Genomic DNA, 72,089 nt, shown 5'->3' on the forward strand with positions numbered 1-72,089 from the left:
ATATGTGTTTATTAATGAATTAATAAAGCATATTAATATAGATAGACACAGTATATTGTTGACATAAACTGATACAAGCTACATAACATGTTATATTTCATAATATTACATATTAAAGACATTTTAGATGCTATCTCAGGATTAGCTGTGAAGCTCTCAGTGAAAATAGTACTTAACTCTGATAGTACAATTATTATATTTATTTCTTGCTGTGTTTTGAATTTTATAAATGTATATCTATATATGTATATATATATAGCAATGGCTAACAATTGGTAGTAAACTCCAATGTTAAAAACCGAATAACTGTAAACTATTATTATTAATAGTTCCTTATTTAATTATTAATTAGTATAAAATCCAATTGAGATCTATTAGGATCCTCGAGGTTATCATAATCATATGATATTGATTATTAATGTGTTGAAAAAGCACCTAGAGATGATATCCAATTCCTCAAAGGTGTCATATTATGCTGGAATTATATATTATATGTATGCTCATATTGAATGTATTATATGTTTGAGCAATTGGTTCACTTCTTTGATGCTTCTCTTGAAATTCATTAGAATGGCCCTTAGCAGCCATTGTTGAGCAATAAAGGTACTTAAAGGTCCTGTGCAGGTACCTGTAGCTATGTATATTTGTCATTTGAGACAATGTTTAGTAAGTGATTGTTGGAATTTATAAGCACCCAATTAATATGTGACATGTTAGAAAGTGATAGATTACAGGTAAGACTATTCTTACATGGTTCAGTTTTGTAAACTATGAAGTTGTCTTTTAACCTAAAGAAAAGCTTTTGGTAAAGCCAGAAATGAATGTTTTTGGCTCTTGATTGTATTATTGATTGTACAAGAAACCTGTTGAATTTAAACAATACTTAACTAAATCTAAACAATACTTGAGCAACAAGTTTGTCTTTAAATTTACTATTAGTGTTATGAATATGAATAAAAGTTTTTGGAAATAAGTTAATATTTGTGTACATACAGAATGCTTGGATATATATATTGAGTCGCAACAGTGAGAGTATTTGCCTTTTGATGAGTTATAACTCTCCATACAGTAAATTGCACAAAATGTCATGATTTTATAATTTGAATATGTACAACATAAGACAATTGATATCGCAATAATGAAAATAGACTATTGTAATATATTGCAATGTATTGCTATATTGTCCAATCTTGTGTACTGCATAAGCTAATGAACTGAAGATTTGCTGCAAGGATCTGAGCTTAAGTTGTCCATTGAGTTTTATTATTTAGTGTCATTTGTAGAATGACAGTACTAAGAAACTATAAAGTGGACAGATTCATTGTTAAATCTGTATTGGAATTGAAATGTGAACCAAGGAGGAAATCATAATTGTTTAAATTCAAATTGTATTATATATTTGTGAAGTACAGAAAAAAAAAAATAGAATGTATAGAATATATTATTGAATATTAATATAAATAAATGTATATCAGAAGATGATAATAACTGATTTAAAGCATTCATGAGTTAATAATGAACTCATCTTGAAGTTAGTACATGGATTGTGTCAAACAGTGTGGTCTAGAATTGTGAAATTTGGATAATAAACTTTATAATTCAGATATTATGGCAGGAAAATGGAAATAAATGAGTGCATAGCACTCTTTTGTTGTAGATAGCTATGGACAGATGGGAGAGAATTAAGTGAATACATGTAAACTGTGATATGGTGAAATAAAGGAAAAATTGGATACTATTTTTAAATGGTTTATGTAACTTACCTTTTATGTATTTGTATACTACAGGATTATAAAATATTTTATGATTTGACTAATGAAGTTTCTGTATATTAATTAGTTATTATTAAATAGTCTCTGTGGGAGGCAATGTTAAGATATTCAAAGTACATAAGCGTAAAGAGATATGGATATTCTAGAAAACTTTGCTGATGACCTTGGTAATGTGGTTATTAATAGGCTGCATAACTTTCCATGCATGGAAATTCGTTCCCATTCTATACAACCGTTATATATTTATGAGAATTCCTGATAGTTGGTGTTTTATGCTATGCCTTTATAAGCATGTGGTTTGTTTTATTTAATATAACTTTGTTACCAAAGAGGATGAGACTGAAGTTAGTTAGTTTTATGAAGATTCATTTTATGAGAGCACTCCTATACTGTGCCACACTTCCAATTATCTTCTGTGAATCTACTGTACTGTAGAGGACAGTGCATGGCGATTTCGGTATAGCTATGACAGGAATATATATGTAAAAAAAAAAAAAAAAAGAAGAATAGGAAAAATCCTCAATATCTTGTGAACACAAGTTAATCACTGCAAATGTAACTTAGATTGAAAGTGAGATGTTGGTATCCGTTGGGATAAACAGTGATTCACAAGCACAGTATCAGTATAATTTATAGAAAAAAAAATATATATAAATAGCAATGATTCAAAAGAAGATTGTATCATATGTACAGGTAAATAAATACATATAGTAATGCCTATTTAACATTTAAATAGTATTCTGATTGATTGGATTGTATGACGCCATATAATGAAATGAAAAATTTATAAGCCAAGAGACCAGTGATAGCCAAAGAATATATAAGAAAAGTTACTAGAGGATATAAATGAAAGTTAAGATATAAGAAAGTTAAATATTGTTAAGGATTACAGTTTACAGTTATAAATTACTGTTGTAGATGGTTTTGCCAATTTTATTAATTTCTAGTTAACCTTTGTTAAATCTTGAGATATTGTATCTATTAAGATTTTAATTGAAAAAAAAAAAAGAGAATAATCGAAGCGTATAATGCTAAATTAACGAGCATGTAAGAATTGTTGGTATACATGTTGACTCAATTGACTTGAATATGAGATTGGATGTGTTTAGGTAGGTGTATTAGATGTATTAGGTATTTAGACCATTGTAACTTTTGACATAATTGTTGAGTTGAAGTAAAATAAAAGTGTTAACTAAGGCTTTTAATAGTGAACTCATCAACATATAAGAATTGATGTTGTCACTTGCATAGCATACGAGAATGGATGTATTAAATAAGTGAGGGTGTTTTAATGTTGAATTGTACAAAATTACAGGTGTAGAGATATTGGAAGTTTATAATAATAACGGTGATGTTGTTTTCAAATATTTGGTTGATATTCATCAGATAAATAAGATTGAATTAAATTTAAAGCGTTGTCTTTGACGACGACGGAAGTTAAAATTTTTATAAGTAATGATCAACACAATCAAATGCTGGGCATTTGATTCCATAGATTAGTCTGAGCACCTATATGCACTTGTATGTGTGGCTGAACGCCCTTTGGAGAAATCGGATTGACTATTGTACTAACTAAATAGTTTAAATTGAAATTAATCCTTTCAGAACTGATTTTATGTGTCGGGAATTTAAATACAACTAATGGCTTGATAACATGGTCTCCTAGTAAGCAGGAAGTTACAGCCGAATACGCAGAATATTTTAGAAAATGTGTTGTAATTAATGGGAAATTATAAGGGGTGCTAATTTATAGAACCCAGACACCGTATACAGACACTTTTGAAATATTATGAATAAAGCGCTCGAGGTGTACAAGATAGTTACACTGCAAGATTGTAGTAAGGACGATCACAAGGTAAAATTTGATACACCTCAATGGAAAATAGTCGGTAAATATACGCGGTGAAGAGTTGTACATGAACGAATAGATCTGAAAGATTAAGGAATGCTAGTGACACAATGATGAGTTACAATCGATGACAAGCTGAATTATGAGCAAAATGGCTAATAGAACGGGCGGTTGATATGACAATGAAAAATGATTTGCAATACTTTGATGAAATTATGAGATTAATATAATAATCATATGGCTATGAATACGATTTATGGATTTTAAGGTAAATGATGGTGATTTAGATTTGATGATATACTGATGAGATGATTGCGCTGAGATCGCGGCTGATGGTTCCGTATACGTTAGTTCACGGAGAAAATGGGGAACCGCGTGTGCTCAATGCGACGTACAACGAACGACTCGCTTTTTGTTGATGCTACTCAAGATTTGGTAGATAATAATAGGAGTAGGGTATGTGGTAGTAATATATTGCAAGTTCGTTCAGAAATTGATAGATATATATCAACCAGATATATAATTCGAATTTGGTACATAATTAAATTGAATTAACTTATGATTAAATGTTATAATGTCCTTTTAAGCGTTGGAGAAATAGTAAAATGGAACCAGGAAATCCAGTTCTTAAAGAAACGTAATAGAATAAAAAGTAATAGTAAAATTTGACGGGAGTACATATAACCCATAGTTGAGTTGCAATGTAGAGCACTTGAGGCTGAAGTAAAAATAGCATAGTACCATAAAGAATATGACCAGTTGTTAAATATTTGATGTGTTTCAGTTGGAGACCGTAGTTCCTTGTGGCGGCAAGCGGTGGCTGAGTCTAATGAGAATCTGACCAGTTTGAGGCCGTAGCTCCTTGTGTGGGCAAGCGGTGGCTGAGTCTAATGAGAATTTGACCAGTTTGAGGCCGTAGCTCCTTGTGCGGGCAAGCGGTGGCTGAGTCTAATAAAATCCAGATCTGTTGAGACCGTAGCTCATAGTGGGCAAGCGGTGGCATTTTTTTAATGTTTTGTTTTAACAGGTATTTCACTAATTAGCTAGGCAGCCGTGTTTGCAGAGATGCTGACTAGTACCTGGTGTGAAAAATTAAGTGATACAACTTAAGGCGGAAAAATATAACAAAGACTGAAGTCATGATGTTGAAATGTAATGTGTAGTTGTCAGTGGCAACTTTCATATTTTGAGTATGTAAATTATCTCAAACTAAATTTTATATGATTTTAATTTTATTATATTACCCGATGTTAACTGTTATGATAATATCGAATGAGGCCCTTCGATAACGTTGGATGGCCGAAGTGGCTACGAATACCATCGATTAAATATAAAGTAAATAGTAGGCTTACTAAACTCACGTTCGTTTGACGAAAGTTAGTAATTCGTTTTATGGAAATTGCGCAAGGTTTTGCAACGAACTCCCAGAGTCTGTACTCAATTTGCCAGGAAAAGAAATCAAATGTGTCATAAAATATTTTCTTTGTAAAAAAAAAAGAGGCTTATTATAGAATTGAAGAATTTATAAATGTCATCATTTATAAATCAGTGTTTTTTAGAAAATATCTAACTTGAAATTCATAGCGCTGTCAATGTTGTCTGATTGAACGATGATTAAGTGCGTAGCGGTTTTTATGTTGATTGCCGCATGCCTAATCCTTGTTGTTAATTAAATATAAGTAAATCAATATTTATTTAAAAGAGCAACACACAGGGTTCTTGTTTGTTCTTCTTGTGATGAATCTGCGTTCCGAATGAGCGATAGATTAAAAAAACTTGACTACTCAGGGGTGCTTATGTTAAGTTTGTTTGAATAAAGATTATTTCTATTTCACATTAATCTGGAACATTGGGTTTTGGTTTATGTTAAACTGGTGTTGTAAAGAAAATTGAGATCAGTATCTACAATCATTTATAGTCCCCTAAATGTACAGGGTTCAAAGGGTGCAATAGATTACTTGACCAGTGATCTGACGGTATTATTAAGTAAATCATAACTGAAATTCAATGAATTATGTTATATTAAAATAATTCTCTGGTAAATCAAGAGTATCGTCGAAGTAAAATAGTAGTAGTAGTATTGAGGGTATTAGAACCACTTGAATATTATTGACCTGTTATTTGCTATTGGTTAGGTGAAGGCAGGCAGCGATTTTGTTCTAATTTTATGTCACGAGAATATTACTTTCTCTTTATATTTTTTTCTCTATATATGTAGGTAATTAAGTTTTACCTTTTGTAATGTGATAGGTTAAATTTATCCGTTAAAATATTCATGATGAGAAATGTCAAGTTCTATTTTGGAGGTATAAAAAAAAATGCAATGTTCATAAGATCGGAAACTTACATTGTGATGGTGATATGTTACAGTCTGACTCATAGAAGTCAATCACCGCCAAATAATTGTTTGTTACTCTAAAAGGTTGTTCATGTTTTTGGGTGATTTGGATTATGTAAATTAATATATGTTATGTTATATTTTGTGCATTTCTGAATGCATGCCGAAACTTAGCTCTGTTAGTATTGATTTTAGATTGTAAACCTTGGACAGTATACTAAGATAGTCAATGTTATGAAAGTAATGTGTATCTTTAGTTTATTTAGTTTAGTATTTGTTATATGATCCTGTAGACACTATATCCTTTGATAAGCATGACTACGCTCATAAGTTACCTATGTGTCTGGGCCAGACACTATTGCAGGATGGCCGACTGTTAACTATCGTGTGACGCACCATTAATTAAAAATGGTAAAGTCAATATCATGTAACCTGAAACGGAACGTCAGAGGCCAGAGCCAAAGTAATCTATGTGACATTGACAAGTGGATGACGGATGATTGAACGGAAGCAGCGGCAGTTTTGGAGCGAAAGTGTTGATATTATTATAAAAACAAATAAGAGATAGGTAATTGTGAATATTGTAGGCATTGAGGTGTTTCTCTCCCTGACTAACCGGCATTACGCCTAAGTCGTCAGAATACTAGTGATTTTAAAAATATATTATATATTAATAATAAAATATAGGATTATTATTACTTTGCTATTGATGTATGCACAAAATGTATCCAAATTGGTTCATTAATTCATAATATTACAGACAGGCAGACATACTACCGCATTAGATTGAATTATAAATCACAGATACAAAAACAATGGTAACAATTACGGAAATTACTTACGCCGTATTTCCCCATACCCTACCGTTGCGGTACAATTATATAAAATTTATGGAATCGTTTAGTCATATAGAGTCGTTGTGATCGATACATTGAAGGTAGGTCATTTATTACGATTTCATATTACGGTATACTGGCAGTTACACGCGACTTCGTCGCTAATTCTAGACAAATAATAGACTGTCTGTTCTAGGGATGCAATTGAATCTTGAATGGCGCTTATCGGTCTATGTGTTTTCTATGTATATTTTGTATGTATTTACAAAAAAAGTATTTAACAGTTATCTCTGGTTTGGGGATCTTTTATCTTATACTTACACTAGTCATGACTGGGGGTTACATGCGCAATGTTTACACAGTTAAATTAAAATTTAATAGTAAAAAAAACTCTTTATTGGGTATTGAAAAAAAATTAATCCTGGACAATTAACACAGCGCCATCTAGTCCCACGGTAAGCAGAGCTTGTGTTATCGGTACTAGTCAATGATATAAATACTTACATACGTTTTTTTTTAAATACGTACATAATATGCATTCAAAAAACACAGACCGATACAAACAATCATACTTATGAACATAAATGTTCGTGCCGTGTGAGGAATCGAACCCGGGACCATCGGAAGTAAGGGGTGTGCTAACCGCTAGACCACCGAGGCCGTCGAAATAAATGTATATTATTATTATTCTTATATGTAATTTTGTCTTTGTCCGCTAGCAGATGTTATAAAGGTACACACGCAGAGGACTTTTCTCAAAGTTTCCCTCTGGTGGATACTTTATGTATTCTACAAATTAATGTCTGACAATTTCTGGACAAATCCAGACAGATGTTTTACTATTCGCACCGTAGCTTGAAATTCATTTTATCTGAAGCATTCGACTGTAGCGTAGGGTTGCCAACACCAAATTTAAAAACTAGGATTTGAAGTTGGATACATCAGAAAAATTAGGTTCAAAATCAGGACTCAGTAATATACTTGATATAATTATATTATTACTAGCTACTTGCCACGGTTTCGCCCGGGTGTACATGTATTATGCATATAAACCTTCCTCTTGAATCACTCTATCTATTAAAAAAACAGGAGAGATTTTAAAGATTTAAGCATATGTAGGGACGGACAGACAGCGACAGCGACTTTTTTTTTTATATTATAACATATATATGTATAATGATATAAGGCTAAATTAATAAAATTCAAGTAATGGTAATAATCAGTTTTTAATACTTTAAAGGTATTTAAAGAAAACTATACAATTCGAGCAGGTATTGTAAAAATGAGGCAGTCCCCCCAATCCAAAGGCCCCGGAGGTGTGCGCGTGTACCCACACGCCTCCACAATGGTGTAGGGCGAAATAGGTCGCCCTAACCACATAACGAGATGGGGCCTGCCCTACAACATCTACAGGGCGGGCCGTCGCCGTCGGAGCTGGGGTAGAAATGCACTTGCGAATCCCCTGGCTCCGGCATAGGCGCTCGTAGGTACACCGTGTGGTTTTTGGTGAGTACAAATCTCACACACCGCCCCGCCCTCCCTCCGGCGGGGTGACGGTCTTTTGAAGATTTTCCACACGTTAAAAAAAAAAAAGGTATTGTAAAAATGGTGAGCGAATTGTGAAAATACATGATCTTATCAGGGCGTTTTGAAAACCCAGGACGCTGCTTAAAATCTATCCAGGACACCCCAGGACACTACAAAAACTAGGACATGTCCTGGGAAAACAGGACGGTTGGCAACTCTAGTATAGCGTCTATTTGTTCATACTCTCGAATTGTGATTGGATTTGACAGTTCATATAAACTGGGCATATGTCAGCATCAAGTGGTACGGTCCGGACGTTAAATCACTGTTTGATCGACCCACATTTGTAGACATCTGCCGTAGTGATGCGATGTTAATGGGAGGCTGTGAATAGTTTTATACAATTCCGATTGTTTTTGTGACGATTGGAAATGATTTTGTGACGGCCTCCGTGGTCTAACGGTATATTATATCGCTTTACCATCGCGGGTTCGATTCCTCGCACGGTACGTTTGTATTAATGAGTATGATTGTTTGTATCGGTCTGGGAGTTTTCTATGTATATTATGTTCAAATTCAATATATCTTTATTCATGTAAGGTCTATTACAGAATCTATTATATGTCTAATCTACGAGATGAGAAGAACTAATAAGAAACTCTTTTCATATAAATGTTGTACATGTTTACAATAATATAGATTCATTTAAAAAAAAAATGTATTCAAGTATTTTTATCAGATACTAATAACAAGTTGTGCTGAGGGTGTGTCTAGATGGCGCTGTGTTACTTGTTCATGGATATCATCCATGAACAATTAACACAGCGCTTTATAGAGGTTATTATTATATGACGTCTATAATATTACATACGTATTGTTTGTTTGTCACCATCGTAGTATAAAAGAAAACCCTGAAATTGGTAACTCTGTCAAATGATGCTGTGATGTCGTTCTTCTCTTTATGTATAGATATGTCGATTACCTCTTAACATCGGATTTTATCAAATATTAGTATAGATCTGAGGCTATGTTTATCAACAACTGCTTTTTTCTCAGAACTACTCTAATGCTGTTGGTCGCAGCTGGCCTTTATAGCTTCACCAGACGATAGGGAGTGAGTGCAGATGGTACTCTAAACCCGCGGAAGGACTTATGGAGCGGCTGAAGGCCAACTACCGCCTGACGAATACGACTTTAGTATGTAGGCACCGCTAGGGGTTGGAACCTCGGCTCAGGCCGTCGTAATTTCGAACTCTGAATTGGACGGGGGATCGATCGGAGGGAAATTAGAATAAGATATATTAATGTTAATAAAGATATTTGTTATATCGAAATAAATACATAGACATTAAATTATCGCGGCTTTGTTCTTATTCCTATTATTTAGGTGCGTTCAATGTGTTTTCCTCTTCGATAATCGGTTCGTCCATATCTGGAGTCATGTCTTATTAAGTAAGTCAACATGTACATAGATAAACAGAAAAATCCTGTCTTTGATTTTTATTGATTACCTATTCTACTTTTATAAATATGGAAAAAATATAGTTCAACTTGAAATTAAGAATTTATTGTTATTATGTGTGATTAGCAACTATACAAAAAGGTCATAAGATCAGTATAGATTGTTCAGAGAACAAAACATATTATCAGCTTCAAACTCTTTGAGGGTAACTGCAAAACAAATAAGAATGGCGGTTGCCTGTGCACTGTTACGTGGGAACTGTTTAATAATATTATAATAAAAAGTTTTAATATAAATCGTAGTATAATAATTTAATGTTGTACTTTGTGTTTTCACCTAGAAACCATTCGTGAATAATTCATAGTGAATTTGCCACGATTTACCGAACGACCTGACCTTATACTAATTTTATCATCCTCCACTGGTGCCCCGCCAGCGTAAACCGTTAGCGCAGGCGGGGGCACCATTCCATTATCATCATTTGATATAATGATGTTATTTTTAAGTACAAGATATAAGTTCTGATTTGACCATAATGGTTCTACCTGTCTGTTTTTAAATAGAACAGTGCCATTCTGTGTACAGTGCAGTTCGGTTTAAATGCATGTAGTGTAAAGTACCTACATATAAGTAAAAGAAGAAGTTCACATTCTTCCTGTTTCGTTTGCTGTCGCCCTGTGACTATTTTTTTATAGCACAGGGGACAAACAAGCAGAGGAATTGCAAGTGCATTGACGGCCCTTAAAACAGAACAAGCTGTTGTTTTGGATGTTTCAATATCGTACCGGGTCGGATATACCATTCCTGGAAGGTGCTTCCATAATGTATTTGTCCGTGGCAAAAAGTTTCTAGAAAACCGCACTGTGGAGGATCGCCATTCATTCAGATGATCAGGATGGCGTTTTTTTCTGGTGAAACTCAGCTGGTGTTAATCCGAACAATACCTCAGAACGCTCCCCATGATATATGCGGTAGAAAATGCATAGAGATGCAATATCAGTGACTATGGGTCGAGTGTGTCACACAGACGTTGATTACCAACGATTCTATTACAACCTAAAGACAAAAAATATATGCCGATTTTTAAACACAATACCTCTTTTGTCGTCCAAGGTTGAACCCGGTGCCGAACAGCTCAATGCAAAGTGTCGACTGGAACACGGTATCAATGTCCCATTGTGATTTTTACTGCCCAATATTCGACGCAGTAAAACGCGAGAGGTCTCCTTTAGTTTCATTTTAGTGCGTGATTTGATATTTTTACAACGAAAAAACAATGGCCACTTTTATTTTGTTTTGGCTTCGTTTTAAGCTCAAGTTTACTGCGATACTATCGGGTCATTGAACACTAGTTTAGCCTGCGACTTTGTCTGTAATATATGCTAAATATTGTTATTATTACTTGAGAATATTTTGATACCCTATACACAGTGGCGGACTAAGGATAAAGTGGGTCCTAGGCAACATTGTGAGTCTGGGAATATTTTCACTCGATGAGTCACGACACATGATGCCGACAGCCACCTTTTACCACCGCACCGCTCGCCATCGACAGGGAATTCATCCCCATATGCTGAAACCTAAGTGGTCCCGAACAGTGCGGTTTCAGAGGAGTTTCCTCCCGCATACACTTAGATTGTGGAATGAACTTCCTGCTGAGGTTTTTCCACTAGACTACAGCATGGGGTTTTTCGAGAAGGGTATATTAAGGTTTCTTAAGGGTCGGCAACGCGCACGTGATACCCCTGGTGTTTTAGGGGTTCATAGACTACGGTAACCGTTTACCATCAGATGAGCCGTATGCTTGATTGCCACCATCATAGTATAAAAATTAGCATTCGGTAATTTTAAAAATTACGGGCCCCAAGCACCTGCTTAGGTGCTTAGTCTACTCCTGCCCATAGAAATTTTCAGACGATTTTTGCCCTTCAACTTTTCTGGGAGACAGTCTCTACCACATCTATTCACTAACGTATTTTATTATTTATAAATATACAAACAGTTGACTGCTTTTGTTTTTTTTTAAATTCCAATACATTAAATCTATTTTCACGTTTAAGTTCATTAAGACCAATCCATGAGCGGTACGATCAAAAGAGTTCTCCAATCTATACATATACATAAAATTGGAGTGTCGGTTTGTAATATTGAAATAACCGTTTATTACTACATGCATATGAATATAAATACGGTACGGTTTTTTAAATTTTGGTTTATCTGTCGGTTTGTTCCGGCTAACCTTTGAAATGGCTGGACCGATTTTGTCGGGACTTTTTTTGGCAGGTAGCTGATGTAAGGAGCAACTACTTTTGTTTTAGAAAAATGAGTTAAATTCCACGCGGACGAAATCGCGGGTATAGCTAGTCATAAACTAAATATAGAAATCTATTTTTCGTTTACTGGTGAAAAGGTATAAACGAACAGACATACTCAGGCGCATTAGTATATTAGTAGGGATGATTTAGGGGGATTCAATGTAAATGGGGAATCCCACATTTTAATTAAGTTGAATTAAAAATAGTAAACAAAAACCAATTTACTGAAATATAGCTTTAATCAGTTTTAATAATATTCGTATTTACAGCACTTAACACTATAAAAAAACTGGATGTTTACAATTAATGTAAAAAACAGTGAATTGTACAATAAACTTGTGTAAACCTAAAGCTCGATAAAATAGCACGTGACAGGACAATAAAAAAACGTCTAAAACATTAAAAATAAACGAGTGTAATTAATTACTTCGTATATGTACTTCGTATAGTGGCAGTATGAAGTGTAAACATATCAATATGAGCTACTAAAGTACTTATCCCCATTCTCTACTACAGTTGTAATTTTTTAATGACAAACATAAAAAAACATTATTACAGAAAAAATTTCAAAAGAGTGGATTGGGCCACCCTTTCCTGTTTAGTACACATTATTAATACAGTTAAAAGGATTTTAACAAGAATAATTTTCTAGTAAATAAAGATATTTACCTCTCTCGACGTTTTGTCTAGGTTGCACTAGCCGTTTTCACGAGCTGACTGGAGAAACGTAACGCCGAGAGAGGTAAAAAAAATTACCTTTATTTACCATAAAATTATTTGCTTTGAAATCAGTTTAAGTATATTAATAATCGACCCCCCTTATCACTTATAGGTGTGAAAAATAGTTTACGTTCCATTTTTGGACCTAGTGAAATATACAAACAAAATTTCATAAGAATTGGTCTAGCCGTTTCTGATGAGTTTCTTTATAAACACTGTAACACGATAATTTTATACAAGTATTATTGAAGGAATTTCTCGATTTTGTACTTGTATATATAAAATTATAAAAAAAATATGTCGTAATTTTTTTCATTGCATATAATTAGGTCTTTATTCATATAGCAAGGAAGTTCTACATCTATATTTAAAAACCAATTTACACTAAGATATTTATTGTACAAAAAAATACATTAGTGACACGAAATTCCATCATTATCTCAATGTTGGTATACATCCAGTAATACCACCTGTAGAAGGGAATGCAGGTAATTTAGTAGCATCGTATATATGAACAATAAAATAAGCACCAACGTTCTAAAATGGAAACCAAAAACTTATTTAATATGATAACATACAGTAATAAAAATACAAAAAAGCGCTAGGAACCATACATTAAAATATAGAATTGCAAAATGCTTTTCACGTCAGTGAACTTGAGAATGTGCTTACAAACAGCCTCGTTATATAAAACTAAAATGATATTAACTTAGATTAGGCGAAGTCAAAATATTTTCGTTGAGATATTACGAAAGAGACCTAACAATTACATGAAAACAGTAATGTATTAAAACTAACATATCTAAAAACCTCGTATATTTCAATCTGTTGTCTACAGCGGAGAAATTTTCAACATTTCTTTATATTACTCCAATACTCTCGCATGAAACAATTTTCATATAAATTTATGTATTGTAAATAAATACATTGTGTAGTTTTAAATTTGTTATATGATAGGTACAGACAATTATATCTTTTTGAACATTCTAATCAAGTAATACGCACCTAAATTAATAGCCATACATATTAAATTGTACAATCATATAGAGATATTTCAGAAACTCTTCCATTAACCGTTTAAATTATTTAAAAAACATAATGCACCATCTAATCAATGAATCTGTCTAAGCTGATGTCCTGCATTCGCTGAAATTACATGCAATATGTATGGATATTAACGTTTAAAATATTTCCTACAAAACCCATAACAAACGCTATAATGTAGCTATTGACATTATCAATAGATAAAAGCGACTAACAATCACAATCAGTCTTCCAAATATATTCTACTGTTAGTGAAATCATTCTAGCAAATCTATTGATAATTGGAATAATGTAAACAAGGGAATGTCAGACGAGAAAACTGTTAATTTAGAATAATCAGTCTTGGAAGTGGATGAAAATTATGCCGCTCGAACTAGCAACAAAAATAGCTCAACTAACGTTCCCTCTTAACCAATAGTTATTACGAAGAATAAATACTTAAAAAATAAAACTAAACCATTGATTAAGATACCTTGGTGTCCTGAACGTCAATATTTATTACAATAAACACTTAAATACTTTTAAAATGGTCCATAATGTTTTAATTGTACGCAAAGGTAAAAAACCTAGCACGAACGATATTTACACGAGCACCGCGAAAAAATAATCGTTTTTACGATTGGTTTATACTCAATTTTATCACTTGTGTCACTTTGATCACTTCACCTCTTGGCACTTTGGTAGATTTTATTCACTTAGTCACCCGGTTGCTACACCTCCGTGCCGTCTTCACCCTCATCTTCTAAAAGTGTTTCATTGGGATTCACTTCTGTGCTAAGTTTTTTTTTGGGCTTTGGGGGAGGTCTTGGTGGAATTTTTCCACTTCTGCCAAGTGTTTCCGACTGGTTTTGAGACACAATATTTTCGTTTTTTCGCGTGTCATCTTTAGACGGTGATCTTAACTCTTCTTTCTCAATTTTCGGATTTCTTCTCAGGGATCCTGTCTCTGGTTTGTTACTCTTCCGACTCAACGTACTAATATCAGATGCCTGCGATTGACTATCTATGCTCTTTCTATCAGGGTAGGCAAACAGTGTTTTCTTGGAATCTGGTTGAGGAGTAGAGGTGTTTTTCGCACTCCAACTTATCCTTGGACTCATTGGTTCTTGTGGGCCCGGTGTAGAAAGTTGCGATGATAATTGTGACGAGATACTACTTCTCATATTTGTTCCATAGTGAGCAGGAACAGGAGAAGACGATGGCTCTTGTTCTTCAATAGGAGTACAATAAGCCGGATGCGGTGGTTGGTAAACTATTGGAGTAGCTGGCAATGGACGATTTCTCATTGGTGAGAACTGGGCTTCTAATCCTGTTTTGTTCAGAGATAAAACTGAACTACCGTCTGCAGTTGTTCTTAACCCTAAATTATCATATAAGGGTTCTTGAGCCTCAGCACTTGGCATAATTTGAGTACTTGCCGTACTCGACCAACTAGGCACTCTAGGCCTCCTTGGAATTGTGACATATCCCTGTCTTGGCGTAACAACAGATGGAGTTAAAGGAGCTATGAAGGGTGATTGTGACCGAGAATATGGCAAAGTTTTATAAACATTTGGGTTGGCCATCACGCCGTAAATCGGTGAATGCATTGGACTAACTGGATTTATTTGTGCAGGTAATCTTGTGGTGTCGGGCACTGTCGATGCATTGCTCGCTGCTGGAGAAATCTGGGCTGCTCTCGGTGGGAAAGACAGAAGATCTGGAGGATAGGCCCGTCCGTCCGCTCGTTCATACTCTACGTCAAGACCGCCGTGTGATCTTTTCGTTGCAAGTTCGAATTCTAGTGATCGTTTGTCGTCGTCATTGTGTGCTGTAATAGAAATTATTACTTCATTATATTTTTGTTACAATAATTTGAAAATATAAAATATTGATAAAAATTTCTGCTGTAATTCTAAAGATCAACAGTGCATTATATTCTGTTTGTTTGAAAATCTTTGCAAGTTCGCAGAATATATAAAATGTATAATAATAAATTAGTACAATGTTAGACATTACATTACGGGTTAATTTTTAAATATGACAGCTTAATGCCTATAAGCGGCGTAACTTTCCATTAGGTGGACCGCCACCCTTAGGGGTTGACAATATATATTAACTAGGTATCATTCTAGCTACATTAACCTTCATTGACATAACACTCTGTCACGATTGTTATCCCAGTGGGGTAGTTACAGGTATTGTCAACTGTCGATGTTGCGAATTCACTTCGAAAACACTCGATCATCGTCATCGTCGTCATCTGCTTCTTTCTAATCCCATTTGAACTGAATATTTGATATAATAATAATTATATTTCACAATAATTCACATAGGACCATCTAGTCCAAAGTAAGCAAAGCTCAAATTGTGGGTATTAGACAACTGATATAAATATATAGATACAATGTTTTTTAAAACACCCAGACCTATACAAATCATACTCATGTATACACATATTTATACCGTGCGAGGAATCGAACCCCTGACCAGTAAGACGGTGTGCTAATCTGTTAGAACTCAGAGTTCTGATCAATATGCATATATAAATATGTACCGTACATATTGAATCAAACGTGACTTCAGGCGAGCCTAACGACTGAATTGCACTGCTTTGAAGTATTGTATTGTGTTCCAATATTGACAACCGTACATTAGTAGGAGTAGTGAGATATTATTTCGTCAATATGAAGTATTAAATATTATATATTAACATATAAGAGCATCATTATAATATCATAATTTGAAGAGCTGTATGAACTTACCTCCATATATAAAATCATTGTCCAGCAGTGTTTTATTTAATTCTAACAACTCCGTGCCACTGGTGATGGAAGGCGGTGCATCATATCTCCTCGGGGGCTTGATAACTGGATTTACGGCAGTGTTTAAACTTTTCTCCATTTCTGGAATAACTGATCCCTCTATCAAAGCTTCCCCGTTAGACACGTTCGCTTTTTTCTTCTCCGACATTCGCCGCCGACAGCAGAAGTAGCATAATACAATAATAACTATCAATAATATAGCGGCTGTAGCAACTGTACCTATTAAAAGTGGGAGCATATCATTGTCCATTCCTGTTGGAGATATGACGTCATGATTTATATGTGTTACCACAAGAATTACGTTTCTCTCCTCCATACCTCCTTGATTTTTGGCCACGCATAAATACTCACCGCTATCTGTACTACCAGCATCTAATACTGTTAGATTTACCCATTTGCTATTGTCGTTACTACTTGATGCTATATTATATTTTAATTCACCTTGATACCTACGAGAACTGTCAATAATTTGATCATTCAGCACCCAGTTAACTTCTGGCAGTGGATTTCCATTTACTTGGCACGCTAGCGTGATATTATTGTCTGATGATCTGACGGTCGTACTATTTGAAGGGTAAACAATAGTTGGTCGACAAGCAAAGTCACCCGTATCTAACTCCTTCCATGTTTTTCCTTGGACTTTTAACGGTTCTTGACAAATTATAGGCGAAGTGTATAGATGCTTGCTAATGACCCAATTTCTAAAAGGTTGAAGATAACAGTCACACCGCCAAGGATTGTCATGAACATTTAAATTGGATAATGTCAGTGAATTTAGTGCATCAACCTTAACATATTCAAGTTTATTACCGTCCAATTCTAATGTGTTTAGTTTCGGAACATTAAAGAATGTTTTGATTCCGATTTGTACTATATGGTTGTTACTTAGTTCGACTTTCTGTAAAAACTCCAGATTACTAAAAAGACCGTCTTCTAGTTTTTCTAATTGATTATCTTTTAATATTATCCATCTAATTTTAGTAGTTTCTCTAAACGTATCAGGGTGTAAAGTTTTTAGAAAATTTTTCGATAGATCTAATTCAATCATGATTGCGAGACCACTGAAACCATTTCTATGGATTGTTTCTAATTTGCAATAACTCAATTGAAGCTTCTTTAAATTGATCAATTGAACATCATCGAATGCGTTACTCGATATTTCGTAGAGAGGATTGTATTCTAAGTCAAGATTCTGGATGTCGGAGCTCAAAGTTTTTGGAATGTTTTGTAGACCAGCTCGAGAACAGTTAGCTCTTTTGTTACCACTCGCCCAAACACATTTGCACTCTTTTGGGCAGTTCGATGTGAAATCAGCTTCTACTGCCAGGATGAGACAAAATACGAAGACCGAACGCAGGACTGTCTTGTCCATTTTTGACTTATGAGCTGCCAAACCTGTAACAAATAAAAAAGTCACTTTACACATGTAGTTGAGAGAGGAAGTGCTATAAAAGCTATTAGTGTAACGCGGTCGAAAATAGATGGCGCTGTAACACGCGAGGTAGTTTAATAGCAACATTAAGACACGAAATCGTTTTGTGTACTTTACAAACTGTAAACTTTATAAACGTATGGTATTAACCGATGATATAAAAGTGCTTTTATAAATAAACAGTTGGCGATGGCATAAAAATGAGTTCTGTTACATTCGGAGGTTTATTTTTGGATATTGTTTTAACTTTATGGTAATGCATAAGTATCTCACGTGTAATTTATAATAGGTACATAATTTTAAAGATAAAAGAGATATTAATACGCCACGTTACCAGATGTAACACTACACTCACTTTTTTTAATCGTGTGTGTAATAGCTGTGCCTGTGACTTCGTCCGCATGGAATAATTATTTTAAACTGAGATATATAGGTATAAATACTTTAATTCGATATTTGAAGTGTATCAATTTTCATACAAACTTTCATGCCCTATTTTTTAAGGGTAATATATTTACAAACTTTGAATGTCATACTTACGTATATTTTTTCAATAGCCTAATAAATAAGTTTTAAGTTTCTAGCTTAAAAATGACGATAGTTCTATACAATATGAAATAAGGACATGTATTCACAACGACAGCAACACGCCTTCGATCGATCCCCCGTCCAATTCGAACGGGGATCGAAATTACGACGGCCTGAGGCGAAGTTAGAACCCCTAGCGGTGCCCTCAGACTAAAGTCGTATTAGTCAGGCGGGAGTTAGCCTTCAGCCGCTCCATAAGTCCTCCTGCCGGTTGGAGTGTCATCTGCACTCACCCCCTCATCCGGTGAGGCTGTAAAAGCCAGCTGCGGCCAACAGCCTTAAAGTAGTCCGAAAAAAAAACAGCAACATTTGATAATGCTTCTGACTACCCCATCTGGGGTATCAGTCGTGATGGACCGTAAATTACTTTCATTAATCCCTAATTAGTCTCCAAAGTTAAATAAGGTTAATTTTCATTAAGTCACATAAATATAAATGAACTACAGTAAAACGCGCAGTTTAATAGAGACGGTTTTATTTCATGTACGCCTGAAAAGTTTGTAACAAAATTAATTGACGTTCTTTTGTCTTGAGACTCTTTTTAAATTTCATTATTTCATTTTAAAGGAAAAGTGCGTAAAGGTTAATCTATACTACTTACAAGTGAATTAATAAGCAGAGCTTGTATTATGAGTATATATATAACTAATTGAATACTTAGATATTTTTTGCAAATACATAATAAATATAGAAAACATCCAGACCGATACAAAGAATCATACTCATGAATTCAAATGTGTGTACTGTACAAGGAATCGAACCTGTGACCATCGGAAGTAAAGCGGTGTGCTAAACCACCGAGGCTCAAACATATTAGCTACTTTTTCCATGTTTTTACAGGATCATTGTTATATATATGTATTTAAAAATAACACTATACTAAGTTTATATCAGTTGTCTAGTACCCATAACACGAGCTCTATTCATCTAGGGACTAGATGGCATTGTCTGCATTATTTAGGATTATTATTACGTCCTGTGAATATTTTTTTCTATCTTACCTCTATCTGTAAAAACCTATAATTTTAATTATATTTATTACCGTCTGTACATAGTGTTGATTTTCCAAATATCATTATCATCATTATTATATACATAGTAGAAAACAAAGTTGCTGTCGCTGTCTGTACTTAAATCTTTAAAACTACGCAACGGATATTGAAGCGGTTTTTTTAATTCATGAGGAAGGGACAGCTAGTTATATATATAAATATAACTAGCTGTCCCGGCAAACGTTGTTTTGCCATATCAATTAATAACACTATAAAAAAATAGGGGTTGATGATAGAAGGGTGAAAATTTAGGATTGTTTGTATTTTTGTATGTTGTATCATAAAAAATAAGAAACTAAAAATTTTGTCTAAAAAATAAATTTAGGGGTGAACTAACCCTAACATTTAGAGGGATGAAAAATAGATGTTGGCCGATTCTCAGACCTACTCAATACGCTCACAAAATTTCATGAGAATCGGTCAAGCCGTTTCGGAGGAGTATGGGAACGAAAACTGTGACACGAGAATTTTATATATAAGATAATAAATGTACACCCATGCGAAGGTAAATAAATAAATTATAAGCGACATTACTAGCAGAATGGGCACACTCCTTGCTGAATCTTGAAGCTAACGCCATTATTATAATTAGCGAAATTACAATAACAATGCTATGCATTCTATCCCGGATATGTTTTTCACCAAACAAGAGTTTAATATACGGGAATGTTCAAATGGCGGGGAAATAATTCGCGAAGGCTAAGATAATTACATTCTCACGTAGGAGCGAGAATAAACCAAGCAATTTGGGCAGAAGTGCGTTCCGAGATGTGATCCCAGCCTTATGATTGTGTACGTAGTGTGGTGGTCTAAGTGAGCGCATTTAGAGGAAGCGACATAGTTATAGATTAGCGTAGAATACTTCTTGCTAATATTAGTAAGTTTCTGAGTAGAATACATCTTACTAACATTAGTAAGTTACTAAGTAGAACACTTCTTATCTATATTAGTAAATTACAAAGCACACTACATCTTATTCATATTAGTAAGTTACTAAGTATAATACTTCTTGCTAATATTAGTAAGTTCCTAAGTAGAATACATCTTACTAACATTAGTAGGTTACTAAGTAGAATACATCTTACTAATATTAGTAAGTTACTAAGTAGAATACAACTTCCTAATATTAGTAAGAAGTATTCTAGTGAGAGAGCCTCTTGCCCGGAAGTTCTCTCACTGACTAGTGAGAGAAATCGTAAACGAGACCTGACTTCAAATGAAATATATACTCATTAATAAAAAATATATAGATGTACAGTACAATTATGAACGCGAGTAGTTTGTGATAATGGATAGATAGATAGATTGTTTCTTTCTCACGCAAAAAATATTGAACGAATTTTGATGAAACTTTACAGTAATATAGATTATGAATTAAAATAATACATAGGCTGTAATTTAAATATATATTATATAGATTGGACGAAATATAATGATAAATGTCAAGTAAGTATGCTACAGACGAAGTTGCGCGAGTCAGCTAGTAGAGCATCTCATTCCTCCAGAATCGTACAACAAAACGTGGATAGTGGCTCCACCCGTATACAGTTAACATTATCATCTATTCTAATGCGAGTATCTAAGAAGTGGAGTCCATTTTATTGCTTAATGGGTTTATATTATTTTGCGAGGAATCGAACCCGCGACCATCGGAAATAAGGCGGTGTGCTAAACTGCTAGACCACCGAGGCAGCATTAAAATTAAGTTTTAAAGAATCTCTTCCGCTCATCGTTTGTACCAAAAGCTTTTATATAGTGAACTGTTATGTCCCGTCCCAAGTACCGTGAAGCAAGTCTCTTTCTTACGTCACTAATGGCGTCGTAATTTGTCCCCCACTTATTTTATAAGTTTGTTCAGTGATTTCAGACAAAAGAGAGCGTTGTACTCACACATGTTAGTAGTCTTGTAGTATTAAATAATTCATTTGACCCATAAAAACAGTAACGAAAACAGCCAAAACTTTTGTTACATTTATAGAAATATATTAATTTAAAAAACATTAGAGTTGCTGTTATCGTTTGCTACTTCGTCAGTGTGAGTACCACAGACTCACCTATCGGCCGCCAAGCTTGATTTATAAGCTGTTTCGTTGAGATAAGCTAGTGAAATTACTGGGTAAAGAATATTTCTTTACCCAGTAATTTCATATGACATTGTAGTCAGTGCTGGTGCACTGGTGCTGTTGTCACTTACGATAAGGTCCACCGTTAGTTTATTTAAAAAAATATATGTTACTAGTTGTACCCGCGGCTTCGTCCGCGTGAAATAGTGACCTTGGTCAAAAAACATTTCATAATCTAATCCAAAAAAGCTAAAAGAAATCAATTTCATCGCTCTAGCTACAAAAATGACGAATTTTCATAAAATTTTCATCCCCTATTTTATTTAAGAGTAAAATTTTGAGAAACTTTCAAAGTCATATTTACTTATATTTAATCAACAGCTCAAAAATAATATTCAAGCTTCTAAAAACGACGATACTTCCATACCATCTTTCATCTCGTCTTTCAACCCCTTACAACCCTTTTTTTGCTTCAAGAAGTGGCCTATATCCTTTCTCAAGATCTAGACTATCTGTGTACCAAATTTCATTTATATCGTTTATATAATTTAAAAAGTTACCACATAGGTATGTTCGGGAACTATAATGAACCGCTTACTAATTTCTCAGTTTACTTTATTTGACTGGTAGAGAGCGCCAGAATGTTTTGGTGTTAAGTTCGGCATATATATTGTACCTACTAGTACATTAAAAATAAATAAATATGGAGCAATGAAGTTAATATTTATATCTCGTATCACTAGTTTAATACAAACACTTGAAAACGAGTTTTGTACATGTTTCGATATAAACAAACATGTGTAATTTCACAAAGAAATAACTTTTGAGATATTTAGAAACATGCAAAATAATCACACTTTTTATTAATAACAATAGGGTTTAATAAACATCTCGATATGGAGGTAAGGGGATTGATTGAATGAATGAATGAATGAATGAAACTCTTTATTGTTCCTTTCACAGATAATACAGTCACATACCCAATTATGTAAAAATGATAAAAAAAACAAGGCAAAGAGGTAGGGATTGTTAGTAATGTGTACTGATGACCTCATAGTTAAATAAAAAATTCTCAAATTGAATAATAAAAAAATAACGATATGATCCTATCCTATAGCGGTTGAAAAAATGATACTTTATAATGAAGTATTAAAACAGCTAGTCTTCTCTAGTTAAGTGCGGGCGACACCACGCGGCACATCTAGTAAAAAATTTGTCAAAAATAACAATATATTATTGTACTCAGTGGACCTCGCAGTGCCACCTATTTCTTTTTTAACTGCGAGCGACACCACGCGTCAGTACTAGTAAAAATTTAGCTAAATATAATATCTAACCTTACTCAGTGGACCTCGCAGTGGCCCCTATTTCTTTTTAACTGCTAGCGACACCACAGGGCACTTCTAGTAAACATTTAGCCAAAATGTGAATATCTAAGTTTAGCCAGTGGACCTAGCAGTGGTCCATATTTCTTTTCAACAGCGAGCGACACCACGCGGCAATTCTAGTAAATATTTTGCCAAAAATAAAATTCTAATTTTACTCAGTGAACCTTCACCCTTTGTCCTTTGGGGTAATAACAGAAGTTACGGACGAGTCTCGTTTAGTGACAGAAAAACATCACGATCGGAATAAAGTAAAGTTAGCAATATAACCAAGTGAGTGACGTAGTTGAAATGCAGTGAACTAGTCCTGGGTTCTGGGTTTTATGTAACGCTATTCTAAGTCTCATTAGTAATTTAATATTTACAGAATTCCGTAGATGTATGGTTGGTGATTTACATAGGTATTTGTAAAACACCGCCTTACTTCCTTCGGTCGCGGGTTCTAATCCTCGACAACATATCTAATTGCACAAAGACTGAGTGCGTAGCGGTTTCTATGTTGTTTGTCACATGTCTAATCCTTGTTAATGTGTATTTATTTAAAAGATCAACACGCAAGTTTCTTGCTAATTCTTCTTGAGTCTGCGTTCCGAATGAGTGTTAGAATAAAAAAATATGACTATTCAAAATTGCTTATATTAAGTTTATTTCAATAAAGATTATTAAAATAATCAATATAACAAACAATACATATTTATGACTACAAATGTCTGTACAGTGCGAGGAATCGAACCCGCGACCATCGAGGCCTATTATACGCGATATTCATTCATAAAAAATACATGTAAGTAACGAGTATAGTAGATACACAATTAACAGACATATACAAAGGTTACTCTTTTATTGACCCTCCTTTAGTATAGTGGATACGTTATTTAGAGTGGACATGTCTTAACACGTTCAAAGCAATTTTCAGAAACATGACCAGAAATGACTACGGAAAGGTAATTGTTGTAAGAGCTGAGTCACTTCTCAGTTCTTCTCAGCTCGAAAACACTCCGTACTTACATATTCGTATTTGACATATCATAAGACTGCAATAGACCTACATGAAAAAAGATGATATGATTTGATTTTGTTGTATATTAGTTTTTATAAACAAAGGGGAAAAGAATAAATATATATTTATATATTTATTCTTTTGCACAAAGTCCGTTATGTATACAACATAACGGACTTCATGCCTGATGGCATTTTCTACCAGTTAACAGTCGCGTTGATCAGAGATAATAAGCAATTTAATAATTAATATATAAAACAAATATAGATAAATACAGAAAAACAATATCATCATCATCATCATCATCAGCCCACTGCAGTCCACTGCTGGATATAAGCCTCTCCCAAGTCACGCCACTGGGCACGATCTTCAGCCCTTCTCATCCAGTTACTACCCGCAACCCTACGTAAGTCGTCGCTCCACCTAGCTGCGGGGCGTCCTACACTACGTTTGCCAATTCGCGGTCTCCACTCTAGAACACGCCTACTCCAGCGAGCATCGGTTCTACGACAGATATGACCAGCCCACTGCCACTTCAACTTACATATGCGAAGAGCTATGTCAGTGACCTTAGTTCTCTGGCGAATCACTTCGTTTCGGATTTTATCCCTCAAAGAAACTCCAAGCATAGCTCTTTCCATAGCTCGTTGAGCGACTTTGAGTTGGTGGACCAGTCGTATCGTCAGTGTCCACGTTTCGGCACCGTAAGTCATAACGGGTAGGACGCACTGGTTATAAACCTTGGTCTTAAGGCTTTGTGGTAGCGACGACGAGAAGACTTGACGAAGTTTCCCAAATGCCGCCCAGCCTAGCTGTATTCGTCTCTTGGCCTCCCTCTCAAAGTTGTTTTTACCTAGTTGGAGCGTTTGCCCTAGATAAATATACTCCTGAACAACTTCGAGAGATACTCCATTAATGGCGACCGGTTCCGGACGAATGCGATCATTGAACATGATCTTGGTTTTGTCCAAATTCATCCGAAGACCGATGCGTTGAGACGATTCAGCCAGGCCGTTCAGCATCTGTTGTAAATCCTGCAGCGATTCAGCCATGATGACAATATATATAGTAAGTATGTCAATTGCAAGATAAATACAGTAATTAATTCAAATAAATATTTAACGATTTGCTACTTCGCGGATCATTAGTTTTCCTTCGAATGATGGGAAAAGACACAAATATAGATAGAGGGAGTTATCATTATGTTTTATTGAGTTGTTTATTTCAATACAAGTTCATAGCGGACCAACTGAAAACAACAAGTATTAAGGGATGAAAAATGTAAGGGGTTTTATCTATAACTGGACTAAGAAACAAACAAATGTAACAATAATAAAGTTAACATGATAAATTCATATAGCGCCATCTAGATCTAAAGAAAACAAAGCTTATACACTCAACAACTGCAATTATATAATGACAAAATTACGAGCTATGTAGGTCAGGATGACCTGAACGTGGTTCTCCCTGAAAACCATCTTGATAAATTCCTAGTCAATTTGCCACGATGTGGACTGACTGACCTGACCTCATACTCATTTCATCATCCTCCACTAGTGTCAATCCATTAAAAAAATCACGTCCTCCAGCATGCGATGCAAGCGTTAATCCTTTGCATTCATATGTCCCCGGACGAGCGCAACGATAAAACCACTGATGTCCCCAGTGCTTTTATCGTTGCGCTCGTATGTCTCCATACAAGGGACATCGCATCTCAACAGTTACGCTAATTCCGGGTTATTTGCTAACTTTCTAAAGCATAATTACGAGTACAAAGTGTTAAACTGTTGTACCATCAAGGAATCTAACATTCATTCATTCATAATCTTCACGCTCCAACATTCAGCTGAATTAAAAATACCCAAAAATTCAAACATGTTGAAAATCAATGAAAATTGCACGTAATGGTATTTGATTTTCAATATTTCAGTCATTAATTACATTTTAATTAATTCATATTTTCAATTATTAACAAATTCAAATTGCCAATTAGTCGTAAATATCTTGACAGTCCAATTGCCAATTGCGTAAGTAAAGGATAGTCGTTTTGCTAAATTTATACCAGCGGATGTGGCATATATTTCCAAGTTTATAGTATAATATTGTGTCGTAAAAATTGTTATTTCATACTTGAGAACATCAGAATCACCGACAAATCAAATTTATAAACAATGTTGCGTTTTATGATGTTGAATTATATTAAGATCTTGAATGTATTTCACTGAGGTAGCGTTGGTACAATGTCGTTACCTTAATATCGCCTATTTCAGCTGCTGAGCAGCTTGTTTGTGTTTCACTGGCAGCTTGTTTTGTAAGAAGTGTTTCACAAGTAGCTTGTTTTGTAAGTTGTGTTTCATAAGTAGCTTGTTTTGTTAGATGTGTTTCATAAGTAGCTTGTTTTATAAGTTGTTTTACAAGTAGCTTGTTTTGTATGTTGTGTTTCATAAGTAGCTTGTTTTGTAAGTTGTATCGAAGGGATATGAGACATGGCAGTATATGGGTGTAACATCTTAGTTCTCAGAAATAGTAACGTATGATTTATAATACAACCTCGCCTACCTCGCAAAGTGCAATATCTTTACACAGTATAAAACAAAGTCGCCTCTGTTCGCTTATATCTCTTTAACTACGCAACGGAATCTAAAGCTGAGTGATTCAAGAGGAAGGTTTATATATATAATACATACGTGTTACCGTATAGAACAATCCGATAAGTTCAAAGATTTGTAATGCATCTATGCGAAGCGCGGGTCGCTAGTATATAATAAAATAACGATATTGTTATCTAACCTTGTTTTTTTAATTAGATGTTCTTATATATATCTCTACCTATGGTTTAACATACTTTTTTCAGATTACTCTAATGCTGTATATATATAGCTTCACCGGACGATAGCGAGTGCAGATGGCACTCCAAACCTGCGGAAGAACTTATGTAGCGGCTGAAGGCGAACTACCGCCTGACGGATACGACTTTAGTCTACCACTAAGACTTTAGGGCACCACTAGGGTTTAATCCTCTGCTCAGGCCATAGTAATTTTGCATTGGACGGGGTATCGATCGGAGGGATTGTGTCTCTAACTATGATTTAACATATTATACATATTTCCTTAAGGTTAATATTTGATATTGATGTTTAAAGTACAGTGTAATAAGTAAGTTTGAACAAGCGATGCGGGAAATTCAAAGCGAGCGGTGCTTTAACTTCGTCGGCAGCTTAACAGTACGGGGATAAGCGGATAGGATGCTGTACCTTGGTACTTGCTGTGGAGTTTCATACTACATACCTGTTTTACAAATACCTGCGAGGAATTTAAAATATATATTATAGACTGTGCCCGCTTCTTTGCCCAGTGGTATTCAGTACATATAAATAAAATTGGAGTGCCTGTTTGTAATATTGTAATAACTGTTTTTACTACATGTATAACAATTTTTTTACATACTACGATGGTGGCAATCAAGCACACGGTCCATCTGATGGTAAATGGTTACCGTAGCCTATGAACACCTGAAACACCGGGGTATCACGTGCGCGTTACTGACCCTTAAGAAACCTTAATATACCCTTCTTGAAATACCCCATGCTGTAGTCTCGTGGGAAAACCTCGGCAGGAAGTTCATTCCACAATCTAAGTGTACGCGGGAGGAAACTCCTCTGAAACCGCACTGTTCGAGACCACTTAGGTTCCAGCGTGTGGGGATGAATTCCCTGTCGATGGCGAGCGGTGCGGTGGTAAAAGGTGGCTGTCGGCATCATGTCGAACAATTCCTCAGAACATAGTCCGTTGTATAATCGGTAGAACACACAAAGCGAAGCGTAGTCTCGCCTCAAGCTAAGTGGCTCGATACCGCCAGAGAGATTGCGATCATCGACAATTCTCATTGCACGGCTCTGAACCGAGTCAGAAGGACATATATACGGTACAAATAACAAAATAACATTTTTTACAACTTTTGTTTGTCTGTCAGTCAGTCTGTTTGTTCCGAGTAATCTCTGAAATAGCTGGAGCTAATACAATAAGCAATAACTTAGGCTACTTTTATTTCAGAAAAATAAAGTTAAGTTCCACGCGGACGAAGTCACGGGTACAGCTAGTTCAGAATAAAAATGTATTATAATTATTAGCTGTGCTCGCGACTTCGTCCTTGGAATAGTGACCTTGAGGATAGCTTTTTTAATTCACCGCTCTAATATAAAAATGGGCGTTCCTCAAGGTTCAATATTAGGCCCATTTCTCTTTTTAATTTATATAAATGACCTTCCCTACATGGTAGAGAAAGTTGCAGATATAGTGTTATTTGCGGATGATACTTCGTTAGTGTTTAAAATTGGTCGCCAATGTAATCAATTAGACGATGTAAATTATGCTATCTCTGCTATACTAAATTGGTTCACATGTAATAATCTATTATTGAACTCCAACAAAACTAAGTGCATTAAATTCACGCTGCCTAATGTAAAACAAGTAAATACGCAGCTATTGCTTAATGATGAAATAGTAAATTTTGTTAATGATACAGTTTTTTTAGGAATAACAGTGGACTCGAAGTTACAATGGGGGCCCCATATTTCAAAATTAGCCAGTAGACTTAGTTCTGCTGCTTATGCAATTAGAAGGATAAGGCAATTAACAGACGTGGCGACGGCAAAACTTGTATACTTTAGTTATTTCCATAGTATTATGTCATATGGCATACTGCTATGGGGTAAAGCTGCCGATATAAATACTATATATATTTTACAAAAGAGAGCCATACGTTCTATTTATGGTATGGGTTCTAGAGAGTCATTACGTCAATGCTTTAAACAATCAAATATCCTCACCGTTGCCTCACAGTACATTTATGAAAATATTATGTATACAAGGAAAAACTTAGATAGTTTCAAGAAACTTAAAGACTGTACAAGTAGAAACTTACGCAATAAAAATAAGCTAATTTTACCTAAATGCCGTCTACACAAAGTTAGTAATTCATTTTATGGTAATTGCGTCAAATATAATAAACACAGTCTACGCTAAATCTTACAGAGAGGCAATTCAAATCTTATATTAAACAAATGTTATGTAAAAAAGCCTATTATAAGATAGATGAATTTATAGATGATAGCAATATATAGCAAGAATAAGTTTATTTGCGGACAACGTTATAATTTTAATTTTCATACTGCTTTCTTGATATATGATAGCGTAGCGGCTTTTGTATTGATTGCCGCATGCATCCTTATGTAAAGTGCGAATACTGTAACTACCATATTATTTTTGTAGCTGACGTGGTCGTGTGGAATGAGTAGTCATGCTCACTAAAATGTCCAGACATGTGGCGGCGTGGTGGGCCGGGTCAATGGGCTCCCTAAAATATTAGTGCTGCTTGTAGGGACTGGTCTGCTCTTATCACTACGACTGATTTAATTTTATTGTGTTTTTATATTTGAGCCTAAATAAATTAGTGCTGGTTGGTGGTTTGTATTCACACGTTTCGACTTGTAAATGTAAACTTACAAGGATTATTTAAAAGAGCAACACACAAGTTTCTTGCTCGTTCTTCTTGTGATGAGACAGCTTTCCATAAATGGTAGAAAAAAAAAAATTGTTATGACTAAAAAAGTGCTTAAATTAAGTTTATTTGAATAAATGATTTTCTATTCTATTCTATTCTATTCTAATTATTTAGGCCAATTATTTTACAAATAAGTAATGCATGAGATCGTTTTAGCTACAAAAATGATGAATTTCCATACAAGTTTTTATCCCCTATTTTATTTTACCCCCTTAAGAGTAAAACTGCTAATGTTAAATAGAATAGAATAGAAAATTATTTATTCAAATAAACTTAATTTAAGCACTTTTGAATAGTCAACATTTTTTTAAATCTACCGCTTATTCGGAAAGCTGTCTCATCACAAGAAGAATAAGCAAGAAACTTGTGTGTTGCTCTTTTAAACAATCCTTGTAAGTTCACATTTACAAGTCGAAACGTGCGAATACAAACTACCAACCAGCACTAATTTATTTAGGCTCAAATATAAAAACACAATAAGATTAAATCAGTCGTAGTGATAAGGTTAGACATAGGAGATAAATAGGTTAGATATAGGAGTATTTCATGAAATATTGGCAGAACCAGGTTCCGATGCAGCCAAGTTATTGTTCTGGATGGTATCATATTAGTTTAAGTTCTTTAGTTGTTTTTTAGTTTATTTTTGCTATTTGGTATAGGTACGACGGGACTGTCATCGTCACATTTTGTGCACAAAAATCCCAAAAAAAAAAAGAGAAAAAAAAAAAACAAAGAAAAAGAGTAAGATTGCAAAAGCGTCATATTCATTTAAATATCTAATCAACAGTCTAAAAAATAAGTTTCAAGCTTCTAGATTTAAAAATGATGATTCCATACAACCTTTCATCTATTCTTTCTGCCCCTTATTTTTTCCTTTAAAAATATCTATGTGCTTTCTCGGGATCGATTATCTAATCTAATCGATTATATAGAAGAAAAGATTCTTTGTCTGCATAGATAATCTAGATAGATTATCTATGCGATCCCAAAATATAACCTGAATTTCCGAAAGTCAATAGTATATATATAATAACAAATCTATCTAGTCTATAGATATCTAGATTATCGATGCAGACAAAGAACCTTTTCTTCTGTATAACAGATATAATATATTTGTTACTCAGATTCTGAATAATAATTGAATGAAGTTTCATATTTTGTTGGGACTATTGACTTTCGGAAATTCAGGTTATTTTTTGGGTGTGATTGAAATGATATCAAAATATCTAATATTTTTAAATACTTTGTCCCCAATATATATATATAAGTAGAGTATGAGTATACTATGGATACTATACAATTAATAGGCGTCCATTAAAAACCAATTTAATTGTTAAAATGGTTAATAATGACACTTCTTACATTACAAAAATTATGAAAACAGTATATAAATATGTATATAATAAATAATCCGGAACAATTATCACAGCGCCATCTAGTCCCACGGTAAGAGCTGTTGTCAAGGGTATTAGACAACTGATATAAATACTTAGACCTTCTATTTTTTGTTAATACATACATAATATACTCGTACATAGAAAACGCCCAGAGGCAAGTCGCGGATGACATAGAAAACACCCAGACCGATACAAACAATCATATTCATGAATACAAATGTTGCACCGTGCGAGGAACCGAACCCGCGACCGTCGGAAGTGAAGCGGTATGTTAAACCGCTAGTCTACTGACGCCATCGATATGTATGTGTATGGAATTGTCAGTCTTATCCATACATTTCCAAACATTTGCACAATAGCACAGCAACATACTACCATTTAACTGCAGTTAAATGAATCAATTCAGATCTTATTCGACGCGATGCTCTAATAAAACGTACGGAACCCTCCATGTATTCTTAATATACAACGCAAGGAGCTTTATGAGTTATATTAAAAACACAGACAGATATAATCGACCGGCATTTAATAAATCAATATTAATCGAATCAGCTTTACGATAGAATAAGGACAAGACGGCCTCGGTAGTCTAGCGGTTTAGCACACCTAACTTTCTGGTGGTCGCAGGTTCGATTCCTCACACTCATAATTTTATGAATTAATAATTATGATTGTTAGTATTCGTTTAGATGTTTTTTATGGTATATTATGTATGTATTTACAACAAAATATAATAAATATTAAAATATGACCCGCGCCAAATTTTCTGCTGCACATTTTCCCATTTTTGGAACATGGTTCATTGCAGTGTCGGACCTATTGGTCATAGTGTGATGTTATATAGCTTATAGTCTTTCTCGATAACTGGCCTATCCAATAATAAAATAATTTTCTAAATCGGACCAGCTGTACAGGAGATAACCCGAATGTCCAAACTAACAAAATTATCTCATATAATATTAGTATATTATATGAGATATTAGTATATCATAGTAAATATCCCATTAATATAAGTTGTATAATACATACAAAAACAAATAAATTAAATATTCTTCTAGAATTCACTTAAATACATTCCAAATAAATAGCTAATATACATAGAAAGCAGATAGATCAAAACAAAGCATCAAACTCATGAATACAAACATTTGAATAGTGCTAGAATCGAACCTATGACCATTAATAATATTTCAAACAGCTAGACAACCGAGGCACTAATAATATAGATGTGAATATAAATATTTATATGCGGGCATCGAACCCGAGACTCTAAAAGTCGGGACGAACAAAACAAGCAAGCAGACTCCCTTTAGAACTCAATTGAAAATGATTACTATTTAATTCGAGCCATTCTCAACGGAACCCTAAAAAAGTAAACATGAAAGGGTTCCCTGAAATCGGGAATTACGTCACGGGTATAGATTACATATTTTATGACTTAAAGTCGCTGCTGAGCGAATACCATCTTTATGACATTAACCTAAGGTTTCAAATTGCATAGTTATATATGGTATGATAGCAATAATGGGATGGATTAATTAAACTGAACCCTGATTGGCGTAGAGGTCAGTATTACCTTTAATTCTCGTATTTATGAATGTGGTTCACCGAGGTTCACTTTGTACAAAGTCGTCTTTGCAGCTTTATTATTTTCGTTTAAATGTATACCTTGCTCTGGAGATGGGCGATCTACCTGACTAACTGCAGCTCAGATTTCTATAAATCAATTGTATTAATAATCTACAATAATAATAATCTCAGGATAATTCATACAACGCCATCTAGACCCAAGTTAAGCTCGCTAAATTGTTGTGGGCACTAGACTGATAAAAATATTACATAATATACATAGAAAACACTCAGACCGACACAAACAATCATACTCATGAATACAAATGTTTGTGCCGTGCGAGGAGTTGAACCCGCGACCATCGGAATGTAGTGGTGAAGTTGACGTTGGCAACTCTCAACTTCACCACTCGGGACTCCTTAAACTTACACCCGGATCACAAGGCCTGGGAACTGCTGGCCCTCTCTGCCACACGATGGACACACGTATCGTGAATCCATGGAAATTGACATGCAAAGAAGTTCGTTTCACAGCTGCTCAATGCCTCTTACCATCCCATCCTCAATAATAGTTGTCAAACTATAGTTTTTACTGGTAGCTATTTACCCTAATTACGAAAATGTGCAAGCAATCGTTAAAAAAACTACGCAACTCCACAGTGAAATTCATGATTCACACCCGAAGTGCTAACTTGTAAATTGGTTCATTTTTAACTGGATACTGTAACTAGGTCACTTACCACTTACTAATTAGTACCAAAAATAAGATTATTTGTGTAACCGACTCCTAAAGTTTACGATTGGTTTGTATGACTCTAACAGGCTCGATGGTCTGGTGGTTTAGCCTTAACGTCCTATGGTCGCTGGTTCGATTCTTCACTGTAAATATTTGTATTCATGAGTTTGTATGGTGGGTGGTCATATACATTATGTATTTAAGTATTTGCATCAGTCGTCTAGTATCCGTAACACAAGATCTGCTTAGCTACTCAGTTACCCGTGATCATGGCGGTTGAAACACTGCCGAAATATCGAGAACTCAATAAAAAATAAAACATGGTAAGCTCCCGTAATTTACTAATTATACGTGTAAATAATGACTGCGTCAAATTTAAAATATTGTAGTATACACATAATATTGTTTTAAAACCCTATACATACATATACATGTACCTATATATTATTATTAATACCTATATTTACTTGGACTCGGATGCTATTGGAAATATCACGCGTTCATACGCGTAACATATATATTAATTACTAGGTGTTCTCGCGGTTTTACCCGGTTTTACCCGACCCGACCCCCCCTAGACTATACTAGCTATCCCAGCAAACGTTGTTTTGCCTTAAAACAAAAAAAAATTTAGGGGTGGAATACCCCTAACATGACATGAAAAATAGATGTTGGCCGATTCTCAGACCTACTCAATACGCTCACAAAATTTCATGAGAATCGGTCAAGCCGTTTCGGAGGAGTATGGGAACGAAAACTGTGACACGAGAATTATATATATAAGATGTTATGTGATGAAACAGCGTTCTGAATGAGCGGTGATTGGAAAAAAATGTGACGACTATTCAAAACTGCTTCAATGCAAGTTCAATCCATATAATAATTAAATGTATTTCTATTATATTCTGAGGTATAAGCTATATTACTGTAAAGTATCATTAAAATCTGTTCAATAGTTTTTGCATAGTAGAGTAACAAACATCCATCCATATTCACAAACTTTATCGTTTATAATATTATTAATATATGATTAGATTATTTTTACGTAATTGGAAACAAGCTGACGTCCTAACTGATGTTAAGTGGTAACTGTCGCCTACATACATGAACAGCACTACGTCATCACGTTATCATGTGACGCCCGTGATACTATATACGTTGTCTTTCCAGAGGACTAACATGCCTCTTACCCTGTAATTTCACTGCTTAATCTGTACCCTACAACCGAAACAGCTTACAAAGCAAGTCGCTAAACAGGCTGAAATAGGTGAGACTGAGGTACCGAAGGAGACAACGTTTTTCTATTACATGTGATAAGTAAATTGGAAATTATTTTTTTAAAGAATGTAATACATATACAATAGGGAAGCAATTTGTTAGTACCTACTGGGGACTAGCAATGTTTTAAGTAAGGACCTACGAAATGTTTATTTTGTTTAAAGAATTTTATACACAGACAATGGGGGAAAGGACGGAAGGGAAGGTGGACCGACGATCTGGTCAAGATCGCTGGAAGGCATTGGATGTGAGCAGCGCAGGACCGATCGTCGTGGAGATCTTTGGGGGAGGCCTATGTCCAGCAGTGGACGTCTTCCGGGCTGAGATGATGATGATGATGAATGGGGGAAAGCCCCTTTCCTTGTTAGTAATCGACGACTGCATTGTTAGCAATATACCATTATGCATATGCATTAGGTCGACCTCCACGCGGTTCTCCCTGGAAACCATCGTGGTTAATTCCTGATGAATTCACCACGATGTGCTAACTGACCTGACCTCGTGTTTATCTTATCATCCTTCACTGGTGCTTCGCCAGCGTATACCGTTAGCGCAAGCAGGTGCTACATCCATAATAAAATACATTGATATTGCTTTTACATATAGAAGTGAGTAATACATAAGTAATTTCTATATATTGTGGTTTTAGAAGAGATCTATTATTCACATTAGTAATATGCTGACATTACTGTGGTTAAATGAGTAACGTTCGAGTTATTCATGTGATAATGGTGATATCCTAAAATATATTACTAGAAGTTACATATGTATACATATATTACTTACTTCGTCTGCGTAAATAGTGACCTAGACCAAATAATAAAAAAAATATTTAGTAATCTAACATTTACTATTACAGTTATTTTCTGTATTTGATGCAACAAAGAGTATAAATAAATAAATTATTACACATAATACCATGCGTTTGACACACACACACATACATATCAGACCACGTCAAAGTCTGGAAGGGGGTGAAATAAAGGATGAATGATTAATTAGCTCGATTATATTTTTATTATATAATACATAATAAATCTACTATTATAATAATACGTGTAACAAAAAAATTATACCGCTATTTAAGAAAAATCTATGTTATAATAATGTTTACGAAGTACTTTTAATTATAACACAGACATACTTCAGACTAAGTTAGAGGGGGGTCTAGAAGGGGGTGAAATATGGGTTGAAAGTTTATATAAAGTCGCGGATAACTATGTAGTTAATATACAAATAACATAGAGCTAACGCGTGCCTACTTCGTTGGGCGGTAAACATATTCTACTACTGTGAAAAATTTTCCACTGTTCAGGTTATAATATGGTGTACTAGCTGACCTGCGCAACTTCGTCTGCATCATACTTCACCTTTACCTTTCTAAATTATAGCCTACATGTTATTCTCATAAGGTATATTATATTAAAGTTTCATCAAAATCCGTTCAATAGTTTTTCGTGAAATTGTAAGTAAATATACTCAAAACCTTTCGAGGTTATAATATTAATAAGATTAAGATAAGGTGATATAATAGTTGATAGTCTGACACTCAAAAATAACATGGCTTTCTATTGTGAAAGAATTTTCAAAATTGTTTCAATATTTCCCGAGATTACAACCCCCTCTACAACCTCACAAACTTTACCTTATAATAATAATAGTATAAATAAAGGAAGTGCCGACACTTTCCTATCTCATATTATTTTTAATTTCTCCATTTTAGATATGTAGTGTTCCCTCTAGATGTTTTTGTTGCTCTGTGTTTCCAACACCAGGCTTAATTCAGTCATCAGAATATGTGAGTACTTAATTAAGTCGGAAACCAGTTTCAACTGGTACCGAGTATGCCACAATGGGGAATCGTATCCTGGACCGTAACGACTGTAAACTTCGAAGCACACTCCAGTGTACTTTATTCTAATGTAATAAAAGCCATAATGGCGTTAACGGCCTATCGAGTACAAACGACATTCTAGGTACAGTTATTGTCACAAACAAACGTACAAATGATATTCTACGCTTACATGTATATACGGCCTCAGTGGTTTAGCGGTTTAACATAGCAGCCGTAATCCAATGCTCGCGGGTTCCATTCCTCGTACGATATAAACTTTTATAATCATGAGCATGAATATACTTTTACAGTTTATATCGTGCGAGCATGGTCTGTGTGTTTTCTATGTATGTATATTATATATTTATGTAAGTACATGCATACTATACATAGAAAACACCCAGACCGGTACAATGTGTACGAGGAATCGAACCCATGACCATCGATGAGGTATATTATTTTTAATAATTTAATAAATAGATTTATATTGACTTATTTATTATTATTAAAGCAAATTGATATACTTAGACAATTGTTTAGAAATACTGTTTTCGGTGATCTAGCGGTATAGGACACCGCTTTTCTTCCGACGATCGCGGGTTCGATTCCTCGCACGGTACAAACAATTGTATTCATGAGTATAATTGTTTGTATCGGTCTGGGTGTTTTCTATGTATAATATATTATGTATGTATTTACAAAAAAAGTTTTTATATCAGTTGTCTAGTACCCATAACACACGCTCTGTTTACCGTGGAACTAGATAGCGCGGTGGTAATTGTCTACGATCTATGATCTAGTTCTATGATCTTCAAATAATACAAGAAGTTCATCAAATACTGCAGCCGACTGTACGTATCCGCGTCTTAATTATATTGCTCATTAACCATTACATTTAATGATAATAACTGTTTACTTTGTTTTGTGGGTTAATATATCGGAAGCTGTACCATTAACCTATATTAGACACCACTCTACATTATGGTGGATGCGATATAAAGACGCCGTTAATGACATTGAACATTCATTTGTAGCTATGGAAGTTTCCTAATGAGGTAATCTTCTGTTTACCCTAAAATATAAACACAACACGACAGAGTTGTGGGTAATAACTGGAACAGAATGGCTGAACATCGTACCCAGTTGTGTGCCTTGGGAGAGACCTATGTTTAGTAGAGGACTGTAGCGGATTGATGATGACGATGCAGATAATGATGATAAAGACGACAGTTTACAATTTTCACTGACTCTGTAATCTACCTACTAGGTATAGACGTCAAGAACAGGTCAGTTGGGTTATGAAACTAAGCGATAATCAGCTGAGATTGCGAAGCTTGAAGAGGAGGACCCTCGCAAATATGTAAAACAATCAGTCTTTTCTTTCCTGTTCAAATTTGTTATCAAATCATAGTTAAATCAATCTAATGTAAGATTAGTATTAGCTGACGAAGCTGATAACATTAAGCTGTATAGAATAGAAAATCATTTATTCAAATAAACTTACACTGACGCACTTTTGAATTAATTAATCAAAATTTTTTTTATCTACCGCTCATTCGTATAGAAATTACTCCAAAATTTGTCAGACGTTAGTCTGACTTTAGGACTAGTGTAGCCGCGTTTTAAAGATGTGTTCTGGTTGAGGGGACGTAGCAGTAAAATTACATGGTATGGAACATGACATTAATTTTGCAGAATTGCAGGGTTTAAGGGGTATAATGGGCACCATATGATGATTTCATGTCCGTGGTACGCCTAATATGTGCTATTCCAGAGGACTAAGATGTCACGTCTTCATGATGCCATGTGTTGTTAAAAATAATTATAATAATACCAGTGGACATTTCACACAGCGCCATCCAGTCCCAAACTAAGCAGAGCTTGTGTACTGGACAACTAATTTAAATAATTAGATATTTTACTTTAAACACATATATAGAAAACAGCGATACAACAAATCATATTCAAGAATATAAATGTTAGTAACGTAACCAAACGCTGTTGCGAACCATCATCCATCCATACCATCGGAAGTAAAGCAGTGTACGAAACCACTATACCACCGAGGCCGTCTGATAATACATATACATAGGTACATGCAAATCTTCAAAGATGGGAATCAGAAATATAGTGAGCTATTGACGTTATGGTGAATGCAATACTTGATATGTCAACATTCCGCCGAGAATAATGGTATGTACCGTAACAGGAGAGATCAGGCTTATCAGGAACACTGGTTTGGCAGATTCTAAATAAATTGGCACAGGATGAGGTTATTTGGATCTGAGGATCCAATATGTTTTTGAGTCGGCACAAATCAGGTCTAAAAATCGAGCCAATAAATTAGGACGTCAAGATTTCGTAAGTCTAATAGATAGCGTAGCCACAAATTAAATTGAACAACTGAACTGAACATTGTTTTCAAACAGCTTTAATAAAATAGGTATTCTTTAAAAAAAATTCAGGTTTTCTGTATGTTAACTTTTTTTAAAGTGAAACGATTTGATGATTATTTTAGTTATTTGAAAGCTTACTTATCGTGATCTAGAAATGTTATTGGTCAAGAGCTCGAAAGTCGTTTTTAGTGTTCCTTAGCAATTTAACCTATAAATAATATTACATCAAACTAGAGATTTACACATATAACTGAAACATTTTTATACTAATTCATAATAAAGTAAAATATAAATATTTAGGTGTGTATGTCTGTAGATATTATTATTTATTACAAGAGAATACAGCGAGGTAATTCTCTCGCGAGGCTTGTAGCATAAATTACCTGTCCTATAGAAGTTTTAAGGAGCGTCGACAGGGACTTATTACCTTTACTCTCTTTATGGTTTACTGTCAATCGTAAATCTTTATGTGCTCCGGCTTCCGAATTAATTAATGTTACGTAATAACAAAACATCCATTGTCACAACAATGAAAGATCCTAATATAACGATTGACAAATTCGACGGCGCCGTAAAGATTGGCCGATGTTTCGAGAGGCCATTAATGTGCAGTAGTGGTGATCCTAGCAGTGCGCCATCCCAGCAGGGTTGCCAACCTTAAGACACATACTCTCATACAAGAAAGATAGAAGAAATATAATAAATCCAAAATAGAAGAAATAAAAAGTTTGATAATCTTGTAAAGTAGTTAAAGGCTCCCTACGTTGTATAGTATATACACCGATTTTCAAAATCACGAGCATAATAATATGAGAGTGAAATTATCCTCGTACAAAGATACAAAATCTCATACTTGTATAAGTTCAGCGAATCTCCAATGGTTGGCATCCCTGCGATTCGGGCAACCTGCCAGAAGGGATGTGATGACGAAATCTAGGAACGTTAATTGTGGAAGGTTGCAATGCTCCGGAAATTCAGTGACGCTCGGGAACGAATTGCTACTTTTGTACGGATTAGGCACGCCGAATTTGGATAGCATTTGCTGCTGTTCTCGGATTTTCAATCGACTGCCACGAGCGGAGGTTCTAAACTCGACTGCTTTGAGTATACGATATCTTTGTGAAAACTGCACGAATTCCAGTCATTTTTTTTGTTCAAGCGATAGTTCGTAGGAATATATTCAGAGTCAGATAATGCTTTTTTTTTTAATAAAAGAATACGGTGCATGTAATATCTGCCCTACATGGAATATGGAATAGGTACATATATTTAATACAATAACGTAATAACTAATGGATCAGAATGAACTATTTTCGCAATCGATACTGTTGACTTTGTTTATTGATATATACATTTTGTAATTATTGCAAGGACTTTATTTACGAAATATGGTTGCTAAAATGCAAATTGAAGATTCGTCAATACTACATAATAACAAATATTACATAGATGCGAAAATTAGTCTGTCTGTTTGTACGAAGAATTGATGAAATAAAATACAATAGGAGCCATAATAATAATGCGGTACTTCTAATACATTTTTCTGGATTATATTGACGTTTAATTCCCCACAGATCAATCAATCAACATCAAATCGGCGCAGTTGCCCAAAACTTCGATTGGAAATATTTTTCTAGAGACAAAAAAACTTTTGCCAGATATGGACTCGAGTGAAGACCTAGATTGGATTACAATGTTAATAATGTTCGTTAATTACATAAATATTTTATACTGACACTAAAATTGGTTACAATGAATAATGTTAGAATAATAAATTTAAACGGAATTGTTATCACAAAATTTTTGAATCTGCCGATTAGCGTGTTTATAAGGATTAAAAATGATATTATAATTCTGTAGAACAAAGATATCGTACCCTCATATCATGTACTTCTATTACCGTATCTCATCCTTAAACCGAAACACACACATCATCGAGACTAATATAGGTGCCAGAGTGATCAAATTTATTTAAAAAAAACTAACTAGTTATATCCAAAACTTGATGATATCTCATTTAGAGACGAAACAGGTGTCGCAAAATGTAGGTGTAGATCCAATAACGGTCGGAATTTAATCGCTAAAGGGAAATATCATAACGCTTCCAGATGCAATGGTTATGTTTCCGCACAGAATTTTTGTGATAGTTAATTTTAAACTTTCGTGTTTAAAATTTTTATTGGCCACTATTGATGATTAAAATTCTCATTTCAACAGAGAGACTTAAAATTATCTTCTGCGTGGTCGCAAAATAAATTAGCAAAGTTGTAGCATCAATAGTCACGGATAACGGTCGCGAACTTTTTAAATCTAGTGACGGTAGATGAAGAAAAAACTGCTGTCACCTATCTACATTGACAATATCAGCTCGTGACCACGCTTGCAACCAGATGAAACGTCGATGGTTACCTTTGTTTCCATAGAATTATTCACGGTTAATAATTTAAAGAATTTTTGTGGTCTGACACATGCTAATGGTAGAGTAATGAAATAAAATAATATAAGTCCATTAAGTAATGAAACGGACTTCGGCACAATAACACCTAATTCCATAAAATATATTACATGGCAGTCGTTCGTTCATGAGTTGTTACATTTCATTGACAGTAACATACTCCGTTTGGTAGACATTTTAATGGAATGCTAATAAACAGAATGCGGGCATTGTCCACATAATAGAATATTGTGTTTCTAATTTTCCAGACCATCACAACTGTGAGACTAAGGACTAAGTTAAGAGCGAATAGAAATAGAAATAGAAATAATCTTTATTCAAATAAACTCATTACAAGCACTTTTGAATAGTCATATTTTGACTCATTAAGCAGATTCATCACAAGAAGAATGAGCAAGAAACTTGTGTGTTGCTCTTTTTAATAGATGTTTTTTTTTATATAAATAATTACGTTATAACAAGTAAGAGGCATGCGATAATCATAATAATATTAATGTAATCAATAATATTGTCGTGCTATGGATTTAAAGTTTTTCTATAAAAACATTATTATCGTTAACGAATTCTTCAATTTTATAATAAGCTTTTTTGCAAAGGAACTGTTTTATTTGACATTTAAATCTTTTTGGCAGATTTATAACAGACTCTGGTATTTTATTGTAAAACCTTACGCAATTGCCATAAAACGAATTACTAACTTTAGCCAAACGACATTTAGTTATTAATGGAGTTTTATTAATGGAATCATTATAATAAAAAATAAATAATCGTGGACAATTGACACAGCGCCATCTAGTCTCACGTTAAGCAGAGCTTGTGTAATGAGTACTAGATAACTGATATAAATACTTACGATATTTTTTTGTAAATACACGTAAAATATACATAGAAAACACTGCGACTGATACAAACACTCATACTCATGAAAACAAATGTTTGCACCGTGCGAGGAATCGAACCAGCGTCCACCGAAAGTAACGTGATGTGCAAAATTGCTAGACTACCGAGGTCGTCAAATGATAAGTGTATGTGGAATCAACAATTTATCCATTTCGGACATACATCGTGAAATTCAAATATACAATTAAACTAAATTATTGAATTAAAAAAACTCATACTACTCTACAATTTTACATTTGTTTCTATATTAATATACTAATAATATGATAATATCTAGGTATTAGCTGACCCGCACAACTTCGTCTGCTTTTAATTTCTCCACCTTTTGCAATATTTTCATTGTAGCACAGCTCCTATTGATCGTAGTGTAAGGTTATATAGCTTAAAGCCTTCCTCGACAAATGGACTATCCAACACAAAAAAAAAGTAATTCGAACCAGTAGTTTCTGAGATTAATGCGTTTAAACAAACAAACAAACTCTTCAGCTTTATAATATTAGTATAGATTATGACCCTTATAAAAGTTTATATCCTATTAAATTGATTATATATATCTTTATTGATAGGTCTATTGCAGACATTTCTGATAAATCAAATTTACCATCATTTCTGTAAGTATTGTAGGTGAAGCAGATTTACATGGAATTTGATAATTAAGATGTTACTCTTTTAAAAGATATAGAATACATAATAATATATATAAATTTAGATTTAAAGTATAAATAGATACTAATATACCATACATTGGTGTCTGTTTATTGTAACGTGAATCACAAAACCACAAAACTAGTGCTTTGGAATTTGGCTCGCATATTTTATAGAGCAAATGCTCATTTGAGAGAAATTAAAAAATAAACAAGAAATATAAAATTATGTAGTTTTAAACATAATTATCGATTTCAGCAATTATGTACATACAGTTTGTATCACATTCATTTAAACATTAGATAACTATACATAGAGGTTGATACGAAGTTTGAAATATTACAGTAAAGAATTGTTTTTTTTTTGTAACAGATTAATACAATACATATTTTGTACATATAACTAGCTGTTCCCAGAACTTTGTTCGCGTAATATATTTTTTTTAAATAAAAGTAGCCTAAGTTACTCCTTATTACAACAGCTACCTACCAAAAAAGTACCGTCAAAATCGGCCCAGCCATTTCAGAGATTAGCCGGAATAAACAGATCAACAGATAGACAAAAATCATAAAAAATGTGATTTATATTCATACGCATGTAGTAAAAAACGGTTATTTCAATATTACAAATAGACACTCCAATTTTATTTATTTGTATGGATTATGTATTTATTTACAAAAGACAATATATCAATTATAGTACTCATAACACAAATTCTGCTTAGCTTGGGACTAGTTGGCGTTGCGTAAAAATGTCCTGTATCATTATTATTTACTTAATAAAATCTCTCATCTATAGAAAGCAGGTTATTCATCGAATAATATTGGACATATCTGTTTATAAAAATATTTGAGATCCGCAGAATAAACGCATCCGTACGGTGTTGGGTCCTTCCCACCATAGTCTTAAATAGCCATGAAGTTACGACCCTTTGTTCGCTATCCTTTTATGATTTGGACCAGCGGAGATCCCCATTCCCCGGCATTACGGTGCTCTACAGACCACCTATATGGGCCCATTGTCTTACAGACAACCTTGGCTCTCAAAGGATTTCCACTAAAAACTGACTTTGAGTACGGGATTGTTTGAGATAATTAAATGTGTTGCAAAATATAAATTAATTATAAAAGATCACACGATAAAACTGGTAAATATAATAATTGTCCAGGGATATTATTGTGGATACTAGACTGATACAACTGGTATAAATACTTAGCTATATTTTTTATACATATAAATAAATATGTAGAAACATCACACAAGCACAAGCATGAATACAAATGTTTGTATTGTGCGAGGAATTGAACCCGCGATCATCGGATGTAAAGCGGTGTGTTAAACTGCTTGACCACCGAAACCAATCCGAAGTCAATAATTTAAAAAACCCTTATAAGATGCTACTATTTTTTATTTTATTTAAATAATTTTAAAGAATTACACGATAAAAATGCAGAGTCAGTGTCTAGACTGCTACTAAATTTTACGCAATCCCGTACTTGTGTAGTAGATATACAAAATTTCAAAACAATTTGTAAAAAATAATTAATTCGAATAATAATTATTATTATTTGCAAATTCTATAAAAACAGTACTATTAAATTGCACTAATATAATTTTGAATGTGATTTTATAATTGTATATGTCAGACTTACCATATGAGTGACAGAGTGCTCAGCTGCACCGGTCGTGTATTCAGTTCCTGAAAATAAAATATCATGTTAATTATATATAATTACTTACAAATATAGTTATAGTAGTTACAAACGTACGGAAAATTTTATTATATTTGGCAGGTTCAGTGGTACGAAGGACCTTAGTTTTGATGGTCGTGGGTACGCTGCTCGCACAGTACAAACATTTGTAGTCATAAGTATAATTGTTATACTGGTCCGGGTGTTTATTCAATGTATATTATGTATGTATCTATAAAAACTATTTCAGTACTTATATCTGTTGTCTAGTAGCTATAACACATGCTCCAGTTAGGTTTGGTTTAGATGATTTTTTGAGAGTTATCCTGAGATATTATTATTATTATTATATTAATTACCGACGTTAGGGATCTAGCGGCTACCTACATCTGTTTACTTCCATGTCTTACAGGCGCTAGATAATAATCAGGACAAGTCGTACAGCGCCATCTAGACTCAAATTAAGCTAGCTAAAGCTTGTGTTATGGGTACTAGATAACTGATACAAATACATAGATATTTTCTTTTTCGTAAATACATACTATACATAGAAAACACCCAGACTCAAATCATACTCATGAATAAAAATGTTTGTGCCGTGCGAGGAATCGAACCCGTGACCATCGGACGTAAAGTGGTGTGTCAAACCGCTAGACCACCGAGGTCGTCATGGTTAGATGGCGCTGTGTGATTTGACCGGCATTATTATTATGTAATTTTTATTATTATTACTTCACTGCCATATGTCAATGGGAACACAAAAGAAGCGGATTGGCGACAGAAATAAGAAGAACAGCGATTACTGATGCTAACGACTTTAACAAACATTACCTCAGTACAAAAGCACGATAGAATAATCAGGTTATACCGACTCATTGCTACAACTAGAAGCTCACGTTAAATGTATATTAGAAGCACAGGACAATGTATGTGATGTTTGCACTACAAGTTACTCCAGAGGCAGTGCGATAAAAGCGGATTACAAGTAAATTGTTGTGGGAATTGTGTCTGGAACAAGTCACGAGCAGCTCCAACTTGTTTCATTAGTTTTGGGATCTTGTAATTAAGATGACCAGTGTAATGCATTGCGACAAAGTTATAGACAAGAAATTTAAGAGAATTACGTAAGATCTTTATCATTCATTCCAGTCATTTTTCAATGTCATTCTACGACAATAGATACTGTCAGTCTCCATTCAAACATTCCGTCAGTATATCTATCGTGAATAAAATCCGTTATTGTGAGTAGATGGTGTGATCACCAGCATTTTAAATTAAAATTAAGAAGAATACACTGGTCACTGTAATCTCCCTAAAAATGAATGTGTATGTTTGTTAAGTTAATTTGGCTCGAAAGCACCCCGAACTGACGGTAGATTTAATAATAAAATAATGCTGTATTTATACAACCATAAGATTACAAAATTAAAAAGGAGAGTACATAATAGATAGCTAGGTAATCACATGGCAGAATATTGCGTAATACAAAATAAGGACCCTGATATCCTAAACTAGGTATTACTTCCTGTGCTATAGGTATCAGGGTTTCTCTCTAACAGATTTGTTATATCATGATAGTCTGTAATAGACCTACACGAATAAAGATATTTTTAATTTGTTGACAACTATACCATCGTAAAATACTCAACTTCAAAAAATTCAATTTCTTATTTACATGCGGGATCTAATAAATGTCACAAGAAATACAATCCAAATGACAATGTTATAGAATAGAAACAGAAAGGATGTGTGATGGCGGTCTCTTATGGTTTTCTATAGTTGATTTCACAAATACGGTCATCTACCCTCTGATCGCAAGAACTCGCCAACTGTTTCTCACTTGACCTGCTGACTTGAGAAGCACTGCAAGATTTTTCCTGTTAAAATATAGATGTGCCTTTAAATTTCTACTGGGACTAGCTAGACGAAATTGATACAAATTAGGTTCTGTACACGACAAATCTCACAGGATGCCAGTTCAAGATCAGGTTGGTCCGAGTACTCTTTTTAATTTCAACACCTTTAGATGTATTTTTAATCTTATACACGAAGACAGAACAGATAATATATCTAAAATCATGTTTTTTTATTAATTATATATTTCCCAATACTGTAGTTACATTCTTGTTTTATTTGTATACTATCCGACCCGTCCTACTTCGTCTGCATCTCACTTATTTGACATTTAGCATTCTATTTCGCCCAATTTACATATCTTTTTAAATTATAGTCTATGTGTTATTCTGATGTAGAAGCTATATTACTGTAAACTTCACCAAAATCCGTTGCGTAATTTTTGAGTGAAAGAGTAACAAATATCCATCCATCCAACCATCCGTACAAATAAACTTTCGCGTTATTTGAAACTATTTCACGCAACTGAACGGATGTTAATGAAACGTTACAGTAATATAGCTTATACTTATACATTAGTCAGTGACCATAGAGACAATTTTATTTACATATTTTATTATTATTTCTTATATATGTTAGTCTATAAGGTATTTATAATATGGGCCATGTAGCCTGAATTAAATATATAAATTAAAAATATACTAAAAAAAAAAATTGTAATAACACGTAGGCTACAAATTTCACACGAGTGAAACCGAAGGCACAGCTAGTACGAAATAATTGTCGTTATGCATTCAATTCAATTTTCCATTAGTTCCAACAGCCGATAAGGATCTTAACACGAATAATTTTATGGTAAATGAAATGAAAGATTCAAATACCTATATTTACCATAAAATGGTTAACAATATAAATAATGTATATTAAAGACGAAAGTTAAAAATTAACCATCAAGATCCGATAGTCTTTCAAACAAATGATTACTGAGGCTCAACAATTAACGGCTTTCAAGCGTAGTCGTCCAAACAGTAAACTGATTCAGGAAATTTATGGCCGCTGACAAACTTCGGCCGTTGATGACTTTTCCGATATCCTTCATTAGATATTGGCTGAATATTAGGTGCTCAACCAGTGGCGTTTATTAACTATAGGTGGTATGGGAAGTTACTACTTCTTCGTTAAGAAATCTAATCTTAAACTGTGAAGAGGCAAGATTTAATTTTGTTCGTAATTGATTGACTAGCAAATATTTTATGAATTATTACAACTATAAACATTATAACAAAAGCTTTATTATCACGCAATACAGTTGTTATATCATTAGTAGTTACAAATTTAACTCGTAGTTTCGCACACTGCTTTATTTCCGATGGCCAAGGGTTCGATTCCTTGAACGGTACAAACATTTGTATTCATAAGTTTGATCGTTTGTATCAGTCTGTATGGTTCCAATATATATTATGTATTTACAAAAATATATTTATTTATATCAGTTTTCTAGTATCCATAACACACTACACAAGTTTCTTGCTCATTCTTCTTGTCTATTCTGAGTCTGCGTTCCGAATGAGTGATAGAATAAAAAACAATGTGACTATTCAAAAGTGGTTATATTAAGTTTATTTGAATAAAGATTATTTCTGTTTCTATGCTTACCGTGGGACTAGATGGCGCTGTGTAAACTGTCTAAGGGTTATTTATTATTATTATTATCTATGTCCATCAGGGATAATGTAGAATTCTAATGGTAAAAGAATTTTTGAAATCGATCTAGTAATTTCGGAGCCTTTCATTCCTTGCTCATTTCTTATGATGAGACAACTGGATATGAGATTAAAAAAAAACTAATAATAATAATCATCTTTATTTGTCTCAAATAAAAACTAAGACAATCGCTGCTTATAATGAAATTTAAAAGTAATAAATGAGACAAAACGGTCTATAAAACAGAGGGGTCTGTCCATACTCTCTATGACTATTCAAAAGTGCTTCAATGTAAGTTTATTTGAATAAATAATTTTTTATTCTATTCTCGATAGCAAACCTTCTTTATAATATTAATACAGACTAATATAGATTTAGCTCTCAGGGGAAATTTACAGCCAATGAAAAGGGTATCAACACGCAACCTGCTTCATTGTCGCTGTCAACGCACCTTACATCAATCTAAACTGTTTAGAAATTGAAATCTGTACCTGTAGAGCTCTGTAAGCATCACTTACGAATTCGAAAGCAAAATTCGCGGTGATAATGTAGATTGGTATTCTGTAAAACTCAATAGCGACAGCGCCACACGCTCGAGAGCGGGATGGAGGTAAAACAGGCACTAGTGATGTTTTTAGAAATATAGTCAAACTCTATAGCTTAGTAGGTACTTTATATTTGACAAGTGATACGAGTGCCTTCAGTGAAGCGATGAGTGAAATGATTTGACAAAACGCTTACAGAATACCAATAAAATAAATATATTATTATTATTATTATTATTAATACCTACTGTACTTTCTTTCTTCAGTGTGCTTTGAGAAATATGGTTTTCAGGTAAACTCAATGGTAAAATTGAATTTTTACTCTTTATTTCGGCAGCAGATAGTCGATATCTTATTAATATTATAAAGCGAAAGTTTGTGCGTATGTCTGGATGTTTCTTAATAATTCTCTAAATTCTCTTGTACACCAACACGGGATTTCAATTTTATTAATTAGTCAAGTTAGGTTTATCCAAGAGTCATATTAGGGAGACAGAGGGTATACAAAAGAAGAATTACCTACATTATTAACTTACATACTTTAATACACTTCGATCGATCCTCCGTCCAATACAAACGAGGACCGAAATTACGACGGCCTGATTTGAAGTTTGAAGAAAGGTGAACCCCGAAGCGGTGGCAGACTAAAGTCGTATCCGTCAGGCGGGAGTTGATTTTCAGCCGCTCTATAAGTATTTCGGATTTGTAGTGCCATCTGCACTCGCCTCCTATCGTCCGGTGAAGCTGTAAAGGCGAGCTGTGGCCAACAGCATTAGAGTAGTCCGAAAAATACGGGTTTGGAGTAACATCTCCACTCGCCCCCTATCGTCAGATGAAGCTGTAAAGGCCAACTGCGGCCAACAGCATTAGAGTATTCCGAAAAAATTAAACACTATTTATTGATGGTGATTAAACGGCAGCAATAAATAAAGCATGATACAGCGCTAACTAGCCGCTTGAATGCCATTCTATTTATATGAAAAAAAACCAATAGATTAACTTGTCTATTTTTGAATGAATGAATGAAGATTGAAACAAGCATTAATTGCGGATAGCTTGTTAGGATATACCAGTAAAACCGCACTCAAATCGATTCAGCGGTTTTTAGATAAATGAAATAAAGCGTCAAAAATGTTGTATTTTTGACATAGATAACGCATGCTTAACACTAAACTGTATTAATTGTGAACTTCCAAATATTGTGAAGTCGACTTTAACAGTTTTAGTTATAAAGTCAATTATTAAATAATTGAAATTTTTGAGTTAATACAATTTTTAAGCGAAATGAGAAGTCAATTTTTTTTTATTATTTTTTAATTACGTACATATATTTTTTTTAAATAATATACCCAGACTATTTCTATTTATCCCTATAAATATTCAAATCTACTGTCTGTGCAACTGTCTGCTTGTTACCTTTTCATAACTAAGGTGCTGAACACAATAGAATAGAAAATCCTTTATTCAAATAAATTTTATTAAAGCACTCTTGTGTCACATAGTTGTCACAATTTTTTTAATCTACCGCTCATTTGGAAACATGTTTTATCACAAGAAGAATGAGCAAGAAACTTGTGTGTTGCTCTTTTGCCGAATATATCCAAAGGAATTACGGCGTGAATATAGCCTGTACCAAGAAGACAGAGGTACGCTATCTTTTATTTGAAAAAAGCAGACGAAGTCCCAGGAATTGGCTGATATATGGTAAGGATTACTTACCATCTAAAACGTTGAGGTGACAACAAAAGATGGAGGCCATTGTATCACTACAAATGTATGCTCTTTATAGGAGCGTATTAGTCTAAGATACGGCGTAAGAAATATATACCTTCTGCTCTTACTTGATAATGACGTTTTATATTAGAGAATATTTAGATTTATCAGATGAGTTAACTGGCTCAATATTAGATCTATCATGCCAAATATAATTGTTTAATATAAACACAAACAATACAAATATAATTTAAGTTTATGAATTAGTTCATTTTTTTATAACATACATATGAAGTAATATAAAATTAAGATATTAAAATTGTCTGTATGATCACGGTACTGACCGCGGCAATTGGCCATGGTACCGCCGATACACCACACCCTTCGGCCAGTAGTCCTCCTTCATGAAAGTGGGCAGCATGTTGGTGTGAACCCGGCCCACAAACGCCTTGAAACTCGCGTTGTGACTCGACTCCGGCGGCATCTCCCTCAATGTCCGGTTACTCTTGGTACGGATATAATAATAATAATCTCAGGACAATTCACACAGCGCCATCTAGCCCCAAGTTAAGCTAGCTAAAGCTTGTGTTATGGGTACTAGATAACTGATACATATTCATAGATATTTTTTTTGTAAATAAATACATATACATAGAAAACACCCAGACCGATACAAACAATCATACTCATGAATACAAATATTTGTGCCGTGCGAGGAATCGAACCCGCGACCGCTAGACCGCTAGACCACCGAGATCGTCAAGTAGTTTTAGTATTCTATTATCATCCATCATAAGTTATTCATAAAAATCAAGAATAAATCCAAATAATGATACCAACACCACCTAGTCCTAAGCTAAGCAGAGCTTGTGTTATTGTGCTAGACAGCTGTTACAAATACATAATATACATAGAAAATATTCAGACCGATAGAAACAATCTTATTCATGAATACAAATGTTTGTACCATGCGAGAAATCGAACCTGCGACTATCAGAAGTAAAGCGGTGTGTTAAACCGCTAGACAGTATATTTTTATAGCTTCAGACATGGATTGCATAATATATGATACTAGCTGTGCCCGCGGTTGTACCCATATGAAATTTATAGCCTATATGGTATTCTGATGTATAAGCTATATTACTGTAAAGTTTCATCTAAATTAATTCAGTAGTTGTTGCGTGAAAGAGTAACAAACATCCACCCATATTTACAAACTTTCGCGTCTATAATAGTAGTAAGATTAATTATAATTAATTTTCGATTACATTTCTTATACCGTATCTCTGACTATATGTAAGAATAAACCTTGCATTGCGCGGTACCGACGGACCGAATAAAGCGGGAAGCATTCGTCACACATCCGTTCAAATCCAAAACCGTTGGCGGGCTATTTTCGCACGAATGTTTTGCTCGTTTTTCCGGCTGACTGTACTCTGGGGGGCGCGCTGATAGGGTTGTCGAATACATTTGAAAAAGGGCGCGAAAAGAAATTCTATTTACATTATAATAGTGATATTCTAGATACAACTTAAAGTTATTTACTTAAGGTTTAATTTACAATATATAGATATATCTCACGACTCACTCTTGGAAAAGAGCGCGAAAAGAAATTATATTTGTATTATAATAGTGTAGTGGTATACGAGTTACAACTTAAAGTATTTTGTTTAAGGTTCAATTTACAATATAATATATCGCCTCGGCCTTTACTTCTTTATATATACATATTTTATTATTGTATGTATGTAAGGCCGTCTATATATTTGCAATTGCAAATAGTTAGAAAAACAAATTTGTGTTGTTGTTGTTTTTAATTGTTTTTAGAATATCTCAGGACAATTTCATACAGCGCCATCTAGTCCCAAGCTGAGCAAATCTTGTGTTAGACAACTGATACAATTACATACATTTTTAAAAACATACATAATATATATAGAAAACACCCAGACCGATACAAACAAATATACTTATTAATATAAATATTTGTGCCCTGCAAGAATCAAACCAGCGACCTTCAGAAGTAAGACGGTGTAGCACAACCAGAAGACAACCGACGCCGTCAAATGGTAATTGTAATAATGTACGACACGAACAGTATTACATCACGTTATCATGCGATGGGCGTGATGTTAAAAACAATTTGGACCCAGAGAACAATGCATACGGTAGAGCAGGTATAACCAGGGTGCGATGTAGGTCAAACCAGATGGTTTGATAGTTGTCCAGGCAGGCAAGCCATATTAATGGCAACACCGGTGGTAAACCACTGGTTTACCAATACAGATTTTTTTTTATATGTGAACCGATTTTTATGATTCTTTTTAATTCGATAGTTACTGCTTCTCATATGATCCAATATAAATATGATCAAGATATGAAGAGAAATTTAGTAGTTTATTATTCTTAATAAATTGACTGACTCGGTTTTTTTAAACTTTTATTTGCATTATATATAATAGAAAAGAGAAAAAATACACTGAATAGATTTGTGTAACTACAATAAGGCGGTTTATTGCCGAAAGCAATATTTCTGGCCTGAACACAGTATAATTACAAAACTACATAACGTTAAATAAATATTTTTAATTCGTATTATTATCAAGAGTTTATTCAATAAAGTTTATAATATTTTTTTAATTAATGATACGGATAAAATTATTCTAATAAATGCACGAAGTATAATTATGTCAGATATACATAATACAAAATAAAAGTGAATTAATAAAATACTACAAAATATCTCGTTATAATTGGATATTATTTCTGGGAATCGGACTCGAGCCGTAATAATTATTTTTTGTATAAAAATGACTACAATTTCAACTTTAACAAAAAGGAATTCATTAAAGAATCATTATTAAATTGGAGGTAAAAAGCCTCGAAATATAGAATAGAATATAACATATAAAAAAAAAATAGTATATAAAAATCGGTTTCTATTTCAAATTTTTGTTCCGATTAGTTTGCAATAATGGGGTTGTCTGAAAACAAAAACCCCAAATTAAAAAAAAATCCAAATTTGAAAATGTCATTTTCCAACCGACCGATTTTGAAATCCTATTATTTTTGCGTTTCTATGGCTATTCTATTTACAATACATTGATTATAATCATTAATTTCTTTATGTTAAACCTACAATGAAAATTACTAGCAGTTTTATATATTCCTTTATCCATATTTAAAATATGAGTGTTCTTTATATACAATTTGTTTTAAACACTTCTGTCACTGCCCTCTGCTGTAATATCGTCTATAAAGCATTTCTCTTATTTTCATTTATTATTACTCTTTATCCGCCCCGGCTTCGCACGAGTGTACATGTACTATACATATAAACTTATCTCTTGAATCACTCTGTATATTGCTAAAAACTGCAATAAAATCCGTTGCGTAGATTGAAAGGTCTAATCGAACACACAGCGGATGCGATTTCATTTTATACTATGTAAAGATATAAGTGAAATAATATTTAAAAACTAAAGCAATTCCATAACAAAAACTGACCATTAGCACTTTTTACATTACAATACATTGGCAATAATTTCATTCATAAATAGGTAAATTAACAAACAGATAAATATGAAAATCAAAAGAAAATTCTAAATTTAAAATGACAATTGTAAGATACAGATTAAAAATTTCAATTAAGAAAATCAAGCTTTCCGCCGGAGCCATGAGAAGAGAATAAAAAAAAAAAGAAAATAAAAATCATGCAGAGATGGTTGTATGGATGCAGTTATCTTTGCCTTTGCGATAACGCATAAACTGAACAAAAAAAAATTTCTTTACAATGTTTAATTAATTTAAATTCAAGGCTAGTTCTTCATAATCAAATACTGTGGGTATTCTTTTTGCAGTTAAACACAATATATGCGTAATATTTTTTGGTAAAAAAAAAAAAAAACAATTATCAATAACAAACAAAAAAATCAAATTTTACCGCTTTACAATATTACTCTATTTTTACGAATCGATCAAAATATCTATACCGCTATAATTATAGAATCCAATATTACTTACGTGGATCATTTCAGATAAATAATTTATGTACACAGAAACACATCAAACGCACCAACACATAAAACAATATAACATCACATCTTTGACAATAGGCGTCGTAAAAACCACGTGCTTGTATTTCCGGTTGCGCACGCGCATATCCGCTTCACGTCAAGCCAATACGAGAACAATTTGAAGACTAGTGGCGCCGGCGCCTGCATCCGCGGAGAGGAGCGGGGATAGGCGCAGGCTCTGAGATTTCATTGATAATGTGAATTCAGTGTTGCCTGCTTAAAGTGTTTCCCTGTATTTGGGAGGATCTTGTGGCGTTTGTGAGGAGATGAAATGATGATTAAATAATAATAATAATTTATTTTTTATCAGGCTTACTTGCCCATTTCGTTAGTATTACAGATTTCTTATAATGAATATTAGTACGTACAGACACAAATTACACACAAAAAAATAAAATAGAAATAATACCAATATTAAATTAAATTAAAATACTGTCACAGTAACTAAACAATTAGTATTGTTTATTTGAAGTAGGTCTAAAAATCATTACACAGTAGAAAATAAAGTCGCTATCGCTGTCTGTCCGTGCATATGTATGCTTAAATATTAAAAGTACGTAACGGATTTTGAAGAGTTTTTTAATAGGTAGAGTGATTTTAGAGGAAGGTTTATAAACTATATAATACACATGTATTACATTATACAATGTACATACATTGTACACCCGGGCGAAGCCGGAGCGAATAGCTAGTTTGAATATAAAAAAAACACACTTGTAAAACGCCTAAGTACAAGCTACAAATGTGACAAGCTAAACAAACAAGAGCAACTTTCAATTATTTGGAAATGCTCATAAATATCGGTAATACATTATTACCGATAATAATACCGTTGTGCCGATACAGATTTACTAAAGCCTCCTTTTAGAAAATAGGTATTTTTCTTAAAAACTTTAGGTTTTGGGAAAATATATGGGTTAACCAAGACGGTGATATGGCAACACTGTGAGATTTTCTAAAATTATGAATGTGTTAAAAAGATTTCTTAATATGTTTATCGTTAGTCTTAATTAAGTTCAAATATTGGAATAATAAGTAGAAAGGTGTTTTTTTAAAGACGATTTCATAAGCAATTTGAGAAATCCACTGAGTGCAAATTTGCTTGCTAATACAAATGTTTATTGATATATATTCTAAAGATGTCTTTAGGAAATTAAACCTTATTGACTCCCTAAATAAATAGAGTTATCCCTTAAAAATATCAGTATTTAGTGCAATGTGCAATCACCTCGCAAGTGTAGCGTAAACATATTACGCCGACCCCAAATAAATGGGATAAGGAAGAAGCAGATGATAAACATACCTATTTATTGATAAATACTCTAAAATATGCCTTTAGCAAGCTGATAATAAGTATGTTTAGACACTCAATATGCCTTTGGGAAATTGAACTTTATTGATTTCATAAATAAATAGAATTTTCCCTTAAAATATCAGTATTTAGTGGAATGGGTACTCATGTCGTCGCCACTGTGGTGTTATTTTGTTTCCTGTACTATCTAAATAGTGAGTATACAGGTGTAATATTTGACGACCTCGGTGGTCTAGCGGTATAAGACACCGCTTTCTTCCGATGGTCGCAGGTTTGATTCCTCGCATGGTAGAGACATTTGTATACATGAGTATGATTGTTTAAATTAGTCTGGGTGTTTTCTATATATATTATGTATGTATTTAGCAAAGAAATATATTAAGTATTTATATCAGTTCTCTAGTACACAAGCTCTGCTTACGAGATGGCGCTGTGTTAATTGTTCAGGGTTTAAAAAATAATTGAACTATATTATTAAGTTTATTTGTTGTGTCAATATGGAGTAATAGTAACTCGTACACTCAACGGAGGGTCGTTATGCGGATTGGTTATAATCTGAAGAAAGAAATCTATATACGTAGAGATGGAAGGGTGCCGAGTGTCGACAGAAATTTATAGGTATCGACGTATACAAATCAAATCAAATATAATCAATTATTCATGTAGAACATTTCAGCCGCTTTTGAGCAATTTTTTTTTATTTATTCTCTACCACCTAGTTCAACATACAGATTCAATTGAAAAGAACTGGCAAGAAACTCACCTGAACTTCTTTTTTTTAAAAGCTAGTTTATTTCTATTGTCATATTTTTTTTTGTATATATGTACCACACTATGTGTACAGTGTGTTACTAGACAAGGAAGTACGTACTTTCGTTGAACAATCTAGTGACGGTAGATGAGATAACTGCTGTCATTAATCTATATTGACATCGCTGTTACTACAGTCAGCGTGAGTCACAGTCGTGACTACGCCTAGTGCAACCTAGTCGAAACGTCGAGATACCTTTATTTGCCATAAAATTATTCGTGTTAAGATCCGGTTAATAATATAAATAATAGACACTTGTCTCGTCACATTTTTTTTATATAAAATAAAATAAACGTAAGAACGTTTTTTCTGTTTGACGATTCACAACCCTGCTTCCCTTACCCTTAAGGGACTGTAACATGTAAATTTGGACGGTTAAAAATGTGGTTATACGTTTCGAAATTAAACTTGAGCTAATTGGAATGGCTGGTTTGTGCCCGCATCACTTCGTTTGACTGCCGACAACGCTCAGTAATTTGGCCTCGTGCATAATAATTCGCGACTCAGATCCTCCGATTCAGTTCGCCGCTCTTCTGCGAACTAATGCGATGTTTTAGTTCGTTCACTCCGTCACTATTGAGAGAAAAGTAGTAGCTCAGTAGCTGACCGAACTCTAGACCTGTAAGTGTTCTTTTTAGGTTTGCAAATATGTTTGTTTAGCTCTTAAGTGTCGCACGCTCTTAGTATATTTTTACCTTTTTGCGATATTTTACTTCTGTATTGTTTAATTTAGCCCACAAATATGTTTCTTATTTTTTTAAACGATCTTTTAGACTTATATGTTTTTACGTAGCCAATATTATTTCGTATATTTAGATATTAAATATAGTAGAGCCTAACGTTCTTGCAATTTCTAACTTCTGTACTGTTTATTTTAGCCTATAAATATGTGTACTAATTTTTTTTAAACAAGAGCACAAACTAATAAAATTTGTAACGAGCTAAAGAGCAGAAGATCTGCGAATCAGTTCGTTTGTGTACTACACAAGACAACAGTAAATACATAATGGGTTTTCTAACATCGGTTCTAACTAGAATACTAAATTTTCTAATAACAAACTATATTCTAACTAATGTAAATAAACTATTTAATTGAAATCGTAACGAAGTAGAAATGGCAAATGAAATATATTTAGTAACGCTTATAGACGTAGTTAATGAACTGACAAAGGAAGTTAAAATGTATATTTGATATGTTTGTCTGTTTGTTGTACAACTGAGGTAGATTTTGTAAAAAGTCGACAATTATTTTTAGTTTGATGTCGGTGTTTCCATCACTGGAGTTAGCCAGAAATATTAATTAACCCGCAAAACTTTTTCATTGGATGTCAGATTTTAACTCACTACCTCTTGGGTGTGATTCATGGTTGTAAACCACTAAGTCAAAGTGCTTAAATACTACACGCATTTTATATGTAATAATAATCTACAATTCACACAGCGCCATCTAGACACAAGTTAAGCTAGCTAAAGTTTGTGTTATGAGCTAGATAACTGATATAAATACATAGACATTTTTTCGTAAATACGTACATACAATTCATAGAAAACACCCAGACCGATATAAACAATCACACTCACGAATATAAATGTTTGTAGCGTGTTAGGAATCGAAACCGCGACCAGTGGAAGTAATGCAGTGTGCTAAACCACTAGACCTCCGAGGCTGTCAAATATATATCAAATTCAATATACTCACATTGCGTCCTATTACACTCCCTTGAGAAGTAGCACGATTCGATAACACGGAAAGCGGAAATGTGTTTTGCATCTACGTTATAACAAAAAATTTACGGGTTCATATTGAGAGTAAGGTGACCTATTTACTACTTGCTGTTCCTCTATTTGAGAAGAACGTCAAAAGTAATGAATTTTCTGTTTAACTATAAGATCATAGAAACATCGGTATTGAATAAAATTAATAGTAATTTATTTAAAATAGAAACTATACTGATACGAAAGGCGGTCTTATCGCTAAGCAATTTCTTCCAGCCTACTTTTGGGTGGATAGAGAATTAAAATAAGAAGAGGATAGGTGGCAGATGTAATAAACAATAATAAATATATGACTCAAATATACATATACTTAATAGTGCACATACATTTGGATATGCACTATTAAGTATATATAGATACAGTTAAAAGAATAATAAGAAATTAAAGGAAAAAAAAAGGGATTTGACAGAGGCTTTCAAGCTGGCAAGTGATTGAATGATCCGAATCCAAGAGGGGAGTGAGTTCCACAATCTAACGGCCTGGACAGAAAATAATTGAGAATAGAAGGAAGTGGAATGAGAGGGAAATCTGAGACGGAGATAGTGAACACTACGCGAGCAGTGGCTATTGTTCTCACTGAGAAATGTGAAACAGTCTTTTACGTAATAAGGAGTGACTGGGTAAAAAAGAATGCTGTAAAGGAGTGATAGGATGTGTGTAATTGTCACTGGTCTTCCAAGAGCCTTCATGGGCCGAAGGGAACGGACCTCGAGCATACGTCCGCCTTGGGTTTACTGCTGAGCTACCAAATAAATTCGAGAAACCGCGCTGATACTTTGAATCCAACCTGGCAGAAGACCTACAGCTGTGTGTTGGTGTTTCTATCACTGGAGATATAGCTATGGTCATGAGCCAGGCATGTATGCCGTCGATACGATAGCAGATGGAGCAAGATCTGGAGTGGACACCCATTGAGGCTAACACATTGTAACCACCTCAGAATGACTATGGCAGCGACAGGCCTAACGGTACGCTTCACCATGCTGATGAAGAAGATACATATTATATAGACGTGTCGAGATAGTTTACCACTAAGCCTACTTGCAATCCAGAAATCTCATATTCTTAACTATCCGAAGTATAAACCATGCCTATACAAGGTGGTACCGTTTAGAATTGCGTAAATTAATTTACCGATAAATATGTATTTGCGTAAATCCTTTTCAAATGATTACTGAAATTAATACTTGAATTGGAGTCGGATTATCTGTACAAATATTAATACTACATTGTCGTTTGCCACGACTCAAAATTCGCAGTGATTGAGTTCGAACGCACGAGAAAAATTAATGGTAGTAACTAACCTAACCTAACTTAGATCTCACGTCAACTAACTACTCATACCATATGGTTGTAGCCCACTCATGCACATTGTAAACTACAGTATTCCTTTGGAAAGTACACAGTATTCACACACTCCTAAGGATAGCTTAGAAGTTAGAAACTATTGCTCATAAGAATATCCTTCAATTCTTATTGTCGAGCCTAGACTGCAAATTAAAAAAAAAAGGGGCGAGCACAATAGATCTCCTAGGTGCTCATCCCATATGGTTGTAGCCCACTTATGCATATTGTAAACTAAAATACTCCTTTGGAAAGTACACAGTATCCACAGTATCACTTCTAAGGATAGCTTAGGGGTTAGAAACACTTTCTCATAAGAATATCCTTCAATTCTTACTCCTGACGGGCCTAGACTGCAAATTAAAAAAAAAAAGGGGCGAGCACAATAGATCTCCTAGGTGCTCATCCCATATGGTTGTAGCCCACTTATGCATATTGTAAACTAAAGTACTCCTTTGGAAGAATATCCTTCAATTCTTAGTCCTAACGGGCCTAGACTGCAAATTAAAAAAAAAGGGGCGAGCACAATAGATCTCCTAGACCGGTCATTGAGTAGTAGTCCAAACCCCTCAATAATTTGAGGTTGAAGACGTTGCAAAGTGTTGTAATTTATGGTGCTGTTCATGTCTATAGGTGACTGTTATCACATTACATGTGATAATTATTAAAGGTTGTCTTATGAATACAAATGTTTGCACCGTACTAGAAATCGAATCCGCGACCATCGGAAGTAAACCGCTAGACCACCTAGGAAGTCTATTACTTAAATTTGATAGGGACTACGAAATCCATCTCGGCAGACATTGGGTCAAAGTTTAAGGATATTGACTGTTACAACATAGCTTGTATATTTTAAGTATTAAGTCTGCAGCTAACTTAGCAAGTATTTTTATTAGGCCTCTCGTTCCGCCCCGCTCGATATGATAGGATGGCTGAAACCCAATTCTTGTTTATTGTGATTGGAATTAAGCGACGTGACTAAGTAGATTCGTAACGAAGGTAAACATCGTGAGACGCGCCGTCGCGGGCAATTTGCCGAGGTACCCTTATGATGCGGCACGTGACAGATTAGGTCTATATTTCACTGAGCTCAGTGGTTTAGCGGATTAGCACTGCATTACCTCCGATGGTCGTTGGTTCGATTCGTCGCTCGATGCAAATATTTGTAATAAAGAGTACGATTGTCTTGGTGTTATACGTATTGTAAGCAATAAAATCGTATTGTTAAGTTTAGTAGGTGGACTTAGGTGTTAGGACTAAATGGTGCTGTGTGAATTGAACATATTGTTTTTTATATAACTGAAATACCAAACAAGCGGATGGTAAGTTGTAACCGTCGCCTATATAGATGAACAGCTGAATCGCGTCTTCATATGACACTTGTAGTACCATTAATATATTCATATTCCTGAGGATTGTGGCCCTTCTCATTGCTCCTCCATCCAATTCAAACGTTTCGAAATTACGACGGCCTGAGACGAGTTCGAACTCCTATCGTAGTCGTCAGACTAAAGCGTAATCCGTCAGGCAGGAGGTGACCTTCAGACATTCCGTAGGACCTTTAATAGGTTTGGATTGCAATATTCACACGCCCCTTCAAATCCAACACATAAAATATAACACGCTAAACGACAGAAATACCTACGCAAACGATTCTGTACAAAGTCTCTTTGGGTTAAAATAAATTTTGAAATTACTCTGCAGAAAAGAAGCAAATACATAGGTATTTTTAAAGCTTTGTTCAGGCTTAATTTAAGAACCGAACAACACCCGCATCGTGTAATAAGGCGTGGGAATAAAGGAATATTGCTCATCACCCATCCAAGAAATCCGTCTGAATAATTAATCGACGCGAAAATTTAACGCCCGTGGAACAAGCAAAAAAAAACCGGGCATGTGCGAATCCAACTTCTATATGTAGAGTTCTGAACTAGTAATTTCAGTATATGTTTATATAATATACAAGCTGTGCCCGCGGTTTCACTTGCGTTTCAATTTCAATATAAAATATAAACTTAAATGTTAGACATAGACACCTATATAAAAATACATTGGAAATAAACTGGCTTTAAAAAAAAAAGTAATTCAATTGAGTTTCTTGCCAGTTCTTCTCAATTGGATCTATATACCGAACTGGACGGTAGGGAAAAAATAAAATTATAATGTAAAAATTTGACGTTCATAAGCAGCTAAAATGTCCTACATGAATAAATGATTTTTGAATTTTGAATTTTTTTGAAACTATGTGTTATTCTGATGCATAAGATCATCAAAATGCGTTCAGTAGTTTTTGCGTGAAAAAGTAACAAACATCCATACTTACAAACTTTCGCGATTATAATATTATTAAAATTAAGATTACTAGTTGATCCGCGCAAATTCTGCTCGTCATATTTTCCCTATTTATGCAATATTCTTCATTGCTGCTTTGCTACTATTGCTCGTAGCGTGATATTATGTAGACTATAGTCATAGTGGATTTTCCAACATTAAAGGAAAGTTTCAAATCGGATTAGTATTACCCCGAATGTCCAAAATCGCAAACTTTACCTCTTTATAACATGAGTATCGTTTATATATATACATATATTTACTTAGGACAACCCCGCTTCAGCAATAATAATAAAAATAATAACCCAGGACAATTTAAATAGGCTACCTAGTATCAAGCTAATCAGAGCGTGTGATATGGGTACTGATTTAAGAACTAAATGTATCCGCGACTTCGTCCGCGTGGAATTTAACAAAAAAGTTAATTAGTTTCACTTTAGATTTCTAAAATAAAAGTAGCCTAAGATACTCCTTTTTACATCAGCTACCTGTCAATAAAAGTCCCGTCAAAATCGGTCTAGTCATTTCAGAGATTACAGACAGACAGAACAAAAATTGTAAAAAATGTTATTTTGGTGTATGTACCGTATTTATATTCATAGGCATGTAGTAAAAAACGGTTATTTCAATATTACAAACAGACACTCCAATTTTATTTATATGTATAGATAAGTTAATTATTGCCTTTTCCTGGTCTAAAATATAAAACTATATAGAAATACACAAATCAACCCCAATATTATATCAAAATTTCGAGCACCCGACTTTTTCATATTGTATCAAATTTCTAGCGTCGCAAGGGTCTTTACACTTTTGTCTTTATTTGGGAACCCTAAAAATCTTACATAATTGGAGTTGTTCTTACGCTCGTCTTGTTTACAATGAACGTACGGATCCGATACATTTAAAGTGCCAATTACTGCTATGTTTGATATATATATGATTTAGTTACTTCAAAACTTCTTGAGTTCCGAAGGATAATTGTAACGATAGACTTTGTTAAAGTCATCTGATTGGGCACTTCAGTCATTTATAAGCATTTCAGAGGTCAAGCAGCTTGCTTTAAAAAGATATGGATCAGTAGATGTGAGATAATAATCATCATCATCAGCTTCTTCCTTATCCAGATCTTAGAAAATCATATTACGCCGACCCCAAGAAAATGCATGTTGTCGGCGTAATATGTTTCTTAATTTTTCAATTAGATCCAGTAGTTCTTGTGATTAGCGCGTCCAAACAAACAAACTCCTCCGGTCTTATTACAAAAAATCTGTTAAAACTCGGACGAAACGTGGTCTAAATGGTCGTGGTTTAAACCATTCCTAATGTTAATAGTTGCAATAAACCTAACATTATTACGAATCCAGATCTAACAGAGGACTACTTAGTACTACAGTTAAATCGTTCATTATGTATTCCATACAGAAATCAGTCACTCATGTCTGTCACCGTACAATTACGTTCCATTTTACCAGAAAACTGAAAAGATCAAAAATAATATTAGTTCAAAGAAAAATGTATAAACTAAAAATAAATTTATTTCTATTTATCTAGGTCTTCATTATAACTATTTCATTAATATATAATATTTATTAATGTACTATTAGGCTGAAAATCAGTTTTAAATTACAAGTAGGAGTCCTATACGGAGGAAAGGAACGGCGAGATATTTTTATTGGATCGTTCGAATGGTGACTATTTCAAAGTCAAATGAGTGAAAAAATAACAAATAACGTCTTTTATTTATTTTTATTGTCGTAAAATTTGCTTTAAATATTTTTAGTTAATATATTTTTAATTTAGTTAAAATATTTTTCCAAAAACTACAACTTACAATAGAATTTTTAAAATGGAGTTTGTATTTTTGCATTTAGACCACTGTTAAACTAGGGGCATCGCAGGTCTAACTTTAGACCATAGACGAATCACGATTTAGAGATAAACTTCATTTTGTAATAAGGAATACATTGGTGAATGGTTTATTACTAGTGCTAAACCAGGTTTATCTTTTTGTAATAAGGCCGCTCGGGTTTATAATATTAGTATAGATACGTTTTGTTTCCGGAACGAACGTTTTGAACCGTTTAACTCTCGACGTGTAATTAAGCTCTAAAAAGATTACCGTGCCTACACGTCGCTACCACGTTTTTAAACCCTATACAATCGTGGAGCGTTCACGTTGAATCTTTTATTTATGAACCGTTTCCAAAATGATCGCGCGAATTTGTTCGACAGCTGCCTTGATTGATTACATCTCTCTGATACAGCCCTCTTTTTATAGAACATAAAATTAAAAGAACAAAACGTTATTATTTTTAAATTAATCAATTTATATAAACCATATTACCGGTTGGAAATGTAATGGAAAAATGATTTGTAAAGCCTTTTGTACTATAAATAGATTCTACTAGCGAATTTATTTGCGTAACTTTCCATTCTAGACAGCCTTGTCGGTCTAGCGGTGCAGCAGACCGCTTCGCTTATAATGGTCGTTGGTTCGATTCCTGCTAGTACGGTGCTAACATTTTTATTCATGAGTATGATTGTTTGTATCGGTCTGGGTCTTTTCTATGTACATTATGTTACAAACAATAAAATATCTCAGTATTTATTTCTTATTCAGTTGTCTAGTATTTATAACACAAGCTCTGCTTACCGTGGAACAAGATGTTGCTGTGTTAGTTCTCTAGTTATTCATTTATTTATTCTGTCTATCTAACAATAACAATTTGTATATCTAAATACTATAACAACAAATACTTACCGGTTAAGGATTTATAATTGTCTGACCTCCACAAACTGAGGGGGCGAAACCTTAACCGGAATATTTACGATTGTTATCTCTGGTATAGAATAACAATAGATGAACAAAAGATGAATATAATTTGAGGACTTCTTTTGTCTATTAAAAAGAACAATAAATCGCTATAAAAGACAGCGAGAGAGAGGGAGACAAACATAACGTTGTCTTACATACTTCAAAGGATAATCTGCTTTCTATGTAATTTCAACACCACCCAAGCTGGACATATCTGATGTAAAATGATAACCGTCAGTAATCTACAGAAATAAATGAAATTGAAGTGTCCCTTTGTAATTTCAAATGAAGGTATTCTCTAAACTCATATGAAAGTATATACAGTACTGGTGTCAAAAAAATTTTATTTGTCTGTTCTTGATAATCTCTGAAACGGCTGAACCGATTTTGTCGGGATATTCACTACCAGATAGATAATATTATAAGGAGTAACTTAAGATACTTATAGTTAAGCATTTCATTTATTTTATAAAAAAAAAATTCCTGCAGACGCGTACAACAGATAGTACCTATATATTTTTATAGGTATGATACGCTAATGGTTTACGCTGGTGGGGCACCAGTGGAGGATGAAAAGATGAGCATGAGGTCAGGTCCGTTAGACCATCGTGACAAATTCACCAGGAATTTATCACGATTGTTTCCAGGGGGAACCGCGTGGATGTCAACCAGACATGGTACATTGCTAACAATCTCCTTCAATCACAACAAGTATATTAATACCATATAACATGGACATTATAAAATGCTGTTGAAATTAATAACGGCGAAAAGATTATGCCGTACTCTGTAATTTTTATCAAAAGGGGCCATCAATTAAATCACATGTTTAGGGGAGGGATGGGGTCGATAAATTGTGACATTATGTGACAAAGGGTGGAAGGGGTCGAAAAATCATAAAATTTCTGTGACGTTTACGTCGCCGCTTCTGTAGCGCCATCTTTATCTTCCTCTAACAGCTGATGAAGTTTATCAACACACAATAATCTAAGTATATAACATTATCCATGTTACATATATAGTATATCCATATTTTTATATGTTATTTTATATATCACCCGTTATATGGGTTTTAAAAGTTAGTTTCCAACCAAAACAATAAACTTTATAGAAAATGTTCGAATTTTTCGAAATAGATTGTTGCTTCTTCGGATCTCGATATTGTAAGTCGTTATTTATAATTAAGATTTTTCAAAAACCAAATAACTAATGAACTGAGGCGTAAATATCATCTTTCGTGACTAACATAATAATTATTTGCAATATTGTAGTCTACAGTGTATTCATCATAAAATTTTTAGTTTTCTTCGTATTGTTAATATAAAATAGTTTTGTTAAGAGTTGTTAATGGTAATTAATTAATAAGTAACATAATCTCTGTAACATGCTTTAGGCAGTATTGTATAATTACAGTAATCAGTGGTTAACGTAGTGGGTGACACATTTGTTAAAATTTATTAGTAAATAGCCATAAGTCATATGTATAATGTGTAACTGTTTGTTGACCTAAATAAATGAAAAAAAAAAAAAGATATAGAAATAGAAATAGAAATAATCTTTATTCAAATAAACTCATTACAAGCACTTTTGAATAGTCATATTTTGACTCTACCACTCATTCTGAATGCAGATTCATCACAAGAAGAATGAGCAAGAAACTTGTGTGTTGCTCTTTTTAATAGATGTCATATCAATCAAGATAGTCTAAAACCTCATCTATATGACTCAGCTAAAATAATAGTCTTAACTAGGCTATCAAATTAAAATACGACAAGGCTTTAGTGACTAAAAGAATGAAGCTTGATGCGGTGTAGTAAATCAGAAGATCATGGCCCTCTCACAGCGCACATAAAACAAAAAAGCACCGACGAACGAATAAAAAGATTCTGGTTTAATTTAAGTGTAACAAATACCTATTTGTTAGATTTAAATTTTGATTGCATTCTTAATAATTGGATTTTTTAAAACATTGAACTTAGATACCTACCCAAGTTCAATGTTATTATTATATAATAATAATACCTAATAATAATAATAATAATATAATAAACCTAATACCGGCGATAGTTTAAAACAACCCAATAAAAAAAAAATACTCGCGACTTCGCCCGCATGGAATTTAAGTCTATTTTTCTAAAATAATAGTAGCTTAAGTTACTTCATATTACATCAGCTACCTACCAAAAAAAGTCCCGTCAAAATCGGTCCAGAAATTTCAGAGATTACCCGGAACAAACAGACAGACCAAAATTGTAAAAATGTTATTTTGGTGTATGTGCCTGTGTATTTATATTTATATGCATATAGTAAAAAACTGTTATTTCAATATTACAAACAGACACTCCAATTTTATTTATATGTATAGATTAAATGTAAATTAAAATTATTTGTATTTTATGCTAAGCTGAGCTTGTAATATGGTTACTAGGCAATATCATATCATTATCTAGTACCCATAACACAATCTCTGTCTAGCCTGAGATTTGATAACGCTGTGTGACTCACTCAGGTATATTTCAGAGAAATATTGAAGAGGATTTCGTATGGAGAGACTCGTAGAGAACAGCTACTATAGCTACATATAAGACAATAGAAGACAGCCGCCAGCAGCGAGGAGTAAATTGGATTTTCGCTCTCCTTTCCAGCTAATTCAAAACTGCCATTGTGCTTCGATTCACCCGTTAATGCCATCCGCCTCAAGATTTTGCGTGCAAACATTACCCGTTGAATGTAAATTTGAGTCCCATTTCCCAACGGATCCGTCATCGCCCCATTACGTTGTGAACAAACAGAGAAATGTATAGTAAAACAAGCGAAACCGTCGTCAAGTTTATATTAATGATTTATAAGCGTTGGAAGCACGCGTACTCGTTTAAATTTTAATGAAAGATGTCTTTACTTTTAACTGAATACTTAAACGAAGAGCGATAATGATATATTTTTCTTTATTTTATTTCGGATATTAGTTAGTACTGCACTAAAAACCTGAACTGTACTACTGATTGACTAGAAAGAAAGAAGAAAAAAAAAACATTTATTGACAACCATTATTGATATGACTGATTTCCTCCTATTAATTGTTTAACCAGTTGGTTACATATTCAATATTTTTTCTATTTGAGTATTTAATTGAATCAGTGCTAATTGGTGGTTTGTATTCACACACTTAAACTTAAAAATGTAAAGTAATAATAAAATTATTTAAAAGAGCAACACGCAAGTTTCTTGCTCGTTCTTCTTGTGATGAGACAGCTTTCCGAACTAGCGGTAGATTAAAAAAATGTAATGACTATTCAAAAGTGCTTCAATGTAAGTTTATTTGAATAAATGATTTTTTATTCTATTCTATGAACATACATTTACACATTTGACATTGGTACATTTTACATATATATATGTGTGCACACATACATACAAGACTAGACCCTATAGTACATAGTAGGTAAATATAACCATGGATCTCTTTGCTATAATGTGTAGGATTATATATGTTCCCTGTATAATAATCATAAGATAATCAATAAGATTAAGAAGGTGTAAGAATATAACGTGTTACCTAATCCTTTTTTCCTAAGCATGTCCTTGATACTCTATAATACATCTGAACAAACTGCCTGACTTCCGATAAATACATATTAAACATAGAAAACACCCAGACCGATACAAACAATCATTTCAAAGCAAAGATTTGTATTTAACAAATGTATGCACCATGCGAATAGAATAGAATAGAAATTCATTTATTCAAATAAACTTACATTGAAGCACTTTTGAATAGTCATTACATTTTTTTAATCTACCGCTCGTTCGGAAAGCTGTCTCAGCACAAGAAGAACGAGCAAGAAACTTGCGTGTTGCTCTTTTAAATAATTTTATTATTACTTTACATTTTTAAGTTTAAGTGTGTGAATACAAACCACCAATTAGCACTAATTCAATTAAATACTCAAATAGAAAAAATATTGAATATATAACCAACTGGGTAAACAATTAATAAGAGGAAATCAGTCATAGTGAGTAGAGCAGATCAGTCCGTACAAGCAGCACCCGTTCACGAGTATGACGGATGAGCCAGCATCACTGCGCTCACTGCGCTCGACCATATTTTAGGGAGCCCAATGACCCTGCCCACCACGCCGCCAAAAGTCTGGACATTTTAGTGAGCATGACTACTCATTGCACTCGACCACGTCAAAGCTACTTATAATTGAAGAAGAATCGAACCTGCGACCATCAGAAGTAAAGCAGTGTCCTAAACCGCTAGACAACCGAGATCATAGGCATGATGCGTGAAATTCAAGGTCATAATAAACAAGTAATACAATATGCAATAAGGTCATAGAGTCGACCGCTGGATATGTCATCATGCTCATATTTGGGTCACCCATTAGGATATCCTCATTAAAGAATATCACTCATTACTATAAAATGCGGAAATCCTGCACACATCCTGTCTATTTAACTACAGTACAAGTGGTTTTTGAAGTATAGAATACTAATTTTAGCAGTGATTTCATTAGTTAACTATTTAATCACAGTTTTTTAAAATTTATTACGCAAAATCATAATCAAGTACAAAAATAACTTATCCCTGTAGGACATTTTAGCCGCTTATGGGCGTCAAGAGTTTTGTATTATTATGTTTTCCTATCATCCCAAAAATAGACTATATTTCAATCCGAAATAGTACATTTTTGATTGAAATACAATCAAACAAATCAAATTAAACACTTTTAATCAATTTTATAACGATTAACAGAGCAGTTAATGAGCCAAGAGATAAGAACAAACAAATCATTAAATTGTCATATAATAACAGATTTATTATATTAGTGAGATCAGACATATGAGTTTATATTGATACTTAATACATAAAATTTATCTTATTGAACTTCGCACTTTATATTTTTTTTACCCTGCACAATTGACACAGCGCCATCTAGTCCCACAGTAAGCAGAGCTTGTGTTATGGGTACTAGAACACAACTAGATTACAACCAGTATAAATACTTATATATTTTTTTCAAATACATACAAAACCGTTACAAAGAATAATACTCATGAATACAAATGTTTGCACCGTGCGAGGAATCGACCCCGCGACCATCGGAAGTAAAGCGGTGTGCTCAACTGCTAGACCACCGGGGCTGTAATCTAGGTCAGGAATGATATACAAATGTTAAAATACCAGATAAACAACGATGTTGATGACGGCCTCTCAGGTGCTATGGTACCACTTAGCTTGATGTGAGACTTCGCGTCGCTTTATGTGATCTATCAAAGGTACAACGGATTGTCTTCTAAAGAATTGTTCAACATGATGTCTACGGCTACCTTTTACCATCGCACCGCTCGCCATCGACAGATAATTCAACCCAGCACGCAGCAAACTAACTAGTGACGGACAGTGCGGTTTCAGAGGAACTTTCTTCGGCGTACTCTTAAATAATGGAATGAACTACCTGCCGAGGTTTTCTCACGAAACTACAGTTTGGGGTTTTTTAAGAAGGGTTTTAAGGTTTCTTAAGGGTCGGCAACGCGCATATAACACCCCTGGTTGTTCATAGGCTACGGTAACCATCAGATGCATCGTATTCTTGTTTGCCACCATAGTAGCATAAAAAAAAACCACAACACCCGAATATCCAAATGATTATAGTACAAAAAATACAAACGATTTGTTAATGGTTTCTGATAAATAGTATGGCAAACAGACTGAGGACTCTCCTGGTGGTGATTAAACGTAACCTATACACGTGAATAGCATCAAATCAAATGTTAACACCGTACGAGGAATAGCGGTTGTTACTGGAGCGGGTACACAACTATTTTAATAAAAACCAAATACTAGTAAAAATGTGTATTCTTCCCAAAAGGGCTCACAGCGAGAAGTAACAAAACAATATTAGTTAGTCAAAAGTGACATATAAAAAAATAGATTTAAAGTTTATAAAAAGAATGGTAGACAAGCTGCCAGTAATAGCGGTATTAACCTTATTATAACACCAGAACTACCACTCATGCCACTTATTCTGTAATTTCACTGCTTTATCGCACTCTACAACTTAGAACACAGCTTATAAATGTACGAGAGGAAACTCCTCTGAAACTGCATTGTCGTGACCACATAGGTTACAGCGTGTGGAAATGAATTCCCTTACGATGTCGAGCGGTGTGATGGTAAAAGGTAGTCGTAGACAACTTAAGCAAGTTCTTGGTAAAATGGGTGCGACTGAGGTATCCACGCGATCGACTTTTTCCATCCTACCTATACTATATAGTGATCTTCTTAAAGTTGATAAAAAATTTAAAAGCATGCACCACGTCACAGGATTCGTCTAATAGAAATCCGAAGAAACCTCATGAAATTCAAACGGGTACAGACGCGTTGGATTCTCGGTCGAATTACCATGATATCGGCGAGGAATGCAATTTCTTTCGAATCACGAGGTGAGATGAATCACGATAAAGTGAAAAGGATAACAAAGGCGTTGGGTATTTCGGTATTTGAAATGAATAGTAGATTAAGTAGGCTCTGAATTCAAAATCATCGTAATCATTATATTTGTATGTCTATTTGTAATATTGAAATAACAGTTTATTACTACATGCATATGAATATAAATACGCTACATACACAAAAACAACATTCTGTATCATTTTCGTCTGTCTGTCTGTCTGTCGGTCTGTTTGTTCCGGCTAATGCTTTGAAATGGCTGGACCGAATGTGACGGAACTTTTTTTTGCAGGTAGCTGATGGAATAAGGAGTAACTTAGACTGCTTTTGTTTTAAAAAATAAAGTTAAATTCCACGCGGACGAAGTCGCGGGAACAGCTAGTAAACAAATATATTTAGATCACGATATGATTTGATTCTATGGAATGTATAAATATTTGATGTTCTAATTACATAGAATTACGTAGTATGTGGTAATTATTAGTTTAAATTTGGAGTAATTTAATTATGGACACAATATTCCATTTTTAATATTTAAAGGTCACGTGTAAAGAAGAGAAAATAAATTAAATCAGAACCTGATCCATCGCGGTGATCTGTTGGTTGGTGGAACACTGCCAACTTCACATTTATGTAAAGTATAAAAAGGAATCACTTTGTGGGAATACAACAACTGCGTGAAAATAAAATTATTAAT

General features: G+C 33.9%; 1 protein-coding gene across 1 annotated transcript; it reads right to left on the reverse strand.

Annotated features, from left to right (window-relative positions):
• Nucleotides 1-12,329: 12,329 nt before the first annotated feature.
• LOC131853994 (uncharacterized) lies at nt 12,330-54,660 on the reverse strand. Its single transcript, XM_059205113.1, has 4 exons — nt 54,491-54,660; nt 44,613-44,659; nt 16,608-18,062; nt 12,330-15,673 (listed from the first exon to the last, which is right to left on the reverse strand). The coding sequence occupies exons 3-4, from the start codon at nt 18,037-18,039 to the stop codon at nt 14,574-14,576; spliced, it is 2,532 nt and encodes an 843-aa protein (XP_059061096.1). The 5' UTR covers nt 18,040-18,062; nt 44,613-44,659; nt 54,491-54,660; the 3' UTR covers nt 12,330-14,573.
• Nucleotides 54,661-72,089: the final 17,429 nt, after the last annotated feature.

This window comes from Achroia grisella, unplaced genomic scaffold, assembly GCF_030625045.1.
Source record: "Achroia grisella isolate CSIRO2021 unplaced genomic scaffold, CSIRO_AGI_Agris_v1 utg918, whole genome shotgun sequence".
Classification (NCBI taxonomy): Eukaryota; Metazoa; Arthropoda; class Insecta; order Lepidoptera; family Pyralidae; genus Achroia; species Achroia grisella.

Excerpts from the sequence above, each read along its gene's own strand:
- LOC131853994 (XM_059205113.1), bottom strand. The coding sequence starts at position 18,039 with ATGGACAAGACAGTCCTGCGTTCGGTCTTCGTATTTTGTCTCATCCTG. Across the intron at positions 15,674-16,607 it reads CAATGATTTTATATATGGAG|CACACAATGACGACGACAAA; the intron begins GTAAGTTCATAC and ends TTTCTATTACAG.